This window comes from Zosterops lateralis, assembly GCF_965231275.1.
Source record: "Zosterops lateralis genome assembly, chromosome: 13".
Lineage (NCBI taxonomy): Eukaryota > Metazoa > Chordata > Aves > Passeriformes > Zosteropidae > Zosterops > Zosterops lateralis.
The window spans coordinates 10,061,823-10,131,933 of record NC_139773.1 but is presented as its reverse complement, the minus strand read 5'-3'; the positions used below and the strand labels follow the sequence as shown (position 1 = coordinate 10,131,933).

General features: G+C 41.7%; 3 protein-coding genes across 6 annotated transcripts in view; all 3 read left to right on the top strand.

Moving 5' to 3' along the window:
• SECISBP2L (SECIS binding protein 2 like) overlaps positions 1-8,374 on the top strand; it is a gene marked incomplete at its 5' end in the record, with an annotated part of 28,532 nt that extends 20,158 nt beyond the window's left edge. The window contains 5 exons of the mRNA XM_083870654.1: positions 288-450; positions 1,151-1,371; positions 2,030-2,184; positions 2,648-2,867; positions 3,847-8,374. Of these exons, the coding sequence (XP_083726780.1) occupies positions 288-450; positions 1,151-1,371; positions 2,030-2,184; positions 2,648-2,867; positions 3,847-4,520 (1,433 nt within the window). The 3' untranslated portion in view covers positions 4,521-8,374. The remainder of the gene's footprint in view (positions 1-287; positions 451-1,150; positions 1,372-2,029; positions 2,185-2,647; positions 2,868-3,846) is intronic.
• A 7,367-nt stretch (positions 8,375-15,741) lies between these two features.
• Positions 15,742-43,591, top strand: SHC4 (SHC adaptor protein 4). Of its 2 annotated transcripts, XM_083871301.1 has the most exons (13): positions 16,413-16,506; positions 16,605-16,949; positions 23,778-23,848; positions 29,735-29,798; positions 30,695-30,814; positions 31,895-31,948; positions 34,282-34,333; positions 34,685-34,811; positions 36,887-37,064; positions 38,362-38,422; positions 39,793-39,972; positions 41,435-41,688; positions 42,398-43,591. In XM_083871301.1, exons 1-13 carry the CDS (start codon positions 16,501-16,503, stop codon positions 42,551-42,553), a joined length of 1,668 nt encoding a protein of 555 aa, XP_083727427.1. In that variant the 5' UTR covers positions 16,413-16,500; the 3' UTR covers positions 42,554-43,591. The 2 variants fall into 2 exon arrangements, with proteins under 2 accessions (XP_083727426.1, XP_083727427.1); XM_083871300.1 differs by having other exon boundaries at positions 15,742-16,949.
• Positions 43,592-46,043: 2,452 nt separating this feature from the next.
• CEP152 (centrosomal protein 152) lies at positions 46,044-67,235 on the top strand. 3 transcript variants are annotated; one of them, XM_083870563.1, is made up of 25 exons: positions 46,044-46,114; positions 47,248-47,370; positions 47,879-47,979; positions 48,185-48,251; positions 49,288-49,456; positions 50,110-50,250; positions 51,175-51,314; positions 51,615-51,815; positions 53,212-53,359; positions 54,016-54,107; positions 54,907-55,070; positions 55,669-55,873; positions 56,662-56,754; positions 56,880-57,010; positions 57,185-57,313; positions 57,443-57,578; positions 58,291-58,470; positions 59,742-59,855; positions 60,139-60,789; positions 62,149-62,323; positions 64,468-64,549; positions 64,636-64,742; positions 65,485-65,641; positions 65,926-66,029; positions 66,155-67,235. In XM_083870563.1, the coding sequence occupies exons 2-25, from the start codon at positions 47,284-47,286 to the stop codon at positions 67,027-67,029; spliced, it is 4,449 nt and encodes a 1,482-aa protein (XP_083726689.1). In that variant the 5' UTR covers positions 46,044-46,114; positions 47,248-47,283; the 3' UTR covers positions 67,030-67,235. The 3 variants fall into 3 exon arrangements, with proteins under 3 accessions (XP_083726689.1, XP_083726688.1, XP_083726690.1); XM_083870562.1 differs by having other exon boundaries at positions 64,615-64,742; XM_083870564.1 differs by lacking the exon at positions 59,742-59,855 and having other exon boundaries at positions 64,615-64,742.
• The last annotated feature ends 2,876 nt before the right edge of the window (positions 67,236-70,111 follow it).

The window sequence follows — 70,111 nt, the reverse complement described above, 5'->3', positions numbered from 1 at the left end:
TAACATTTAAACAGGGTTTTTTCTTCTGTTTTATTAATTTCCCAAAGAAAGCTGAAGATATTTTAAAATGAATATTCAAATATTGTTTGTTTATCCAGTCCATGCTGAGTGGTGGATGTGTGTTCAGTTTTTCTCCCCTTTCTCCTATCCCTCCAGAACACTTAGTGTTTTCAAAATGGAATTTGGACAAAGTAAGGGAGTGATAACAGAAGTGTGGTTCTGTTTCTTTTACATTAAAAAAAAAAAAAAGTATTTGTATTCTATAATATTTGAAATTTGCCTTTCAGAAACTGGTCTGAGTATGCCTAGTGATACTTCACTTTCTCCAGCAAGTCAGAATTCTCCATATTGCATGACCCCAGTGTCCCAGGGTTCACCTGCTAGTTCTGGAATAGGAAGTCCAATGGCATCTTCTGCAATAACCAAAATTCACAGCAAGCGATTCAGAGAGTAAGAGTTTTGCTTTGTTAATATAAATTCAAGGCTTGCACTTCAGTCACTCTTGTGTTTTAGTGTGGGTAGATTTAGTAGACTTAAGAGCTTAATGAACATAAGCTTCTCTTTCAGAAATAGAAGGTTCTGCAAGTATTTTCTTTTTTTTTCCCCCAAATGGATTGTTTGTGTTTGTACATAAATGTGTGTATATATGTACGCATACTCACTTGAGCCTCTTTGGTTGCTACAGCAAATAAGCAAGGTGGGAGTATTTTCTGAAAAATATTTTTTGAAGGAAGGATGTGTATGCTTTGGATGGGAAAGGAAGAAATACTTAAGAATGCTTAAAATACTGTAATAGTACCTCTTAATGTGTTAGGGCTTTTTTATTAATGTAATGTACTTTGTAATGTACTAAATTAAGTAGAAGAAAATTGTTTGAAGCAGTTATTGCAGCCTTTGTTTGTATCTTTAATTTTTTTTTTGATTGGCTTCTTGAAGTAAGGGATATTACTACAAATACAAATATTTTAATGATGTATTTTTAACTTAGTTTGCAGTCTGATCTCTAAATCCTTTTAATGACTTTAGTAAAAGTTAAGTGTTCTGAGGAAGTAAAATATTTTCATTTGCAAAAAGGCCGGGTGAAACCTTGGTGATGCTAATATCTAAAGTGGCAATACTGACGCTTGTCAATGTTGTTTTGAATTGACAGATACTGTAACCAAGTTCTAAGTAAAGAAATAGATGAGTGCGTGACTCTCCTATTGCAAGAGCTCGTCAGCTTCCAGGAGCGGATTTACCAGAAGGATCCCACGAGAGCTAAAGCCAGGAGGAGACTCGTTATGGGGTTGCGTGAGGTTACCAAGCACATGAAACTCAACAAGATCAAGTGTGTCATCATATCCCCCAACTGCGAAAAAATTCAGTCAAAAGGTACAAATGATAAAAACACGTGGTGCACTCTGCTCTTTCCAGTTTTCTCGTGCTGATTAGATGTGTTAATTAGCAAGGTTGGAAGCATTTGTTACTATGTGTGATGTAACACTTCCAGACTCCAATTGGGTAATTGCCATTCCACATTTATTCTTTTCTACTCCAGTCTGGAAGAAACTCATTCATGAGGAGTGAAGAGGTTAAAGAAAAATAGATATTGTAGAATTGAAATTTACTCAGTGTGTTACTTCATTCTGTGTTCAATATACCTTGCAGAGTCCTGAATTCTGGATGCTTTTTAGGAGAATGCCATAAGAGGAATGTGAATTGTTAGTTAGCCAACCAACACATTTTCTCACAGCCAGAAGTATAAACAGAGGCTTCCTGGGATAGGAGAATCGCAAAGCTCTGCTTAAGAAAAGACCTGTGAAACTCTGGTTTGTGTGTAAGACTAGTAGAGAATACAGAATATCACCTTCATCTGTACTCATTCACTACACTTAAAATATATTGTGTGTTATCCTCTGGGTCATAGGAGCTGCTGATGCGTGTACTGAAGTTTTACTGACTAACTGCATTAAAGTGGGTTAGAGAGTTGTATCATGCCATATAATTACTTCAAGTGACTAGATACCTGTTTAAAATTGCTTTCTTCAAGGTGGACTGGATGAGGCTCTGTATAATGTAATAGCCATGGCACGGGAACAAGAAATTCCGTTTGTCTTTGCTCTTGGCCGCAAGGCTCTTGGCCGCTGTGTGAACAAGCTGGTTCCTGTTAGTGTTGTGGGTATCTTCAACTACTCAGGTGCTGAGGTGAGTAATTCCACTCAAAGTGGCTGGAGTAAACAGTTATGTAAAGGATTGACTTGGCTTTGAGAGCACACCTAATACACCTTTGATAATAGCCCTGATCTCATCTATATTACGGTGTCTTTTCTTTGAAATTCAGTTTTTATGGTACTGAGAGACTGTGTGGAGACACTTTGGTCACAACATCTTGTGGGTTTTAAACAGACTTAAACTGTAGTCTGAAATTCTCTGGAAGGCTTAAGAATGTAAGAAAAACAGTATCCTAAAGTATGTCCACCTCCTCAAAGTTGCATAAACCTGGAGTGGTGTTTTTCTTATTTAATACAGAGAAGAACCAATTCTTTAAGTTGAGGTATTTGGTGTTAATCTTAAGGCTCATATGTGGTATACCTTGGACTGAAAGGAGTAATGTAAAGTGAAAACTATTAGTAAGAATTACTGCTGATAAAACTGCCTTTGTACTTAGGATCTGTTTAATAAGCTGGTATCCCTGACTGAGGAGGCCAGGAAAGCCTACAGGGACATGGTGGCTGCAATGGAACAGGAACAGGCAGAGGAAGCCTTGAAGAATGTCAAGAAGGCCCCACATCACATGGGTCATTCTCGTAACCCTTCTGCAGCAAGTGCTATCTCGTTCTGTAGTGTTATTTCTGAACCCATCTCTGAGGTCAATGAGAAAGAATATGGTAAGTAGGTTAAAGCTTACCTTTGTAAATAGAAGCTGTGGTTTTCCAAATGCTGTTTGTTGTGAAATGTAGCTAAAGATGCAGTGCTTCTTCCTAATTTACAGTATTCTACAGTATCCGGGGGTAAGAAAAGATTAGTTAGTCTTCAGTTAATTGCATAAGTATTTTATTTTCTCAGAACTATATAGAAAATAATTTCTAATCCTCAGAAGTGTTATAGGTATCTACCATCAGTAGAGGTGGCTTCTCCATTTTTATTGAACTGTTTTAAAACTGATAGCACAGAATTGATCATAAGACTGAGGAAGAACTGATGACAGCAGGAGCTAAAATATGAGGTCTCTGAAGATGGGACATGTAGCTTAAGTTTTTAAACTTGAGAACGGCAATGAATGATTCTACTGTGAGCAAAAGGCAAATTTGTTTATCCAGTTGCTTAAGCCCAGATAAAAAGGAATATAAAAGGGAGGCTACTTGTTAGAAGTCAAAAGCTGCCTTTTTTTTTGTCTGAGAGTGATTTAAAGAGAATGCTGCCTTTTTAGTGAATTCTTTTGTGGTATCTTGAATTCATTTCAGGAGTTAAATATTTTATAAGAAATCCTTAAATGAGTTACTGAAGATGGTGGCAATTTTCTTCTTTTAATTTATACTTGAGAGTAACCTTTTGACTACTCTTACTCTACTCTGTGCTACATTTGGTGTTTACACAGGAAACTAAGTGGCACAAACTTTGAACTTTGTAATGTCTGCTTTAGGGTACTGTAAAAACCCAAAGTAATTCACAGCTTTTTCTGTTGTCTCTCCTTTTACCTTCTTCCTCTTTTTTCTAGTAGAATTTTTCCTAGAAAGCACAGAATAATTGTTGTATTCATATTTTTAGCTTATTTTGCTATTTAGGCTGTTTATGCATGCTCAGGAGAAATATTTTTATATACAAGGAATTAATGCTTCCTACTTAAACTTCTTTCAAAATTTGTAGAAACAAACTGGAGAAATATGGTGGAAACATCAGATGGGTTAGAGACCTCTGAAAATGAGAGAGAATTCATGTGCAAGGCTGCAGTACCAGAAAAAGCTGGTAATGGCCAAATGGAAAAAACCACTCTTAATAAACAACCACCTCTGGCTACAACTGGCGCTACCTCAGCAACAAATCATGGAAAATCCACCCCAGGTGACAAAGACGAGGTGAAACCAGATGACAATCTGGAATGGGCCTCACAGCAGAGTACAGAAACAGGATCCTTGGATGGCAGCTGCCGAGATCTTCTCAATTCCTCCATGACCAGTACCACCAGTACTCTTGTGCCAGGAATGCTGGAAGAGGAGGAGGAAGAGGAGGATGACGACGATGAGGATTATACCCATGAACCAATTTCTGTAGAAGTTCAGCTTAATAGCAGAATTGAATCTTGGGTTTCAGAGACCCAGAGAACTATGGAGACACTGCAGCTCGGGAAGACCCTTAGTGGTGCTGAAGAAGACAATGCAGAACAAAGTGAGGAGGAAGAAATAGAGACTTCAGAGCAGGCTGATCCCATCACTGATGGGGAGGAATGGACAAATGATAAGCACGCAAGTAACACTCAACATAAACCCACCATCTGCAGTTCTTTGAATAAAGAACACACAGATTCCATCTATATGCCGTAAAAATAAGCAGGAACTCAGGAACTTTTTAGAAATTATATTAAAACTAACTGTTGTAAAGGTTGCAGCCATTATTCCATATGCTTCATCTCAACATTTTGCACTGTTAAACATTTAATACGTGTATTTAATTCACAACAATATTTTTGTAGCTGTCTGTTACTTTTTTGATTTAAAAACTAGCATAGCTCTTAATCAGTATTGATTTCCCAGATTAGAAACTGTGTGGAAAAGTTGTCAGTAAGCATTTATTTGATCTTTTGTAAAAGGAAACATCTTGTAACTGACCAGTTTTAAGCAAAATTCTTTCAAGTTGTGACTCTCAAACTTATTTTCAAACAGATAACCTACAAATTACCAACAATTCATTTTGGTGGTATGGTGTTATACTAGGCCTGTCAGTGTACTTGGCCATGACTTTCTAGTACTATCTAGAAATAAAAGGAAATTTTTGGTTCTCTTTCATGAAAAGCTAGAAAAAGCCATTTGCAATCTTAATGGGAATTAAATAGTGGAGAAATTGTGTGTGATTCTTATGCTAAGATAGATGCAGCTTTTTAGTTGATCTTGGTGAATGCATCATTAAAAAGCTGCTGATAGCTGAGATGGACACAATAAGCTATAATAACTTTGATTCCAGAAAAACTTTAAACCAGAGGGATGTAATTAATGTTTTGCAGGTTTTCTTTACAAGGTAGAAACATTGCATTAAAAAAAAGCCAGGAAAGAAAACAAAAATTCCCCATTCTCTCTGCAGTTGCTGTCTGCCAAACCACATTAAGTGACTCATTAACCATAATCCCTATTCAGGGCTTTTAGTAAACTGATGACTTCCTCTCTCTCCTGTCACTTACCTCAGGAATGCTGTTTTGCATATTGTATTCTGCATAACACTGCAAAAAGCAAGAATAATCCTTTAACAGCAAGTGTGAAGGATGTGGTGGCTATCTCTGCATTCACCTGCATGCTGTGATCTTGGCCAGGATGGACCTTGAGAACTGCTGAAAACATGACTTGTCTCTTCTTGCAGTTGTAACAGCTTTAGGAGTTGACCTCTAGATAGGGAAGAAAGTAGTTATTCCAGGAAATGAGGAAGTGCCCTGTAGTTTGGGGAAGTATTTCAGTGATGGAGAGGTAAAAGAAACACAAATATGCCCTCCCTGAAACATACCTGTTGCTAGAGGATTGTTCCATGTTCTGTTCCGAATACTGAAGTGAAATGCATTAACTGATGATGGATTTGTTTCAGATGAGGATGGAGTGTGTGTCTAAACCTTGCACGTCAGGAGTCTGTTTTCCATCTTTGTCTGGTATTGGCAAGGGATACACTGAAACTGCCCAGCAGCAGGAGCTTCACTGCAGGAGTAGCCAAAGAGTAACTCACGTGAATAACACTTTCATAGCAAAAATGTTTCTTTTTATTTCACTTGGGTTTTCTTGATCACTTGTATCAAAATGCATGAAAAGCCTCTGGGAGGGCTGAAAACGACAGGAAACTGAAGTTAGCTGAGTTGGGTGTTCAGTCACACTTAGGAACACGGGACCAATGTTTATAGCAGTAGTGATGCTGGTGTTTTAAGTTGCACTGGGAAAATAAGACTCCAGGTTTAGAAGTCATCTAGCCCTGGGTTTTTAAATGCTAATGAGAATAATAGAAACTGTGTATTATGTAAATAATGCTTTGATAGCTATAGGCATAGCACATGCTATGTAGATAAGCAGTGTAGAGAGCTGCTATGACAACTGGCTGTTCTGTCACATTCTTAGCTCCTTAGTGTAACCTTCCTAGGTGTTAGAACAGGCGTTTCATAGGAAAACAAAGACTAAGGAATGATGCCTCCTGAATGTTAAACCTTTTACTGTCCCTATGGCAGATTTCTACTGTCTGTATTTAAGAGTTTTTGCTTTAGGACATGACAGGTGTTTGAACTGCTGACAAGCAAAACTCGCCCTTGGATGTGTAAGCACATCTCTGCACAGGTGAGATCAGTGCGAACACTGAGGGCAAAACTTTGCCAGAACATCAAAAAACAAAGGTGTTTGTAGTTTCTCCTTTTGCTTTTTCAGTGCCAGTGATTCAAATAACTTTTGATCTTGAAGTATTAACATCAAAGGCGCATCTTTTTATATGTCTTTTCTGAACTTGGACTGTCATTTTAAAATTTTCTGACATTTATATCAAAGAAGTCTTGTAATATTCAGCCCGCTATTTAACTGCAATTTTGCTACAAGTTTAATAGAGTTCTTGAAAGTGATACAGCACTTACAATTATCTCTCAATTTGCCAGCAAATAAGGAACGAGTCTCTTTTTAAAATGTGGCAGATCACCCTTAGGGGAGCAAACTGAAACTGAGTAAAGAAAACTGGGTTTAGTGCTTCCTTTTTTGATAAGCTGGGAATAAGCAATAACTGTAAGAATGAAATTGCAATTCCTTTGGGAGTGATCCATTTGCATCTGAAATTAGGGAAGTTCCTTGCCACTTGAAGCACTTAAGGAGAGTATCTCACTGTGGTAATTTTGGTTCTATTATCAACAGAATTTAAGAAGAAAGCGTACAAATGTTCTACAATACCATGATTTTTTAAAAAAGTAGTTAAATTTCTATTTCAGTGTAAAAGTGTGCAGTTTATACAGGTTGTTACTGTCCCCATGAAAAGATGTTTCTGTAGTTATAGGTGTATAGATATTTTTGTTGTGAAAATAATTATTCGGGAAACAAATCTACTTTTCTTAAGGCATTGTTTATAGAAATGATTTCACCACATACTTTATCTGGTAAAGTCAAAAATAATGTATCTGTGGTAGGGGTAGGGATCTTTAAAACTGATAGAGGTGGCTATGTATACAACCTATTTATATAAATACTCTTAAGTATCTCTGTCAATAATAAAACATGGATTAAAAATCTGTAAAAGGGAAAAATTCTGAAGAACTTCTGTCCTTAGTTGGACAAAGTAGCAATGTCTGATTAAGGCTAAGGCCCTGATCCTGCTCACACATACTTCAGAGTGTTAGTGCCACTGGCTTAAATTGGTGGCCTGTTTATCTGCTTAAGTTATGTGCAGGCTGTTGTAGGATTGGAGCTAAACAGTGACAGAGTATTGACCTGTGTTTTAAAAATTCATTATAGAAAATGTTCAGTAATGCACTTGTTGGTGTTCTTCTGGTAAAGCTAAGAGGTGTCTTTATGGGTGGGTGGGAGCTTACACAATGTGGTTCTGTCCAGTTCTTTAACACAAGCTTAAATTTTAATAATGTTACTTTAAATATGTATGTAAAAAAGTATTATTGTTTGAAAAGCTGCTGTTGCTGAAACTGTCATTAAGTATTTCTTGTGAAGTTGTGCCAACTAGTGAAACTGTTGAGCTGATTTGAGTGTCAGCCATTTAAAAATTAGACATGGCAATTTGTTAACAGAACAAAACCCAGCAGAAACAAGCCATAGAAACCAGGAAGGGGGGGTTTCTACTCACCCTGCCACACAAGGAAACACAAGAATGTCTAGCCCAAAACTTCCTCACCAATGAATGGTAATGCTGAAAGTAGAAACCCAGTTGGCACAGCCCGCGTTCTAAATGTTCATAAATAGTTCATATAATTTACTTTTTCAATAGATTCTAATATGGAAAGCTGTTTAATCTTTAATGTCTTAAAATTTATAGTAATACTTAGGTTAAAGCAGTAGAAAAACCATTATAAAATACAATATGAAGGGGTTTGTTCCATTTCTTTTTTGCTGTATGAAGGATAACTGTTCTGTCTACCGTACTTTTTGGAGTAATAACAGCTTTTTTGCACTATGTAAATACTAGTGGGGGTTCTTCCATAACTAATAAAAATGATTGTAGAAATTTATGGCTTTATTACTGTGCTGTGTTTGTTCACGACTGTTTGATGCCGAGTTGATGGGCAAGGGCTGCCCTGGTGCCGCAGGTGCTGGGACAGGTCTGTGTCACCCTGCGGCCACAGGGTGGAGGAGCTGAGTGGTGGCACTTGGGTGACAGCCCGTGCAGGGAGCTGGGCCCCTCAGCCACAGCGGGGGAGTGGCTGGAGCAAAAAGCAGGATTAGCAGAGGGCTTCTCACGTGGATCCCAGTCCTCTGGTGTCACACACTATGTCACTGACCAGAAAAATAGTAGATAGAAAACCCCATCCTCCTTCAGAGACCCTGGGACTGAAGCAGGTCCAGAATATTGAGTTGGAAATAATGTTTTACTTAAGAAGAAATGAGCAAGATAAACACAGGTACCTCCAAAAGCTGGGATTTCTCTCCTACTCTTCCGGATGAGAATTTCAGTTGACTTGCCCTTATGGTTGGAGTGATGCATGAAGTCACCTTTGGAAAGTAACATGAAGTTCTCTGCATGTTGTCCCCTCTTTAGCTGCTCCCACCTCTGTGGCAGTAAGTGACCTGTAACAGTATCATTAACTGGTTTTGCAACTCCCAGGTGTGAAAATATTTGTAACAATTCAAAAAGGATGAAGCTTTGTCCTGTAATTCTGGTTCTTTTATGTACTTTTACTTCATGTTTCAGTTTTGCTATTGCAGTTGTCTTCTGATGGAAGTGCTTCTGTTACAAACCTCACTTTGGGGGTTCTATGACTTGCAGAGTTACTCCTCATATCTGGCTTCAGCCTCTGTCTTCTCAACGTGATACAAGTTTTGGAAAGTACAAAAAAAAGTGGGTGGCACAGTGTGACATGTGCTGTGGAAATGACAAGAATTAGTTACCCTCAGGCCTTTACAAGCTGAGGTTTTTTTCCCCTTCTTCATTTCTTCACCATTTAAGAAACACTACCGTTGAGCAAATTTCCTTGCCTCTGGTGAGTTTTTAAATGGTGCTTTGCACTTCTGCACATACCAAAAAAAGCTCCACAAGAAAAGAATTACTTCTGCTAAATTCCTTCAGGCAGCCCTGGCCCTGCCTGTGCTCCCACAGCAGCCTGGTTTATAGGGCTGGGGCTGGAATTTTCTGAATCTGTGTGTCCACAATGTGTGGAAAGACCCCAGTAAGTCAAACTGCACTAAGCAAAAATGACACCTTCTTGGACTTGCTCCTTAGATTTTTAGGATCATCGTGAATAAACACAGGGCTTTAGTAAGTTTTTTTGATTATTGTTGTGGGTTTTTTTAAAGCACAACTAGGCAAAACCAACCCACTCCACAGGAGCTGATGTCAGCTGCAGGCTGTTCACCTTGGGGGGCTGTTTTATGAGTTAGCAGATGCAGGGAAGCTAAGCTGGAATGCATTTCCTGGCCCCAGCTGCAGCCCTGGTGTGCTCTGAGCTGTTAGAGGAGTTTTCCATGGAGCCTGGGGAGCTCCCACATGAGGCAGATGTGTGGGGAGTCTCTGGGCACCATGAGAACTCCCAGCTCTCTCCTGTGGTGTTTTCCAGGGATACAGCCTTGGTGAGTAGTGAGGAATTTAATCATCATGTAATGCTGGTAACAGACTTGTTCTTCTCCAGAGGGAAATGGGCATGAAATAAACTGCATGTCCCACAGTTACCTGTGTGGAGCTGTTTATCCTTGGCTTCCCCTGGAGACTCTGGAGGGTGCAGCAGCACTGCTCACACCCACAGCAATTCAGCCTGTGTTTACAGTGAAAGTTAATGTCTGTCCACACCAAATTTGAAACAACTTCATGTTTCTATAAGGCTTTGTACTGCTGTAGTAAGTTACTTATTTCTTGCAGGTTCTTTGGGGGTTCTGTACAGTTTTCAAAAAAATTGTAGTGAAAGTCTTCCTGTTAAGTGGCATCTCTCAGGGAAAAGAACCCTAAATCTATATTTAGAGCATTAAACTCCTTGTAATGCATTTCCTGCAAGGAAAGGCTGCATTTTCAGATGGATTCTGCCCAAGAGTGCTGTTTCAAGCTCTTGGGGACTTCCTGTCTGCAGCTGACATGGTAAGTGTCCCTTCTGCCATTGATTGTCTTGATGAATAGGTAAGCACTGGAGAGGTGAGGATGTTCAGCAAAAAAAACCCCACAAACCAACCAAAAACAACAACAACAAACCCCAAAAAAACCCACCAAGAAGTAGCTCTTGGCAAGCTTTGCTTATGGAGAAATGTTGACCGTAGAGGAAGAGAGCAAATTAACAAAAAGAAGTGATTGGAAATGCCCCCATGTCAAGGTCTACTTTCTGGTTTTTCCAAGTCAAAGGCAATCATCCAATTATAGAAGCGGCAGATGCTGAACAAGGGTACTTCCTTCAGTGTTTCCTTGGGTCTCTTCTGCACACCTAAGGAGACACTGGGAGAAGACCAACCCTGTTTTGGGACTTATTTTCTAGTGTATTTTGTAGGGCTAGTGGATTGCCCAACAAAAAAACATCTTTAAAGATAATTGCAGGAAAGGATGATTCCCTGCCTGCTACCACAAGGATACCAAGCCCTGTGATGCATGAAGCATGACTGCTCCCAACTTCCTTTGGAGCTGACAGCAGTTTGGTGATGCTCTTGCTGAAACTTGTTTCATGTGGTGGGTAATTCTCCTGAGAGAAAGCTTTAGGCTACTTTAGGCTGAAATTTGTCTTTTTATTCCTCCTGCTGTGGTCTGTGCTCAGAGCTGGATACAGTCACTAGACTCTTAATCTGTTCTTACTTTGAAGACTTTGTGGTACACCAGATACCAGGTGATGCTGCATTTTGCTCATGAGCACTTGGCCTCCTTGCAAGCTGTGCTGAGGGAGCCCAGCAAGTGCTGCTGAATGTGTGTTTGGGCTCTCAGTCTGCAGATCCTTCAGAAAGCAGTGGTCAGGGCAGTGTGGTGTTTTCTGAGGGCTTGCAGCAGCTCCCATCAGCTCTTCTGTTTTGGGTACATCCTTGTTGAATGTGCAGAGGTTGGCACCAGCCACCTTGGAGATGGGGCAGGTGTAGCAGAGATTCCCCATGCTGCGCTCTCCTCCCACGTTCAGCTCTCGCCTCGTTATCTTGGATGGCTGTTTTCCCTCAGAGCTGCAAGGACTGGCTCTCTGCTGGCTCTTGAACAACGTTTAGACTGAGTTTTGGACTTTTGCACAGGACTCTCCATCTTGTTTCTCTTCCCCTGAGCTCTGGGACTGTCCTGGGGGAAAAGACAAGAAAGCCCAGCAGTGTTGGAAGGAGGAGTGGTAGTCCTGCCAGGCAAAGAGGATATAAAAACAGAGGGCATGGAGCACATCCAGCTCAGCCCTGTTGCACAGCAGGCTGGGTGCTTCCATCCATCCTGCTCAGTTGCAAGGGTGGGAGCTTTGCCCAGGTGGAGCAGCCCTGCCTTCTGCTGCCTTGTCCCACTGCACTTGTGCTGTCTTAGAGCTGCAGTTTTGGAGAGAGCAATGTTGCTGTGAGTGGTGAAATTGGGTTGAGCTAAACACAGCTTGGTGCCCAAGAAAGGAAATTGCAACTTGACTTTTTCCCCCTAGAACATGATTTCTGGCATTAGCTAGGAGAAAAGCACTAATAGTCTAATCTCTGATTTTTGTAGCCAGGACCCTGCCTCTGTCCCCCTCAAACTGTAGCACAGTTCTCTCTGTTTTTAGCCCAAGCAAACCCCCTCTGACTCTCCTGAAAAGTAGGAGGGGCTACAGTTGTCAAATATATCTGGTTTTATCTCATTCAGAACAATAGATAGGAGATGAAACAGTGAGAATGATTCAACATGTGGGAAAATAAATTTCTCTCAATTGAAATAAAACAGTTGCTGTGTGTGACTTTCTCTAGTGGGAAAAAGCTGCTTCAGGATTTCCAGAGGTAGCTGCCACCATGTTGATACCTGCCAAGGGATTTTCCTGTCATTCTGTAACAATTTGCTGATTTCTGCCAGGATCAGCCAGGCGTGTCAATGAGGAAGGAAGGCAGATCAGCTTGTGCACCTCGGCATGAGTTAACTCTGCTGTTGCTATTTATAAAGGGGAAAAAGTCCCTTGTTTGCTCCATGTTCTAACAGAAAGGCCAAGCTCTGTTGTACTGGTTACAGACAGCACATAATGGTTTCCTTGGGCCTCCTGCAAGATGCAGCTGCTTTTCAGGTGTGCTCTGCAGGTGGGTGAAGCTTTTCTCCTGTTCTGCCCCCACACTCCCGGTGTGACAATGCAGAGCTGCCTCCTCTCTTCTCAATTGGTCCCCAACTCGCCGTGACCTCTCCTGTCCCCAGCTGTGTGCCCTGTCCTGGCCCTGCAGGCAAGGAGAGGGTGGGTGCTGGCACTGAATGTCTGCTCCAGCCGTGATCCCACAGACCCAGATGTGAAATGGGGCTGCTCCTGGGGGTGCCTGAGGCTCCAGACTGACTCTGCTGCTTCCTGCCGGATCGGCTGCCTGTGGTGATGCTGGAGACGTGGCTGTGCTATCCTGCCCCCTGCTCTGCAGCTCTTTCCGAGGGGTGCTGGAAGTGGCTGTAGCTGGTTAACTGCTCCTAAGTGATGGTGCTGCCCCATCGTTGTGGTTACACCTGCCAAAGCTCCTGTCACCTCTGACTGGACCTGACTGGGGGCTGCTCACAGCAGCTCCTCATGCAGCTCATTTGAGGCTGAGAGACTGTTTGGGGTGTGATGGAGGGTTGGGGTGTGAAGGGTGATAGTGATTGAGGGAGGCCTCAGCTCATAACTGTGCACTATTAGGGCATTCCCATGTATGAGATTCACGTGTGGCACAGCCCTTTGTCAGCAGCCACGGGAGGGGCAAAATGATTTTTCCCTGTGTCCTGCTGGGGCAGCAGCAGCGAGGGACAGGGAACTGGAGGATGGGGAGCCCTGAGCACAGTGAGCAACAGGGAACTCGAGCTGTGAGCAAGAAACACAGGCTCCTTTTAGACAAGGCTGTAGGCTCAGTTTCGCCAGTGCTTAAAGGAGCTTTGTTCTCTGTGCTGGTTAGAGGCTGATTTCCCAGTATCTTAAACAGAAATCTTGTTTTTACCCTTGAGAAAAAAAGCTTTTTAATTTACAAAGGCATGGCATTTTTCTTTTCCCTCCTCTCCCTCCCCACAATGGCTGGTATTGCTTGGACAATGCTGCTCTTTGCAGCGCTGTCCAAGGGAGTTCTGCTCTCGGGCTCGTATTTCTTGATCACTGCTGAAAACAGAGCTTGTCACAATTGCATTTTTCTCAGGAACCTGCAGTTAAACAACAGCTATTCTTCACCTCCCACACTGTGATCACACTTGCTGGTGCCTGTGAGCAGAGAAATGCTGATTAAATACCAGGCTCCCTTGCCTCTCTGGAGAATCCACCCTGAGCCCCCCTGGCACCTTGAGAGGGCAACAAGGTTTGGCCATGGGGCAGCAGATGCTGTTGCCATGCAGGGCTTGAGACACAGCTCATGGGTGGTGATTAGTGAAGGACAGGCTGTTGTATTATTATTTCTTTTTCTTGAAAATGTCCCCTTTCACCACACAGGTTTAAAGCCCTCCCCATCAACCCTTTTCACCTGCCAGCTCTTGTCAGCTGCAGTGGGATGTGGAGGGGATTGCATCTCCTGCAGGCCCAGCAGGGACTCCACCTGCCCATTTTCTGGCTCACACAGGTAAGGAAGGCTCAGATTGCCTCCTGAGGAAGAACCAGCAGGCAGGCAGGCTCAGGAGATGAGCCACCATGGGCCAGAGGCAGCCCTCAGCCATGAACTAATCTAACCTAAGGCATGGGGGAGTGTCCTGGTCACCAAGTCATATTTTCCTGGTGCTGTCATCTATGCCAAGGGGCTGCTGTAAAGCAAGAAGACCCTTGCTGTGTGCTCAGAGAAAAGGTGGGAAGGATGGTAAAGCTGATCTTGCATAAAGAGGAAATTTGGCTTGTCTGTTTGCATGTTTTTCATGGCAGTAAAAAGAAAAGACAGATCTGGGGTGTTCCTCAATATGGAAACCTGTGGCATCAGCATCCCCAAGTGCTGGTCCTCATGGTCCCCTTCATGGGAGGCACAGTTTGCACTCCCCTCCAGGCCCTCCTCACCAGGGTGGGTCCCGTGGCCTCTGCAGCCCAGTTTTCCTTCCAGCCATGTTGATCTCATGTTCCAGTGTGGTGTTGAAATGAAAGAAAAACGTTCAATGCTCAGAGACTTTCTGTGCTTTATGTACAATCAGTAGCACTGCTAATCACTTCTGAAATCTTCTGTGCTTTTGTGCTCAAAGCCATCATTAAAGCTTCATGAGAAATTAGTCATTCTTTGCAACTTGCGGCTGGTCCAGGTTTTGCCTTTGGGTTTGATTTTGTGAGCAGTCTGAGCCATCCTCACCAAAATGGGTTGTTTCAAAGCAACCACTTCCTCTTTGAGCCATATTTCACTAAAGGAGTCTAGACTGCTTTTTCCCCCCCTACCTTACTGTGGCATCCATTGCATCTTTAGGATTAATACCAGTTTTGATAGAGGAGGTAAACCCACGGTGTGGCTGTGAAGAGCTCTGTCTGTGACAGAGGAGCTGTGGTTTTCTCTGCCTGTCACAGGAATGGGCAGCGCGGCCTCTCCTCATCCACCAGCGGCTCATTCACAGCCCTGAGCGCGGGCAGAGAATGGGGCCGGCACCGCTGCGAGCATGGGAAAGGTGAACCCAGCATGAAAATCCAGCGAGGGGAAACGCCCCAGCCAAGGGAGGGAGGGGAACGAGGCCCCGAGGTTTCCCTCCCCCGGCCCGAGCCCCTGGGGCTGGATTTCTCCTCCCGCCACCTGCCCCAGGTGTGGAAGCCCCGCACGGAGCCGAGGTAACTCGTGCTGGGGGCCCTGGCATTTTCAGGGGGTAAAATAAACCCGTCCTGTTTCTTTGGCCGCCCGAGGGGGGGGTTTCCCCGGGGCTGGGCTGAGCTGCGGGCAGGGGGCGCCGGGACGAGCCTGTCCTTCCTTGGGGCCGGCCGGGCAGCCTGGGGGGCACCGCTCCGGCTGGGCCCGGCCCCTCGGCTCTGCCCGTGCCGCCGCGCGGGAGGAGCGGGCTCAGAGCGGGGATTTCAGGGGGATTTGGGGGGATTTTGGGGATTTCGGGCCCCACCCCGAGGGTCCCTCGCGCCCCCCCCGCTCCCCGCGCGCCCAGGGCGCGTGAGCCGGCGGCGGGCGCTGATTGGCTGCGGGGCGCCCCCCGGGGGCCGCCGGGCCGCGGCCGCGCGCCGAGCGCCATTCACGGCGCTGCCCGCCCGCACGCGCCGAGCCCATTCACAAAAAAAAACTTCATTCATAAAACCGGCGGCGGCGGCGGCGGGGGCGGCCCGGGCGCTGCGGAGCTGCTGCTGCCCCGCGGGGCTGCGGGAACCGGCCCCCGAGCCGCGGGAATATTCGGCTGTGTCGGGATTTATTATGGTGCTGAAGGACTTTCCGGCAGGAATTAGCGAGACCGGCGCTGCTGGGTGTTTTTGGAAGAATCCCGGGTTTGTGGCTGGCGGCGGGGCAGGAGCTGCGGAGCGGGGATGCTCTTCGCCTCCGGGGCAGCGGCGGGGGAAGTGCGGAGAGCCGGGCGCCTTACGGGGCTCGTGCCGGTCTGAAAATACCTTTGGGCTTGTAGCTGTCTTTGCTCTGCTTTGTGTGGAATATGCTTGAGCTTTCGCTGCAGCCAGGACTCCGCAATTATTGATGCCACAGCCGTGAGTCTTCAGAGCTGGGTGGGATTTAGCCCCTGGCTCGAGGCAGGAAGGCAGGTTTGGATAGTGGTTCTTCAGCTTATGCTGCTTCACCACCGATGTGCTTTCCTGTATGCTGCTTTTATTTCTGCTTACAAAATGCCAGATGTCCGTGCAGTTTAAAGCCTTGTTCATTGAGGAAAATAAACCATTCAAGAGGGAGTCAGCAAAAATATCCAATAGGTTTCTGTTTTGAAAATTGTTTGACTTGCTTGATTTCCGTATAATTTCTCTACAAGAGCCAATTTATGCAAGAATATCCAGTTAGAGACCTGCCAAGGCTATGAGAGAACGCAGCCAGCAGAGCCTCGGTGGACACGTCCTGTATGTAGGGTTATTCAGACATCCAGGAATGCTGCACAGGGCTAAGTACAGCCGGTTCAGGAATGATTCCATAACCTCCCTAGATGAAGGTACACAAAACACGTCTTTAAATATCAAAGGTTCTTCCTCCTCTTCCCATTCTTCGACCCCCAATTTACTGACAGAAGATGTCTCCTTGGGGCCACAGGACACCTGCACCACGCTGTGCACGCTGATCCCCCGGATGGCCAACATTAAACTCGCCAACCCATCAAACCTGCCGGGGCTCAAGAGCTTCTGCCTGGGGACCAAAGAGGTGCCGCGAATCAAACTCACCGAGTGTGTCACCATCCCCAGCAGCCCCACCTCGCCCGACATCAGCTGCCTGTCGGCCTCCTACCCCCAGCCCGACCTGGACAAGCTGGTGCTGAGCCCAAAGGCAGCGGGTGACTGTGCTGTGCGGGGAGCTGAGGAGGGCAGGCAGGACAGGGGCCTGGCACAGGGCACTGAGAGCACCTACAGCCAGGAGCCAGGAGCCACCTACGGTGTGCGGGTGAGTACTGCTCCCTGGGCTTCCATTCCCTGACACAGCAAACAGCTCAGCTGGCTGCTGGGTGACCTCCATTTTCCCATCTCTAGAGTCCGTGCCCCAAACCACTGAATTCTCCCCTGTAGTTCCTGTCCTCTGGTGTATGTAGGGCTGTGGCATTGAACTGAGGGAGCAAAAAGAACCCCAGCTGCTTCCAGAGGTAACATGACATCCAATTCCAAAGGATTATCTGTAGACTCTCTGAGAAGTGCTGCTGAACTGCAACTAAAACAGGTTACTCTGCATGTTGGAGGGAAAAGGAGGCCCATGAAAAGGCCTCCCATCCCTCACAGAGCAACTCCAGGCATTAGGTGCATTCTGGCCCATGCTGTTGACATATTTGTCAGGGAGGCTGTGGGGCAGGCACTGCCCAGGTTGTATTTCCAGCATGGTTTTCTGCTGGTCTTTCTTTCGTGGGCAGTATCTCAGACAGGGGGTTCACTGGCAGGAGCCTCACAACACAACAGGGAGATGTTTTTTCCCTTCATTTTCCTGGTTATATTGCTCCCATGGCTGTGGGCCTGCAGGAACCAGCCCAAGGAGAGCTGCAAGAACATTGCTGACATGTCCTGGCCAAACTCTTGGTGTTTTTTTCAACTAGCCCTTTCAATAATAACAAGGAGATTAGTGAATAAGTAGCCTGGCGGTTTGGGCGTTTCAGCATCAGAGGATGTGCAAGGTGAGAGGATGAATGAGGTACTCATTTCCCCAGAGACCACCAGACTTCTTCAGGAGCTGGTGATGAGGCCTCAGATGGGCTGGGAAGTGGCCAGGGCTGCAGCATGGCAGCACTATGGTGCAGAGGGATGGTCTCACCTGAAGGCAAAGTGGGGCCAAGAGACCAAGAGCTGGACATTTGGAGCTGCTTCCAACCCTTACCCTCCCACCCTGGCCCATGCAGCTCCTCCTCCTGTGTGTTTGAAGGCCCTCACTCTCCCCATGCAGCTTCTTGTGCCCTGTTGGGGTATGGGATTGTTGGGATCTCCACAGAGACCCTTTTAGGAGGCAGGTCAGGTCTGGGTTATTGGGACTGCTGCTGCCAGAGATCTTTGGCCTAACAGCTTAATCAGAGTCTGAGGAGGATTCAGCAATTACATGGAGAGGATCTAGAGCTATTTTAGAAAGGCAATAATGTGGTGAAGAAATGCCATAGGGTTGGAGCTGTCCCCTGCAGACTGGAGTGAGGCAGAAATTTTCTTAATTTTTTTTACCTGTGTTTTAAAAAGAGGCAATGCTGGGCTCATTGCATCCCCTGGGGAGGCAGCTGTGACTGGTGGTGACAGGGCACCTGCCACATGTCAGTGGGGCCTGGTGAGGAAGCTGAGACCTGTAACAGCACCTAATCCCCCAAAACACTTGTGCAAATTAAAAAGAGCCTAAATATTAATATTTTAAGAGGAGCCTGGACTGCTCTGACTCTCACACTGTTGTGTTTCAAAACATACTTTGTACACAGATTGCTGCAGGCTTTACAAGGGGGATATTTACCATATCCTTGCTCACATTCTACCCGCTCCATACCTTCCCACAATGCTGCCCATCTGGAGCTGAGGTTGTCTCTAAATGGTACCCACAGTGGCCATGGCACTTGTATTTCCTGCTGGTGTTTGTTATGGCAGTGATGAGCCTGAGGAATATTCCAAGAGGCACTTGCCATCCTCAGTCTTGCTTGTTGGGGAGTGCCAGGGATGTGGCTGCTGCTGAGAAGGAGGAGGATAAGATCTGTCTCTCAGCACTGTCCTGCATCAGTGGTTTCTCTGAGAATAGCGCAAGGATGCTGTTTACTGGACCTAACATGGAGGTACTGGCTCTGTACCTGAGCTTAAATCAAAGCATGAGTCTTTGAAAGATGATTAGTTTAAAAAATGTGCTATTTAACTAAAATATGAAAAGGAAGTATATTTCATTACAATACCATTATACTTTAATACAGCAAAGGTTATTTGCAGCATCCTTTGTCTTAAAGGGCTTTTACCAATGCACAGGTTGATCCTCTGCTGGTGGTTTGATGGTGAATGCATATAGATATATGCCATCATGTATGTCTAAAATCAGTTACATGTCTCTAGATTAAAAGGAGCCTGACTATTTCTGACATGGCAGTTCAGAATGACATGAATGCACCTTGAAACAGGTGAGCACCAGTGCCCGGCACAGCCCTGCTGCTGTCCAGGGGGGATGTGACAGGTCAGCCTGGAGCAGTTGCCTCCCTGTGGGGAAGGGGGTCCACAGCAACCCTTAGGTTGCCACCAGTGCCTGTCCCGCGTTCCGGACAGGGAAATAGTGTAACATTTCAGCCTCAGCCGCTTCCCTGACACCGCACCCGGAGAGCCGCTCTGCACCGCCCGTCGTAAATAAATAACGACACGCGTGAGCACAGCCGGGCTCTCGCAGGAAGGAGATGGGCTCCGGTGATTCACGGCCTCAGAGCCGCAGCTGTGAATCATGAGCCGGGGCTGCCGGGGCGGTGCTGCCGGTGCCGGGCTCGGGCTTTGGGCTTTGGGCTTTGGGCTGGCACACGGGAATTGCCCCGGCACCCGGCAGCGCCTGCGGGGCACTCGCGCCTGGCTGGGCATCGATTCGCACAGGAAGCTGCGTGTTTCCGGCCCATTTGCTTCATCACAGCCCGAGAACGGGGACAGGGTGGCTTGGGAGCAGTTCTGTTAGAGCCCTGGCCTGAGTGCAGCGCTGCAGAAAGTGGTTTTTCAGCAGACAAAACTAAAAAGAAAAGGAAAATATTTCTACGTGTCTGTATATATGATTTTTTTTTTTCTTCTTCTCCTTAGGATACATTTAAAAATTGAATATCAGTGAATGAAAGGGTCAGATTTTCCTAGAAAAAAAAAATCATTTATCAAAAGCTATCCTTCACAAAGAGCCCTGTCTTGCTGCCCTTAGGGAAGAGGCTGTGCTGCGTGGGCATGAGGCGTGGGACAGACCCAGGGCCTGTCTGTCTATCTGTCTGTCTGTCTGTCTGCACCACTGCTGCTGCAGGGGGGAAGATGAGAGCAGGGCAAGCACATGAGGAGAGTTAGGCCAGCACTGGGAGGGGGCGGCTTTGTGCTTAATGATCTTTAATGGGCTCTTTTCATCCTTGAAGGTATCTAGTCTGTTTTCTAGCTGGTTCTGCCTGGATTTTTTGCTGTCTCACAGGTGCCCTGGGGGTACCACCCACGTCTGCAGTGGTGTGATCTGCTGCTGTGGGCTGCCTTGGCCTCTCTGCTTCCTGTGAGGGGTGGGAGAGGTTCTGCTGGCTTTGCTTTGGGATCTGGATGGGGTTGGTGTTTGCTGGAGGAGACCAGCGTGGTTCAGGCTGAGGAATGAGCCCATTGAATGTCCTGCAGGGCACAAACCTGGGCCAAAGTTCTTCATTAGCTGCCTGACTGGTGGCTGCTAACAGTGTTATGGAGCACTTACCCCAGCCCAGTAAATCCTGCTGTGTGAGGCAGGATGAGCAGCTGAGCTTAGTGGCACAGTGGAGTCTGTGTGCTGGCAGGAGCAGTGCCACTGCCAGGGGAGCTCTGCTGGTCTCTGCTTTCCAGTGGACACAGTGGCTCTCTAACCCCAAGGCTACCACAGGCAGCATCTAAAGAAGGGCTGAGAAAACTTCCCTACCAGAACTCCAGTAATCAAGCTTTGCTCCTTCCCCACATCCCTGGCTGGCTCCTGCTGTTGTCCATGGAGGGGAGACAGCACTTTACCTTCCTGCTAGGGTGAAGGCAGAGAAATCTCACAACAGGTTCCTGAGCCTGGCACTGTGCATTGTCCTGCCACGTGCTGCTTATTCACATGGGCCCTGCCTGGTGCCTTCACATCTCCTCCCACACAGTCCCTCATCCCATTTGCAGTCACTTTCTGTCATCTCATGTAAATACATGTGAAAAGGTATGTGCATCTTCAATAACTGCTGCTTTCTCCCAGCACCTCCCTGCCATCCTGGTGGTGTGGGGAAATGCAAGCCAGCCCCAGGTCACCCTCTGTACTCAGACACCAAGGGCCAAAGCAGTTCCTGGTGCCAGTGCTCTCCCCAGCCCTTTGCAGGCAGATGGGATATCTCTGCACATGTTGCCATTAGTGGAGCCGTTCCCTTTCCAGCAGGGGCCAGTGAGTCTTTCCTTCCTAAGAGCTGCTGCTTGTCTTGGCAAGAGCTCTCCATCCTGCTGCTGACAGAACAGTGGGTTCAGCATCTGCTTTCATTAGCAACGTCAGGTCTTTTGTTTCACTGTTGCTGTTTTATATTTCTATAGGTAGCTGAATTCTGCAGTTACGTCTGTGCTTGTTGCCCCAGGCTGGTTAGTGGACACTTGGACCTGTGTCCAGCTTCCCCCAGCTTGCCTGGCAGCTCAGTGAACTGGGCCTTGCCTCTCTCTGTGGGCTTCAGAAGATGCCCCTGCTTGGACACCACCTTTGGACCTCATTTTCACAAAAGCACCTGGCAAAAAGCTTGTGCTGGAGCAAGAGCTGTGGGCTGCTGTGGCTTCCTCTGCAGGCACCTGTGGTTGCTGCCCTGCTCATGCTTCAGTTTAACCTTCCCTGCAGCAGGAAAGATGTAGTTGGCCTTGACCCTGCATCACCAGAGAAGCCCATTAGGTTTTCCTGGGAAATGCTGTTTGGGATGTACAGGATGGGGAGTAGGGGCACCATCTGAACTGGAGTTTGGGTGCAGACATCTCTGAGACAAACATTGTTCTTCTCCCCTGCCTTCCCCTTCCTCTCATGTATTGGTTGTGCTGCTTCTCATATTTTGCTATGGGGGGGGTTAATGCTTTTTTTATTGTTATTTTTTTTTTCTTCCTTGGAGAGTGTCTTTTGTTTTCTTGAATAGGCTTCTGGCATTCCATTGTCCTTTTGTGTGCTCCATAGGCTTCTCCCAGGCTCTGTGACTGACTTGCTCTGCCCCAGCCCCACACTGTCCCCCTGCCCAAGGCTCTGCTGGTTCTCTGTACCCTTGTATTGTGAAGTGAAGGTTCAGCCATTACTAACTGTGCCAGTTCAGATAACCAATGACAGCTAAAATAAATGAGAGATGCAGTGAGGTGCCATGTTAATGCACTTCCCTACTCAGGCTTTTAAAGGAAAAAAAAAAAAAAAAAAGGTCTTTTGTGAATCATTGATAAGTTCAGCTTTACTCAGGGTCACTTATGCAAAAACCTAATATTGATTTTTCATCTTTGCTTAGAGTAGCTTCCCACGCATCTGTTCAGGATGCAATGGGGACTCACTTGTCAGCATATGACTTCCCTACTCTTCTAAACTTTTCTTTTTTCAAGGAGAGAGGAGCAGCCAACCAGCTCACAGGATGCTTGACCTTATACTGTAGGATCAGAGGTTGTTGCTGTGCTACAAGCTGAGGCTCTAGACATATTTTCCACATTTGCTTTGTTCCTGTTAAGCAGGAATATCTTTAACAAGGCAGATAGCTCTCAAAGTCATTAAATGTTCATTAGGGAAGCAGTTCTGCCAACCTTTCAGATTCTTATTGATGTCTTTCCAGGTCTCTGACCTAATTCTGGAGTTCTCCCAAGGGTTACATTGCTATCTGGAAAGAAAGCAAAATAGGGATAATACAATTGTTGTGGAATCCCTGACTGCACATATAACATTCTCTTTTTCACACACTCATTTCTAAAAGTCTCCAAAGCTGAAACAGATACCTAACCCCAACCCTCTCTGAATGGCCCAGCAGAAAAATTGATTTACAGGCAAAGTGAGGCAAAGGAACTAAATATGGTACCTTTTTCTGACACAGAATTCTTCCTCCATCTGCTCAGACAAGGGAGCAGAGTATACATGTCCCTTCCTGGGTTTTCTGAGTTGCCTCTGTGTCCCAGAGGCTTTGACTTCCTGCAGGAGAGGTCTGCACAGGCAGGCTGTGACTGCAGCCCTCGGGCACTGCAGTGTGAGCACTGCAGGATGGTCCCAAGAGGAAAAATGAGAGACCCAGACCTGTGCCAGCCTGATGAAATGAAGAGATCTGACTGCTTCAACAACAGACAGATGGACATCCATAGAAATGCTGAAGCATTAGTAAGATATGGTTGGGGATATACCATCACATCCTTGATATTTCTGAGAATTAGTCTTATACAAATCCCAAATGAGTATAGAAAAAACCCCAGCTCTGTCCCATACAACAGAAGTGTGGCAGTCAGCCTTTAATTTAAAGCAGGTCAGTTTAGAGTGTAGGCTCTTAAGAGCTGTTGCTATGAGCTGGAATTGCAACTTCACATCCTTCATCTTCTGCAGAGGTTATTTGTCATCAGACATGTAGTACTGTGGAGCCAGTGGTTTTCATAGTGGCCTGTAATGCCTCCTGCTCTCTGAAGGGACACTCAGCCCTTCTGCATGGGGGCTCTGAGTGCATTGGTCTCGAGGGGCTTCCAGAGCATCTCTGTTCCTGAAGGCTCTGTTCTCTCCAGTATTTCCTCATGTATTCCTCCCAGCTCAGTGTCACAGGCAAATAAGTGAGAGTAAGCAGAAATGGAGAAAAAGGAATAATTGGATTTTGTGTCCCCAGAGTGCTTTTTCTTTTTTTTTTTTTTTTTTTTTTTTTTTTTTTTTTGTGCTATGGTGTTTAAGCCATTGGTATCTTTATTGCTCTTCTCTACACTTTTAGTAAAACAAGATCTATTTAGGAAGCAGCTTTAGGATGGCTGATTTGATTTTCCATTTAGACTGTGGTTCTGCATAAACTTAGTGGACAATAATCACATTTGCTTCCTCCTGTGATCCTCCTCTTACTTGTGTACCAGATATTAACAGTCCTCCCTTTTCTCTGTCTGTTTTCCACAGTACATGGGCTGTATCGAAGTGCTGCAGTCAATGAGATCCCTGGACTTTGGCACGCGAACACAGGTCACCAGGTAGGTGGTATAAAACTGAGATTCAGATCAAGAATGAAAACCCTGAGTGCTAATTTTTATATAAAGCTGAGGGTGCGTGCCAAGCTCTGAGACAATTCTGAATAGGAGTTTGCATGTTTCGCTTTGTTTTTTCCTAAGTGATGATTTTAATTATTTGATCATTACAATAGGCTATTTGCATTGGAAAATGAATTGTTTCAGGCACAGACGTAATTTCTCTCCCAGTTGTTGCTCAGAGAGCTGCCCCTGCAGTGGCAGCACAGAGCAGACAGCCCCAGGCAGCTGGGGACCGGCAGCAGCCGGGCTGTGCACGTGGCTCAGGGCTCCTGCACGGCTCTCCCGTGGGGAAATCCGCTGCTGCTGATGTGCCTGTGGGTGCTGTGGCCAGGATGGAGAGCCAGGATCCTCACAGGTCTCTCTGCCACGCTGCTTCCCATCTGATGCAGAAAGTGCCATCAGCACCTCAATCCAGCAAGGTCATCTAAGGAGTTTTTATCAGATGTATGACATCATTTGACCTCATCTGGAGCAAGACCAGGCTCAGCTGGAAGTGGAGTCACAAGGAAAACATGTTGAAATACAGCTGTTTCCATCTGTATTGCAAGCCTAAGGTTTTAGTCTCCAAATCAGAAAAAGATTAACATTTCATCCTTAGATACAACTGGGGATGTGGTTAAAATGTGAAATATTTTGTGGTCTTTTGAGAACTTTGCAACTTCTGTTGCAGATTGATGCCAGTTTCTGGGTGTAGATTGTTAGTACCCCCACGCCTGTGGGGTGGCTGAAATGTCCTGTCAGAAATAGAAAAGCACAATTTTATTTTTACATTTATTCTTGTAAATCTGGCAGTGCAGAGTTCGAGTTTTCAAAACAATCACCCTCTATCCAGCTCTGAGTGCTGTGATGTACTCATGGTCCTGCAGTCAGGACTAGTGCCCTGCCAGGCAGCCCCAGCTTTTTGGAAAGGTTTGTGAGTGCAGGTTATCTTGATCTGACCTTAGACATGATCCCTTGTCCTCTCAGCTGCTTTTCTGGCATAGCTCATGCTGAGGATGCCAGGAGTGTGGTTGAGGCTTCCTGTGCCTGCCCAGCTCTTCCTTCCTGCTGGAGGGAGATTTTCAGATGCTGCTTTGCTTCCTCAAGTTTGTATCCAACATGGAGAAAGGAAAACAATGTAAAGGGATTAATGTTACATTTATACCTGTTGTCTCCCAGACTTACCAGCTGAAAAGAACTGAAAAGCATGAGTCTTTAAATGCCTATAGACTTCACTTGAAAGCTGTCCCGTTTGTTTTATATTCAAAATCAGCAGTTGTTGACATTTACAACTGATATAAGCACACATTCACCCAGTTCCTGCATGTGTGTATGAAGAAGTGCCTGAGATAGCAGTATACTTCCCTCAGGCAAGTCCTTTACAGACCAAGAAAAGCCATGTAATACACCCAGCCTGGGCCACTGTGTTTTTCACAGCTCAGCCAGAGGGCGAGGTTATCTCCTGTTTGCAAGAGGTGTGTGTGCTGCTGTGCTGACAGAACAGACCTTTGGATGGTTTGTCTGGAAAATAATGAATATGAATCACTGCGTGACAAGAGCTTGCCAACTTAAATTTGGGCCAGATAGTAAGGTTTTCTCAAGCAGAACTGTGTCAAAACCTAACAATGGAAATATTTCCGTCACCTAAAAAAAATACCACTGCTGACCTTAACAGGCTCTTTTGTGCATGAGAAATTCAAAACTTAAACTGTTTGCAAACCAAATGCTGAAGTGCTGAGCTCACACATGCAGACTTTAAAGTTCGATCGATGACAAGCTGACTGGAGCAAAGATAACATTGATTATTCCCCCATTGTTCTCTCAGGGGAGTAAGTTTATAGACACATGCACAATGCACCAACCAAGGAGCTGCTGGAAATTATCCCATTTTAATTATGTCTGTTATCTGAATTGGGGTAAAAAAATATTTTTACTTTGATGGCATTTAACTAAACAAAGATATGTCTTCTCTTTTAAAGTGATGTGAAAAGGGTCTCTAGCTATGTCTGTGCCCAGCCTTGCTTTATGTGTATGTGCATGCTTAGTTACCTCATGGTATCCAAAACTGAAGATATTATTTATCTACCTCATGAATGTTGGAAAGATCAACAAACTCACATTTGCCAAAGTGCAATGAGCAGTCTAAAGAGATGAACATGGAGGATTTACTTCCTGTTTTCTTGCTGGGCTTGCATTTTCAGTGGCTTGGCAGGTACATGGTTTGGGAAGGCAGAAAGTGGCCTCTCTGGTGCTATGAATGACCACGGGATGCAGAGATGCCAAATGACCACAGTGCAGCAGGAGAAGAACCAGGCACTGAGGTGCTCTTTACCCTTAGTGGCTGTGGAGTGAGGATGTTGGCAGAGGAGATTCTACTGCAAGTTTTCCAGCTCTCTGCTGTTGCCTGCACATGACCCAACTTGTTCTTAGGGACATCCCTCCCACTTTGCAGAAATCTGTGATTTCGATCTCCATGTAGATGACAAAAGTAGCACCAAAAAATAACAATAAGCATAACAGATTCTTCTGATTGAGTGTCTTCATATTTTTTTTTGCACAGGTTAGCCCGTGCTTGCTGCTCTGGATGCAAGATGTATTTGTGTTGTTACCCTTCTTCTGTGGCAGGTCCTGCCTTTGCTGGACCCTGATGTGTGCTTCTCTTGTACAGCCTTTCAGCTCTTTTCCTCTTACACATTTCCCACTTCTGTTAAATCAATCTGGTTATTAGTCATCAAACTTGGGCATTTCTGGAAAAAGGGATTTTGTATCTTGGATTGGGGCCTTAACTTGCAAACTCAAAAGTGGTCAGGCAGTGAGGGGTGAAGGGTGTCTGAAATGTGCAGCTAGGGAGGGCTGCTGGAAGAAGGCTGACTTTGTTTGGAAGATTAATTTCAACTTTGTTGAGCCACATAATCCCTTTCTGTTACATGGTGTAGGCAGGGCCCTAGATGCTTAAAAGCAAATCCTCAACAGCATGCTTGCTTGCTTACATCAGCCCATCTTTCATCTTTTATTCTCATTTTAAGGGAACAATAAACAAAGTGGCTCAGTGTTACTGCCCACAGGGGCTCTCCAGCAAGGGCACGCTCTGGGAGCAGCAGGAGCTGTGCCTGCCACAGGTTTCACCCCAGGGCTGCAGACCCAGAGAAAACCTGTGGACTGTACTTCTGAGTAGGCCTGGAAAAAAAACCCCACAAAATTGGTTTAAAGGCTTATGAATGCCAAAAATGGGTCACTCATTTCAGTTTATCATGGATGCATCCAGTTTCTTTTCTTCCTAGTGTATGGTGCGGTTTCTAGTTTATGGAAATGACTGCATGTAGGAAGTGTTCAGTTGTAGCAGCAGGTGTTACCAAACTCCTGCTTTTCACTCCTTTAAAATAATATTTGTAAAGTTTTGTTAGATCACCTGGAAAATCACCCAGAGGTATGCAGCAAGAAATGTCTGTACGACCATTTCCCCACCAAAGAGAGATAACAGAAACTATTAAGTAGAAATGGTTTACTACTTTTTGGTTCCTTTTTACTGGACAGTTGCTTCAGAGCATGGTGAAGTGAGCAGCCACTGGCTTGTACAAGAACAGGCTCTGTGGCTGGCAACTCTGCCTACAGCTTTTGATTTCACATGAGCTGCCTTACATGTGCAAGAACTCATTTGTCACCAAAAGAGACAACTTCCCTGTTTTTCCAATTTGTTCTGTATCTGGTTTTCTTTCTAGGTAAGGCTAGACTTGAAGGCTCCAAGTAGCCTTAATGTCTTGGCTCTGATTTTAATTTCCTTTAATATTGAATGAGAAGATGAGTTCTCATTTTCCGAGTTGATTATTGGAATCTGCAAGATCATCCTGCAGGATGCCTTCCTCTTTTTTTCTTTTTTCCCCACGTTTGGACTTCCTCTTGGTAACAGCTAAATAAAACAGGAGCTAACCAAGAAGGGAATCAGGAATTTGCTTAAAAACATATTTTCAGTTGTGTAGGGAGAAGTACTTTGCTTTTAAATGCTAAGAAGGGTCAGTGTTTAAAAGGCTGGGTTTCTGACCCGTCTTGTGCAGCCCCTTTTCTTCCCTGCTGTTTTCACTCAGAAAATAGTAATTATACTTGCTGTGGGTGAGGTCTCCATTCACTTGGCAGCATCCAGGTTGAATTTCTCAGGGTGTTTCCTGGCAAGGAGCCTCAATGTGTATATATCACTGATCCTCAGTGCTTCAAGCACACAGCCCACTGGTGTGGCAGTGTGGGGGACACTGAGCAGGTGCTGGGGTTCACCAGAGCTGGGATGGCTTTGCTTCCTTTCATACCTGCAGGGTCCTGGGGGACCACACTCCTCACTGGGCGTTTCTGCTTCATGGGACATACCTGGCTGGAGCCTCTTGTCATTGTGTGGTTTCCTGATACTTTTCAGCCCTTCTGAACCAAAAATTTCTCAGGAGGTGAAAGCCAGTGGTGTTTTCCTTCCATGCATACGCTGGGATATGGAAACAGACAAACTTTCCCAACCAGCTCGTTTCCTAATTAGCTCTTTGGATAATAATTCAATAATAAAAACAAATAATTAAACAAACTCCCTTCCTCTTTAGAACCAACAAAATCCCAGCCTTGGAAGATAAGTCTGAATTCAGCCACAAGAGAAAGGCTGAGGTTTGAAGTGCCCTATGGGACCCTAAGCCTGAGAAGATGACAGGCCCTGGGGGCACAGGGCCAGGGCAGCTGGACACACTGGGGCTGTGGCTCCAACTGGGATGTCCAGGCAAGGTTATGGAAACTTGCTCTGCACATCCCAGCCCAGTAAGGCACCATTTTCCTGTTGACTCCAAAGCAGTATCAGTGAGGAAAAGCCTGTAACTGCCAGCAGAATGTTTTTTTTCCAGCTGCTGTGCTAACCCTGACCAGGGCCATCAGTGCTGTGCTGTATGTCCAAACCAGTCACTTGCCTGAGCAAAGTCCAGAATTTGCCTTGGTCAAGTGTGGAAAATAGGCACAGCACAGCACTCTGTTATCCTGTGTGTGATTTATCTTTGAGCTAGACATGAGCACTGTGTGTGCTTTATGCCTTACTCTTCTGCTGCCTGAACTGAGAGGAACCTGCAGAGGGGAATGGGTGGCTAGAGAGAAGGTCTAGTTCGGGAAATTCCTACCAGAGATGGAAAGAAATGGACTGATAGCTCTGAAAAGAACTGAAGAAGCTGATTATACACCTCTACCCCTCCACACTGTTGTTTGGGTTATTGTGTTTTTTGGTTTTGGTTCTGGGTTTTTTGGGTTTTTTTTTTTTTTTTTTTTTTTTTTTTTTTTTTTTTTTTTTTTTTGTTTTTTTTTTTTTTTTTTTGGTGGGGGGGGAAGGTGATGTTTTGGTTTGAGTTTTGGTTTCTTTGGAAAAGAAATCCCAAACACCAGAAAGTCAATCAGAGCACCCAGCTGGGCTCGCTCAGCATATACCTGCTGTGTTAAATAGGAAGGATTAAACAGGGAGGAGCCCCTCCGGTCAAGCAAGAGACCTATCAACCAGAAAAAGGCTTTGAAGGTATTAGGTTGTTTGTCTTGTGGTTAGTTACATTTGTGTTTTTTTTAATTAAAGGAATTTTCATAAGGTGAAACTGATGTGTTTGATGAAGAAAAAGAATCAATCCAAACCAGGCTGCTGAATCATTGTGTTTTGTGAAATAGTTCTATTGGTTTGGTTTTTTTTAATGGTAGGAGGAAAGAAGAAAGAAAAACAACTGTGAAAGACCTTCCAGAAGATTTAAGAGTTTATAAGTGGGCCGATAACAATAAATTGCAGGGTTGCTGGCTCTGTTACAGATGGTGCATGTGAAATGATCCAACAGTTGCTGCTGTATTTTTTATTTGCAGGGAAGCAATAAGCCGACTGTGTGAAGCTGTGTCGGGTACAAATGGAGCTATAAAAAAGCGGAAGGTAAATCCTGTTTTAGCTCAGCAATTATTTTTCTATATCTGCTTTTGATAAGCTGGATACATGATTCCCTAACAGGCTTCAGTCCATGCTGGAATTAGGGCATATTAATCCATCTGAACTCAGCCTGGATAACATGGAAGTGCTTGTAGCAGGGTGTTTAGCCAGTTTGGTTTGGGGCTGAGGCTGTGCCCTACTTAATTTGTCTCAGGATTAATGCTTTGCCCAGAGTTCCTGCTTCTACCAGCCCTTGCAGTGCATGGTGCTTTACAAGTTTTAGGCTTTGGCTACTAAATTATTGGAATTGGAGTTTCTTTTTTTTTTGTTTGCAAGAGGGGGCTGATTCACTGGAAGTTTATCTGCTGCTTATTTAAATATACAAAAAAATTAAACACAACTAAAATGACAGTGTTAGTATTTTATTAAGTAACTGGAATGCAACGAGGGACAACATCACTGGTTACTGTTGGGTTGTGTCCAGTGGAACTTACTGATTTCCTTCTGTAACTGTGGAGCTCAAGAGGAATGAACTTGCTCCTGAAAAAGGAATACATGAGAGAATGTCTTGCTTTACCCAGAAACACTTCATCCTCCGGAAACAAAAGCGTTCAGAAAGAAAATTGCACATTCTGAATTACTGAGCCAGCTATAACATTTAGCTCACTGGGATTTTTATTTAAAACTTTTTTTTTTTTCCATTATTGACATAAAGCCCATTCCTACCAGTACTGTATTCAGAGCTGATGTTTGTTAGAAGATCTATTTGTGTTTGATCAAGCCATTATTCCTGCTCCATTGAAAGTCTCAATAAGATACCATAAAAGATCCTTGACTTTGATACGCTTCTGCCCCTCACAGACTGGGCTGACAGCCTCTTTCTTTTGTTTCTTTGTTCAAAGCCTCCAGTGAAGTTTCTGTCTTCTGTACTTGGCAAAAGCAACCTTCAGTTTTCTGGCATGAATATAAAGCTGACCATTTCAACAAGCAGCCTCACTTTGATTAATGCTGACACACAGCAGGTAGGATACATGTAACAATGTTCATTTCTCCATGCTACAGTTTTCTCCTCCTTTGTGGCTTCTGAGGGAAGGCTGTGCCCTCCAAAGGGAAAGCAGCACCCTTTAGCACACCTGTGCATGCCTGGTGAAGCTGAATTACGTGACACATCTGAATTTAAAAATGAAAGCACTTTGGAGGAATTGACATACAGCATAGGTCCTTTTTGTTCATGATGGTGTGTTCCATGGGGAGGGATCCTTGAGCATTTGGTAAACTGTTTCTCTGGGTGTGTTTGCCTGTAAAGTGCCTAATAAACAAGGGACTAGTCCCAACTGTAGTTTCTGACAGGTCCTAGGAGGAAAAAAAATATTGATATAGATATTAAGTCAGAGCTTGGCTTTGGTGTCATTCATATTTTACAGCTGGATAGTACATGTGTACAATCAGTTATACTGTGTGAAGTCTCTAGGCTGCATTGAGGTGTGCTCCTGAGAGCCTGGGTTTGCTTGGAAGTGGGCTATGCTCCCTTCCTTTTTGGCAGATATGATAAGGATATAATAATATCCTCATATAATAATAAGGTCTGCCCACCTAATTCCTCCCTCAGCTGGTATCGGTCCTGAGTGATCTCACCCTGGAGCAGCAGCAGGTTTTCCTCTAAGCTGGAGCATGGGAATATCAGGGAGTAATTTTGGCTCAGTGGCTCTGAGGAATGCTGCACTGAGCTGGTGCCATGCTGAACATCAAGGAGCCCTTAGGGGTTTGTAGTGCAGAGGTCTCCTGTCCATTGCACATCTGTTCCACAAGGGGATTAGGACACCAGGTTTCCCTTCCTTTTGGATACAACTAGAAGTTGGTGGTTAAATTAATTCTGAAGACCCTTTAAGGAAGATTACTCAGGGATCTAGACGTTGCTAAACATGAATGGGCAGTCTCAAAAATACTCCTACTTTTATCTCCTTCCTTCCTAAATGATACATGCATAAATTAATAAATGGGATTGTTATGAATTTACTTGCTTGTTCTATGAAGACTTATGTTCTGATGTCTTCTAATGTGTGGCCCAAGAGCATGTTTAATTAGTCTGCTACACTTTTCAGATTATTGCCAACCACCACATGCAGTCCATCTCATTTGCTTCTGGAGGTGACCCAGTAAGTATTGATTTATAAAATATACTTGGTATAATGAACTCACATAATAATTGTTACCTGCAAATACTTTGCCTCATCCCTTCTTTACACAAGCACTGGGTATACTCCACTTCTGGATCATGACCAGTAATACAAGAAAACTGGGGGACTGACATTGAAAAGGAAATGTGGAGTAGTGACTCAGTGCATTTTTAATAGCTACATACAGTTAACTTTTCTGTTGCCCGTCAGTGAACCTCAGTCCTTTCAAAAGCCCTCTGACTTGGGGATCTAAAAATAAGAATATGAACATAGGAACTAGTTCAGTGGTCCCTGTGATCCAACACCTGTCATAAAAGCCATCAGCCCTGGCACCTCTAAATTTTTAGATTCATTTTGACCCAAGCAAGCAGCTCCTATGAGACAGATGTGGCATAACCACCTTCTTCCTGCAGATATGGCTGTTTTTCCTAGTGCCACAGCCATGCAGCCATGGGTGTTTTCAAGTCAGAGGTTTTTAATTCTATTCCAAACTCTTTATTGCAATGATTGTACGCAGGAAATGTCATCTATCTGGGTTGGATAAGTAATTCCTCAAGGTTATTTACCTTTTCTTAGTGTTTTTTATATTATTATCCTGCACCAGTCTTGCAGAGTGACCTCAAATTTCAGAGGCTACACAGGGCTGGGTTTGGTTAATGGCAGGGCCAGCAAGAGATTTGGGTGCACACAGATATGCTGCTGGAAATGGGCTTGGTGGAGCAGCTGCTGACACTTCTTACTGGGAGGATATGTAAAATAGAGGTACTGCTCATCAGTGGTAACTATAAATTTAGTGGCCCTTCACTTAAGGGGTAATTTTGTTGTCTTGTTCAGGTAATTTTTACAAAATTCTGTTTATATTTAAAATGGGAGATAGTTTACACAGGACCTGTCTTTCCACCTGCCCCACATTCAGGGTCTAAGTGAAGTTCAATGTTGCTCTGGGCTGTGAAGGAGTAGCACTATTCTGCCTGATAATTAAGTATATTCTGACTTTATTTTAAAGCAAAATCATCCAGGCATCCACATAAATATTAAAAAGACATAAAAAACAGCAGGTACTGCTCCAGTTACTTTAGTTTCTAGTTGCTCCCTAGATCTGATTTATTTTAAAATACCTATCCTAAAATATTTATAAAGTAAAAAAAAAAACTTAAAAGGAAATTGAGTTCACTAGATGCATAAGAAATATTTAGCTTGCTTTGTTTTAATGATATTAACTTGAGAGATTAAAAAAAAAATCTAGGACAAGTTCTGCTGGCCCTAAGACCTGCCTCTTGTGTCATTCATTGTGAATTATTAAATGATTGTTCTTGTGCATATTGCAAATGGGGCCTTGTTTCCTGCCAGCTGATTGCATCTTCCCTCAAGAGAGCCATGCCTTTAAGCTGTGAATTGCATTTTCCCTGTCCCACCTTCAAGATCCAAAATAACGAAATGTATCTTTAATAATTAAAAGAATGTTATTCATTACTTCACCAATTTGACTGTAACACTGAATTATCAAGCCACTCTTTGCTTTTGCGGTATCATTAGAAATATTATTTTTTCTATTCCAGTTTCCTTTTCAGTTTGACTAGAAAAAGGATTATTTCAGTGCTGGCTAGAAAGTGAATCAGAAACAGAAAACTGATTATACTGAGGTTGTCTGATCTCACCAGTAGCTTTGAGATCCAGGGTAATTTAACCTGATTGCAGCCAGACTAAAATTGGGTAGGAGCAATTGAGATCAGATACCCATTTTATTCTGCGTAATTTTAAAGTTTAATTTTCTCTAAGATGAGAAACTTCAAAACTCAATCTTATTGCTATAAATTTGGAACATTGGAAACTTGTCCTTTGCAGCATATTAGCACTATTTTATTTTCCACTGATTCTGGTAAGGACTGTCCCAGCCAAAAGCTGTGACCAGCAGTCACACTGCCCTGATGTGCTACACAGGAAAGGCTGTGAGCTCCATGGGAGCAGTGGAAGGAGCAGCATTACCTGCTGATGAGGCACCAGTCATGTTTCTACTCCTGTTGCAGAGCTGGAATTGAACACATGGGTTATTGAAGACCCAAAGAATGCCAAATGGTCTAGTGCATTTTTTTAGAAGGAAAAGAATATGGGACAATTACTGTGTTGATAGCCACCGGTGTGTCACTGATATTTTCCTTGGCTCACTTTGCTAGTACCTCTGGTTGTTATTCCCTGAAAGAAGCATGCATTTTAAAGCTAAAAATATCTGTCTATATGCAATTGTTGTGCTGTGGGGGTAGGGTTGTTCATAATTACAATTTTCAAGACATTTGTTGTCTTCTTTCCTGTAGGATACAACAGACTACGTGGCATATGTAGCAAAAGACCCTGTAAATCAAAGAGGTATTGAAACAAGTGTCCAATTGTTATATGTGTTTATGTGATTGCTTTATTTGTATGTAACAAGGAATTGTTTGAGTTTTAAAATAAGGAAGCTACTGAGCAGCTCAATGCTCTGTACAATTTCTGGATTTGTTGTATGTATAGGGGTTATTACCTATGCAGGCTGTGGCTTTAAATGCCATGTTCTTTGTGCAATGAAGTGGGAATCTGCAGGCCAGACTAAAGCTTTACAAGCTGCTGGCTCCGTGAGGGGTAGGAGCCCTGTTTTTCTGCTATAAGCAATATAGCTTGAGTCTCTACTTTCTGAAATAAACTGCATTTACTTAATTAAAGTAAGGTGTCTCTTTTCAGCATGCCACATCCTGGAATGTCCCAATGGGATGGCACAGGAGGTGATCAACACCATAGGACAGGCTTTTGAGCTCCGATTCAGACAGTACCTGAAGAACCCATCTAGCCTGGTTACATCTAATGAAAGGTCAGCACATTCTCAGCCACTTAACTGGCTGTTTCCTTCCCTTTAGTACTTTTCAGGAAAACAATACACTACAAAGAATGACCCATAAATAACATGCTTTGAATATGCTTTCTGGACATAGAGATAATTCTAATATATGCCTGTATGTGCAGCATATAAGATACCAAAGTTAGCTTATTCCAGTGAACTCCACTGATTTTTGTGACATTTGTACAGGTGCTGAACACAGAATTAAGATGTATTGTTCTGTAGATAAAGCAGCCTTATTTTAAGTCACGCAAGTTGAACAAATGTTCAAATTACTCTGCCCAAGTAAGTTCAGGTCTATAAATAGCAGACACACACACACAGACTGAGCTCAGTCCTGACCTGTGCCAAGTTTAAGCTTGTTGCAGCTGTGGAAAGTGTGTGGTGGGGAAAAAAGCCATTTTAATTCACCTTTCTGCTATTCTGCTCATGTCCTGGCAGCAGCCTCAGTTTTCACCTGGCATGACTTACATCAGCCTCATGAACTGAAATAAACACAGCCACCACCCGGCATTTCAAAGTGTGAAGCCCTGTCCTCTGCACATTCCCCGAAATACAGGACCTAGATTAGTTTCTGGACCACAATTCCCCGTTTCAATTACCCTTCTTCCATTGCACTGGGGACACAATTCTTGCTCTAATTTATGGCTCTCCTCACAGATTAGCCATGCCTATTTTTCTCAGGCTTCTTTTTACTGTAACATCAAATTTGATTCCCTGCTACTTCTCATGAGTAGCTAAAGCTGTGACACTGCTTGCCTGCACCCTAAGCACAGGAGTCCTGAACAGGCAGTGCCACTGGAACAGGGCGTAATGCATCACAGCAGAGCTGGTTTTATTACATAAATGAAACTCCAGTTTATATTTATTTCAATGTATATGGTTGTTCTTGCCATTCCTGCTAAAACTGCTCTGTTTTTCCTGGAGAAGATAACCAGAGAAAAAGCCTTTCTTTCCTAAGAAGCCCTGCTAGGTTATGTCACAAGCAGCATAGGAGCAGGGAGAAATGGAAGAGGGTAATTAGATTTCCTCCTTGAGCATAACCCACAGCCAGCCTCGGAGAACGGTCCTCGGGCAGAGGAGTCGGATATTGCTGTGTGAATGAGTCACTCCCTTCCAAACTACTATGAATCACATAATCAAATACTTGCACTGCATATCACATAATCAACTACTTGAACTTTATCTCTTTCCTGCTCATGGCCTTTTATCCAATTATACTCTTGTTAATCAGAGAAGTAAGATTGAGATGAGTTTTTTTTTATTTTGGGACCGGAGACAGTACAGGAAGCACCTAGTTGTTTTGCAGTGTATCAGCTGTACATTTAAACTATCATCATCCTGGTATAGCTCAAAAAAGAAAACCCATTCTGTGCTCTTCTTCATGTCATTCAGTGTTTCCTTCAAGCTGAACCAGAATATTGACTGTGGTTACTAAAATCAGGGTAAATGCCACTGAGGAGAGTTCTTTCTCTCTCTCTCTCTCTCTCTCTCTCTCTCTCTCTCTCTATCTCTCTTTTTTTTTTTTTTTTTTTTTTCTTTTTAGCAATATTTGATTTTTTATAAAAGTGTTGCAGGCTTGTCTGACTAAATCCTATGAGGTTTTAATTTTTCTCCTGAAGTCTGGCCGTCTCTCAGCAATCTCTAAATTTATAGAGTTCAGTCAAGAAGCCACAAGAATTATTTTTATGGTCAACATTTTGGATACCTTAATCAACAATATTTGGAATTCTTAAAGTTTCAGTACTTGCTTCTTACCTTTTCTTTGACTTGAAAATACATCTGGGCTGCCTGGTGCTAATGAAATGACTGTACCTCCCTTTACCCCAAACTGTTATGACTATTTTTAATTCAGGAAGAAGTAACTGGAAAAATAAACAGCTCTGAAAGTTCCAGCCCAAAGCCCTTTAGAGCCTCCATATGGTGGATCTGTGTATTGTGCGTTGTGCAGACTCTGGGGATGTTTGCCTACACTAGAAAGCAATTGATTACATCAGAAGCTTCATTTTTATTCCCCCCCCACCCCCCCACCCCACTATTTTTTTCAGCGAGGCAGCAAATGCTAATGGATCAGCTGGGAATTCACAGGAGAGGGAGGATCATGAATATTACAACGAAATTCCAGGGAAGGAGCCTCCCACCGGTGGAGTGTTAGACATGCGAATGAAAGTGCAGACAGACCAAAGGGCTAAGTGTCCTGTCCAGTGCAAAAAGCAGTATTGCTCAGTAAGTACAGCTTCTGCCGGGATAAATATTCGCTGCCTATTACGGGAATGAATAATAAAATGTTTCTGTGGTGTTAAAGCATGGCATTAACATCAGAACCAGGTCCTGATTATCCTGGGAAAAGGTTTTTTTAGGCTAGATTTAATGATGCTTAGTACATAATTGAATCCCAAAGCACTTTCAGAATATTAACTGGTTTGTCCTTAGAGTACTTTCAGGAGACCAAGTAATATTCCCTTGTTCACTCATTAGCTCTGAGAAGAAAATAGATACCAATTTAAATGTCTTGTTGGAGAGAACATCTGCAAAATCTGGGACCTCCTGGCTCCTGATTCTGTGATCTAATAAATATTTCATCTTGTCCATTATGCTCTACAACTTATACATACAACATTGACTGATTGCAATATATATACAATATTCATTACTCTTGGATTGTTTCAAGACGGCCTGTTAAATCAGCAAAGATATCTGTGGCTCTCATCTGAAATAGTGAGAAATAAAAACCAGTCAGGGAGTAAAACAAGCCAAGTTCAGACCATCTGCATAGATTTCAGAGCCTGCTGAGCGAGGCCTTGGGAGCACCATCCTTTCCCCACACAGGAAAGAAGGCACCACCACTTCTCAGAGGGAGCACACTCAGATGTGCCTGCTGGAATCCAGTTGGTTCTGTCTAAAAAGTTGCTGCTCCCAAGTGTTATTTTTGTTTGGTGGCAACTGCTCCTGGGCTGCTTCATGATCCTGTGCTCCATCCATTTTTTTGCTAACGTGAACAATACTCTGCATATCAGGTCCCCACCTCTCCAAAAGTTCTCTAATTCTAAAAATGTTTTACTATATCCAGAGTTTGATGCTGATCAGTGATGTTGCAAGGAGTTACCCTGCATGTAAATACAAATACCTTTTTCCCATGAGGTATTACTTTTTAGTTTTCCTTTCTCTTTCAGTGCTGCTCAGAAAATTTAGTAACCATTTCACTTTCAAACCATGATACCTGTAGCTGATTTTATGAGGGACATTTATAAGAAAATCTGAGGTTTCTTACCTAGGAGTTATACTGTATATATACTAAATATTAGATGCATAATTCAGCAGTTGTATGAGGTTGGAGTCCAGACATGACATCTGAAGAAAGAAGAGTATCAGTGTGAAAAGTTATTTGAGGAGATGGGAATGTTTTAGTGAAGAACATGTTTAATTACCTGTGTGTTTATTAACTAATGCATGGATGTTTTGAAGTTACCTGAGTTTTTCTAGGGGACTACTTTATGTGACCAATTTCAAAATTTTTCTACAGACAGACAGCCCAAGCTTCATCAATATATATGAAAATTGTCCAGAAGAAAACAAAACTGTGGGTATGTACTCTCTTTTCCTTCTCATGCATATGCAGAATTAGCCAGGGCAGGCTGCCTGGAAGAGCTGCTCCTTGGCTTTCAATACAATGGTGAAAAGTGTTCTGCTTAGTGGGTCATTTTTAGTTCCCTAGATGAAGGGCAGACAAAAAAGCCTTACAGCTTTTCTAAAGGCCACTAATCTATCTTCATGTCTGCTGGCAGACTTACTCATTTTACTTCTCATGATACTGTACAGTAGCTCTTTGTTTTTTTTTATTCTCTTTCATACTCTTTGTTGTTTTATTCCCTTTCTTCATACCATTTGAAAAAGGAAGATACTTCATTACTTATCAGTCTCTGAATATATCCCTTCTCCTACAAATGCTCAATGAGATCCAAAGTATCAGCATGGAGTTGTTCCAACAGAGCCTGGCCCCTTGGTTGCAGCATCCCTGATTTCTCAGTGTGACTGTGCCCTTCCCCTGCCTCTAGGCAGCTTTGTGTCCAGGATCAATTTGCCTTTAGCAAAACCTGCTCTCAGAGACCCCAGGAGATCATCAGCCTCCATCCCTTTCTGGACTTTGCCACAGCTGATGCCCTGAGCACATTTCCTCAGCTCCTCTCCTTCACTGCACAATGAGGTCCTTTCTGAATTCCCACCTGCACAGCTCTGAAGCTGATCCATTACATTGTCTGCAGGGGATACTTGAGTTTCTTGTGTTATTTCCAATTCAAGGAAAGCAGAATCAAATGGTTTCTACAATGAGAGGGGGAACAAATGAAAGAATGAATGAATAGATCTATGAATAAAACGTTTGTTGAAGAGCAAAAATATGCCTGTTATTTGGCTAGCTGAAGTGCTATTATTTTCATACCCTGCAGGGGATATTCTGTTAGCCTGTTCCTAGGCTTGGATCCTAACCTGACAGATGTGGCTTTGGCTCTCCAGGCCGAGCCTCAAAGCACCAATCTCCTCCATCTCTCCCTTCTCCACTAGAATAGCAAGAGAAAGAATTGCTCAGCTTCCCACAAGCTCTTTTTGTGGTACAGAGAGGAAGGAAAGGGTTTTGCAACAAATAACATATATGGTTAGTGTTTCTGTAGAGGCATATGTATTAATTTCTTTCCAATCTGTGGGGGGTTCACTGCTGACATTGACTGGAGCAGAACTGAACCAGTGCAAAACATTTCTGAAAACTTAATTCTAATTAATTTTGGACCTCATGCCTTCTAGACATACAGAAAAATAAGTTCATATGCATTTTTCTTTTCCTTCTGAATTACTTTAGTGGGCTATAAAGAAGAATATAATTCCTATTTCAGCTTTTACAGTTACTTAAAGCTGAGTTAAAAAAAAAAGGAAATCTGTGCATACTATGTACTAATTGCAGGTAATTGTGATGAGAGATCACAGAAGACAATAAAAGAGGCAACCTCATTGAAACCTGCCTACAAAGCAGATCTCTTTGATGATCCATGCTACATCAACACGCAGTCCCTGCAGTCTGCAGCCTGTGCAGCCCAAGGTGCAGCAGCAGCACAGATTCCCGGGAGCCCTCTGCGCCAGGCCAGTAGGTTCCCATTGCAATCCCATACCTGTCTAAGCACTGGAAGGAGGGGGGGCTACTCATCTCTCTGCATGGAGAAAGATTTGGGTTTCCCATAAGAAATATAGAAGAAGTGAGGGGAAGAAATCTAGCCTGGTTGTTCTTTTGCCTTGTTAGATTCAAGAGAAAGAGGATTAAAGAGCAAAAGTACTGATGGTAAACAAGCAGAGTAACCTTTCATCTTCTGTAGTTGATTGATGGCAATGAATAGAGTGCCACAGGTATTTAAAAGCAAGTCTTTAGGATGATGTGAGCTTGGGACATTGCCTCAAGGAAGAGGGTTCTTGGGACATTGCCTCAAGGTCTCAACCCCTCTAAGGTGGAACTGACCTCAGATGCCTTTGCTTCACAGGCAGTAGCATGGAAGATTAAAGTGAGATTATTATGACTGTGTTTTCTCAGTTCTTCCATAAGTGACCATTAAACCTCATCCAATAATTTCTAAATCAAACCATTTCTGTGGGATCAATTAAATTTATGTCAAAACCTGATTTATGGACTCAAAGTGGTGGATATCCATTAAATGATTATATAGTTGCTACTGATTCTCCTTATTATTGAATATACTTTATTAGCTTTGCCTTTTATGGTTTCCCACTGAGTGTTTTCTCTGTCAGAGATGATCCACACAAGAAAGTGGAAAAAGGACAGGACAATAAAGGAAACACAATAAAGAAATCTGCGACCATTGAGACATTTCCAACTTGGGACTGCCTCATGCTCTAAAAGGAACTGCCTATATCCTGAGGAGCCTTAGGTTGCACAATTCCATTGAAGAAGTGGTATCCTCTTATTTTCCTTAGAAGAATCCTGCCTGTGAATCATTTGCAGTCTGACTGGCTATATCCCAAACCACCCAGTTTTTTTTAGTACATTTGGTAATTGTTCGTTTTTTCAACAGCAAATGCATCATGCTGTAATCCTTCCCTTCTGGCTACATTGGCTATGTTGTCTTACATTCCTGCACATAGCTGGAGCCACTCAACATGACTCTCCCAATGATCTGTTCAGAGCTTCTTAAGGAAGAAGGAAAAACAAGATTATAAGGGGAAAAAAAAAAGAAAGCTAAAAAGCCAACAAAAATCTTGGTTTTACATGGAAAATTTGACTTTTTCATACAAAGAAATATAACCCCAAACCTGTACAGCATCAGAAAAATTCCTGTTTCTAATCCCTGTTGCCTAGCGACCAAAGGCTTTCCCATCTAAGGTAGGGGAAGAGGTGGTGTGATAATCTTGCCTAATGCACTGGAGGGTCGTGAGCATTCATGTGTGCATATTCTTACAGTCTGTAAGGTTGGTTTGATCACAGATTCAAGACTCAATCATTTGAATTTTTTAAAAGCTATTAAAAATATTGGCTTGCATTCTTTTAGGATGAAGTTTTAGGTGAAGTGTCCAATACATTCCCTTTCATTTAATTTTAGAGTTACCGGAACCTGTTCAGCAGAGTGCCACAAGCAACACAGCTGGTCTCTGTGTTCTGCCACAAATAAAGCAACAGCTAAAGAATGAAGATTGTTACCATGGCAAATTGAACAGGAAAGCAGCAGAGAGCCTCTTAGTCAACGATGGGGATTTTCTGGTACGAGAGAGCACAACATCACCTGGTCAGTATGTCCTCAGTGGACTTCAGGGAGGGCAGGCAAAGCACCTACTCTTGGTGGATCCTGAGGGCAAGGTATGAATATTTCATAAAATGAAATTCCAGTGCTGTTCAGATATTTCAATCAAAATGCATGGGTGTATTCCATGAAGTGGAACTGATTTGATTCCATCCCGGTTAATTTAAATACAGCCAGTGGCTGCAGTAGGTTTGAAAGTTCAAAAACTTATAAGCACTGAAGTACCATGGAAGTAGCAGTGAGGAACTTAAATACTGTTAGTCCAGGTGCTGATAATCACTGTATACACTTAACACATCCTTTGAAGTGTTAGTGCTAGAAAAACTAACCCTATCCTTAATTATGAATTTCTGGTTATAGAAAAGATTTGTTGTCACTTCAATTCTACTTTCTTCTGCTCAGGGTTAGAAGAGCAGTCTTGAGTGACATTTCTGAGGAGAGTAAATCAGAAAAGTAATCATCAATGGGATTTTGGGAAAAATATCTCTCTTCTGTGGAGGAAAAAAAAAAAAAAAAAAAAGGTTATTTCATTCCCCAGTGCAGAATCAGCTCAATTTGACATACAGTCTCTTTACTTTTCTGCTACTTTTCATGTGAGCTAATGGTGAGTCAAAGGATAGTCTGAATTGCTGTCTACAGCCTAAAGATCCTGTTCAAGGGAGTTCAGTGGCTTAAATGCCTTTTGACTTTAATGTGTTAGGCTCATGTCCAACCAGTTATAAGCACAATCTAACCTTAAATATATTCTTTTGCTTCTTCCACTAGGTGAGAACCAAAGACCATATATTTGATAGTGTGGGTCATCTTATTCAGTATCACATGGAAAATAATTTGCCAATCATCTCTTCTGGAAGTGAAGTGAGCTTGAAGCAGCCTGTAAGGAAAGAGAATAATATGGGACACATGCAATATCACAAATAATCCCTTGATCTCACAAATCCCAAGACAATTCATACCTGAACTTTCTATTATGAAGACAAGTCAAAAAAGTATAGACTGCACTTTCTGCTGCTGTTCCAGAAGAAGCCCTTTTGTGTGTGTATGTATGAATATATGTATATGTGTATATCTATGTAGATCTATAGAGATCAACAAGCATAGTTATATAGATACATATAATCTTAATCTTAACAAAATTACACCTTCAGAGTGTGAGATTCATTTGTGAGAAGGTATTTTAGACATGCACAAATGTCACTTTCAAGGTCATACTGAATCAGTAACTATTTAAAAGCACAATTAAAACTCTACATACAAAAGCTCACTTGAAAGAACTGCTGGAACATTAGTATGTGCCTTTTAGCATAGAATTATTGAAACCAATATTATTTATACTGAATTAGTTTTGGGTGGTTAAACAAACATGTCTAAGCTTTTAACTATTTGCCAAAAACAAGAACAATTTGAATATTACTAAAATGTCATCTTCTTTCGATAGACACTAACAATTTCATTTTGCTTGTAACAGCACTTTACTAGCAAGTAACATTTGAAATGAATGACATTCACAACACAGAAAGGTGGTCCAGTTTCTTAATAATTTTTTGTCACTGTCTGAATACTCAAAGATTTGAGATTATGAACATTTACAAAGTTGAAATTAATATATGTAATATAATTTTGGAATAGAACTTGTTAAGGGACAAGCATGCTAGATCTTAATATTTTTGCCTTGCATATGATTTTACTATTATTATCAATTAATACTGGAAACATCTTTTTAAAGGTAGGCTAAATATATTTTCATTGATTACATAGTTGTTTACAAACTAGAAAAGCTGAACAGAACTAACGATACATTTTGGGAGAAAACTATTTAAAAGATGTTGGAATTTTGCATGTGTCCTTATTCAGTGTTCTTTCCAAAACAAGATAGTTTTCCCCTCCTCACGTAGAGTCCATTTGTTCCTAAACATGGAAAAAATCTTTTAAAAGAAATCTATTAATTGTTTTGCCACAATAAATACTCTAAACATGAACAATCCTATATTCAGAGTGAACAGTGATTTATTTGGCTTCCTGTTGAAGAAACAGTGGTTTAATAAGTGACTGAAGAAAGGCAGGGGAGCTTTGGGGAATGAATTCGTAGTCCAGGTGATGGCCTGAGGGAAATTGTGCCTTTCAGACAAGCAATGTCCTCTGGCATGAACAGACATAATTCTCTCTGTCTCCCAGCCCACCGGCTCAGTTCCTAAGGCAGACAATTGTTGTGGAGTTCAGCAGTTGCTGGAAATCTTGACCATTAAAAAATACATTCTGTTTGCCAGTGTTCATGGTAAATGGGACACTGTAGTATGAGCTCTTTCTCTACTAAACAAGAGGAGAAGTCTTATAAAATTATAGAAGACAAGCTTCCTTGGAGAGGAAAATATAATGTAAAGAGCCATGCTTAGAGCCTACTAGAAAACAGCTGTATTTTTATTCTACGCTAATAGCTATAAAAATACAGTTCATTCTTTGATAATAATACGATTAAACTACTTAATTACATATCCTGAAGCAGTGAGAAGCTTTTAAACATTAGTAGTTGATTTCCTTGCTAATAGCCTGGCATTTTTGATACCCTGAGCCTTCAGGGCTGGCAGCCCACACTTATGCCCATTCCATCCTATGCAAGGTGCTCACCTGTGAAGGCCTCCAGCAAAAGTTCATGCTGGAGCTTTGTGCCACAGCAAGGACAGCTGGAAAGAAACTGTAACTGGGATATCAACCCCCTGCATAATATCCTTTCTATTCTCACACCTTGTCAGACTTTGGAATGTGCTTGATATGACTCTGGAGCAAATGAAGCAAACCCAGCTACTTCTGTGGCGTGTCAAGTGGAGAGACAGACCTGCTGTTTTGATTTTTGCATCAAAGCTGAGTTTTATGACATGGAAGGAAAATGTGCAGAACTCTGCCTCTATTTTTAGTACAAATGAAAGTTACTCGGGACTTAAATAACAGCATTTGGAGTTGTGATAGTATGAGATCAAAGTTTTTTGACTTTGCCAGTCAAGATGCTGACTCAGGGACGTTTTTCACTTCATCAGTTTTCACCTTCCCAGTGAATAAGAACAGCCAGAGCCAGTGTGTGATGTTTGCATCACAGTATAATGCAGTCTGTGTCTCTCTCTTTGAATATCACTAATGTAAAAAGTTTAAAAGACCTGAATCTTTGTTCGGATGCTCCTGCATATTTTTAAGTGTCTGAAGCAGAAATGTGAAGTAAAAAGGAAGGAAAGGGAGATAATTGGGTGCTAGTGCAATATAGAAGTATATCAAGATCTTTTGATGTGAAAGCAGATAATCCAACTAATTACAGATAAAAATCAAACACAACACATCCATGCATTTTCCTAGAATAAACTACATTAATTCTCAAGTTTTGGGTTTTAGCATTTACATGCCTTCCTTTAAGCTACTAATGCTGCTTTGTGGCCCAGCTGTCTCATGTAAAGTACAGTGTCTGCTCCTCTTTGGAAGTCTTAGAAATAATCATGCTAAAAAGAAAAACAGTTGTCTGAATTTTGGAAAGTTTCCAAAATATTGCTCTTGAGAAACTCAATATGAATTGTTAGACACATTTAAGGCCTTTTTTGTTCTTGTTTATGTCATTTAATACCTTTGAAGATGATGAGAATTGGTTAATCTCTGTTCGAATGATTACTAGAATCCTCTGGGAAAAATGGCTGATTTCGCCTATAATGTCACATTTACTAGACATAGCATGTTCGTTCCTTTTCAAACTTATATAAATTTCACTGAAACACATGAACCGTTTGCTCCCATCAATAAAAATGCTCTAACAAATGACCCAGGCGTCTCTGCCCCGGGCTCCTTTCCCGCTGCCCGGGCTGAGGGCGAGGCACCAGGTGGGGCTGTGACAAACGGAACCAGCTCTTTGTCAGAACTGCTTCCTGCCGTGACTCTGCACAATAAACCTGTTCCTTCTGAGGAGGTTTTAATTCTTTAAAGAGGGTAAGCTCCCGCAGCAGCAGAGCGGGTTCCCGAGCAGCCAAGCGGGGGCTGCCCGGGGCAGGGCTCGGCCGGGAGAGGTTCCCGCGTCCCCTCAGCGCGACCGTGACACCCGTGAGGGGCCGCTCGCGGGCACGTGACGTCACCGCGCGGCCGCGCGTTGCCAGGCGACCGCCACGTCCCGCTGCGAGATGGCGCCTCTGAGAGACCCCGCCCCTCCAGGAAACGCACACTGCCATTGGTCGCCTGCTTGGCCAATCAGCTCGCCAGGCGCGTTCCCGCGACCATGCGCGCCTGCTTTCAAACAATCAGCGGGGGTGGGCCGGCCCTGCCGCGCAGCTGGGAGGGCTCTGGCCGTCGGTTGGTGTTCGGCGCTGTCACTCAGCGCGGCTCAGGGGGACTCTGGCCGCCGGTTGGTGCCCGGCGCTGTCAATCAGCGCGGCGGGCGCGGGCCGGGTGTGATGCGGAAGAGCGCTGGGCCCGCGTCGGTGGTGGCTGGGGAGGCGGGTGGCCCCGGGGCCTCAGGTGGGTTCCGCTGTTCGGCTCCGCTTTGCCGCCGTTCCTGGCCCTGGAGGCCCCGCGGGAGGTGCGCTGAACAACGGCAGCATCGCCCCCGCCGGCCCCGCGCCGCCGTCTGAGCGGGCGGAGGTGGGGGCGGCCGAGCTCTCCCCGCGCCCCTGGAGCTGACCCGGCCCGTCCAGGTCCGGCTGTGCGGGGCAGGTCACGGCTCTGGCGGCTGTGCACCCTCGTCCGGCTGCCTGCGCTCCCGGGGCTGGGGAGGGCCCTAAGGAAAGGGGACAGGGCCGGTGGTCGTGTACAGCTGGTGCGGTGTGGGGGAAGGAGGTGCCTCAGAGCCTGCTGTGGGAGGGGGTGCACAGAGAGAAGAGTAGCGTTGTGAGGCCTCCTGCAGCTCCACTGGAGAGTTTCCTTGGACAGCAGTGGGCAAGAGCATCCTTTAAACGTGATGAAGTGACTTTTAACTTGGGAATAATGCTCTTGTAATGTTGCATAACACCAGGTGAAGACTAGTATGTACTGCACCTGTGTGCCCAAACAAGTGTTTCTTGAACAGGGAGTAGCTTATCTTGTAACCAAAGGTGGACCAGCACTTATACAGAGTAGCTTCGTGTGAACACACCGCTTCGTATATACAAGCCCTTGGGAGTCAAGACTCTCTTCGTTAAGCAGTGAAATCTGCAACTGATGTGATACTTTTCAGATTTCTGTGATAATTTTCCTATTTTTCCTTTTGGAGCTGTTATCCAAATGCACAAGGAACAGCATACTTTCAGTTTTTTACATGAAATGTAGTTAGTATCTAGAAGGCTACAAAGCAAGATGTAGAAATGGACATAGCTATCTTCATAGATCACATCATATGTATACTGTACAATACTAGAACCTGCAGAAAATAATGTTTGGTTGTAAGTGAACTTTAGAAATTATATAATGTCAGCCTATGAAAAGCCCAAATACTTGTTTTAAATGCTAAATTCTTGGAAGTGAGTAGGCTTGGACATGTGAGAAACAAGTAAGTAATGTGCAATGGCTGTTTAAAAAATTATATTTTTGTGCTAGGTAATTCAGATGATGAGGGTGGTGCTTTTTGATTCCTCTTGTATTTTACTCACATGTGATGTTTTCCTGTCCTGTGGTAGGTTTTGCTGGATACACAAAATCCATATTAGAAAACAATGTCCCTTGACTTTGATAGTGGAGCTCTACAAACTCAACATGATGATGAAGACTATGACCAAGAAGATTATGCAAGAGAACAAGAGGTGAAAAAGAACTAAGTCATTTAATCTGAAGGCTTGCGATTTTAGCTTCTTTTTACCTTTTCAGTGCTTAGAAAGAAAGAAAAAGGTTTATGTAGTCTGGTAAGAACAAAAGAGGGTGCAGACTGCCACTCTTGAAAAGCATAAGTAGTAAAGTTCAGGTGTGTTTTTCTCTGTTTGTGTCCAATTGCTTGGTCCAGAGCAGAGCACTAATCATTGCAGTGATGACTTCTTGAACATAGTGATACTGACTGGCAAGTTCTTATCTGGATTTCCATCCAGTCTTCTTAGAAAGAGTATATTTTGAATGTTCACTACTTCTCTTGCCTGGAATTTACAAAGGAAAAACCCTGACATGGTCAATTTGCAGTATAAGTCTTGTTGTGAATTCTTCCTTGAAGGAAGAAAACCAGGATTTCGTGCAAGTGACCTACTTTGCCACTGTTTTTGGACTGAACTGGTATTAATTTTCCTGAAGCGCATATAATAAATGTTGTTTGTTCTGTTTCAGTTGCAACAATTGTTGACAGACCTTCCCCATGATATGCTGGAGGACAGTGGAGACCAACTCTCCAGTTACTCAGACTGCAGCATTCAGGAAGCTGAGGAGCAGTAAGGCATTTGGCACCATCTTTTTGTTATTTATGTTGTGCTTTCAAGAATAGAGCAAATGAGGTGTGTAAAAGCAATCCAAGTAAAAGGGGAGCTATAGTGCAATTTGCAATAAACTAGATGTGCCTTAATTTCAGAAAAGATGGTTTGTTTTTTTTTCCCCTGAAGTTATTAGTACATAGTTAAGCTGCTTGTGTCTCCCTAGGTCACATGAGCCTGGGAAGATTGATGGAAGGTGGAACGATCATCCATTGTTAAATGATCCTCCAAATGTAAGCTTGTATGGGCAGGGATGTAATTAATGCTTCTTCCTAATAGCATGCTAAATATTGTTTAAATTCATTAGAGAAATACATATAGGTGATGTGTTTTGGAAGTCATTTGAAGTATTTCTAACTTTGGGGCTGGTAACCTCAGAAAAAGGAGGGTGAGGTGAAATCTGAGTTTTGATAGAGCAGTTCTAAGCCTGATATCCATTCATAGGGCTATGAACAAGGACAAAATCTGTACCCTGAACAATTCTTGTGTGATTAACAAACTAATCATGTTGAAAAACATGGGAAGAATTGGAATGGCCTACATAATGATGAAGAGAAGAAACATTTATATGATGTTAAAGAAGGTTACTGTGACCAGGATGGCTGAAATGGTCCTGATGATGTGTATCTTGGTAGAGATGGGTTTAACTCTCCAAGCTGCTACCAAGAGAACAATGTGTATCATCTTCCTGAAAACTTCAGGCCTTATACAAATGGCCATAAACCAGAATTTAGCAATCAGCAAAATAAAATAATAATTTTTTCAGATGATCCAAAGGAACATCTTAACGTATTTTAGAAGCTGGCACATTTTTCTGTCTCTTGGCAAATTTCCACAGGTCTTTAGCTATTGGTAGTAATATTTCTAAATGCCTTCAGTCTCTTACAGTCAGTTCAAACAGTGATGAGAGGCTTCTGTAGCCTATTTAAAAAACCCAAAATGTTAATAACTGAATTTTCATATGTTCATATTATGATTTTTTTTTTCTTTTTTCTGTTGCCTTGGTAGAATTCCATGAAGTAGAATGAATATGATTCACTTAGGTGTGTGCTTAGTCTATTTAAGTTAACACTTCACCACTTTTCGAAGGTGGAAGCTTTCATGAAAAATTCTACCATGCTTAAATGGTGTGCTGAATTGCAGCCTGAAAATGAAGAGCTACTAGAACTCTTCTTAATGCCAACCTGTAAAATGAAAAATATTTTCACTGAGCAAGACTACAGTCGTGGTTTTAATTTATTTCCTCTTTTGTATATATTGTCACAACAGCAATTTGTTGCATCTGATGTTGTCAATGGCCAATCACCAGAATCTTACAAAGTGACTTATAAACCATACCAAAATGGCATTCATCAAAATATTCCAGGAATCCAAGAAGGAAACAGAAGAAATGAAGTGTTTGAAGATTTGCAACATGAATTCTTGGGCAATGATGAAAGTAAGTGTTTGGTGCTTAGACTTGAAATAAACTTGGATAAAAAGTTCACTGGAAATCAGTGATAGAAAACATGTTGATTTCAGTAGTTTTTCGATAAGAGGACAACTAAAAGTATGTTGAAGTATATAATCCTTTATATCTAGAAATTATCTCTTTTTGCTCAGGGTATGTGAGTTTCAGGCATTGAAAATCTAGTTTTGACTTATGAAGCTAAAAAATTATTTCTGATGGCTTGATGTCAAACTGTTGATGCTTTGTCTCCTTCCATAATATTGGAAAATAACAACTCACTGTACCTTAGGAAGTGTCTCTGAGTGATGTCACATTGGGCTTTTCTGTTAGATACACTGCAAATGACAGAACTGGTTTGTTAGACAGGTTGTAAATTTGTAGTGACCACAGGTCTGTGAGTTCACAGCATGTAAACTTTTATCTGGGCTTGCTGTTAGGTTGGAATGGTAGTTTGCACAATCCTTCATCCATTGCTGCCAGAGCAATTTGTGTGATGGGAATCAAATGTGGATTTAAAAAAAGATTTTGTGCACCAGCAATGAACTTAGAACTATTAAAAATATATTTTGGAGCAGGAATTACAGCAATGACTTTCTTGGTATCTGTGCTGACTTGTCTGCATGCTGTTTGAAACTTGGCAGATTCTTCAGAAAATATGCAGATTCTTCAACTTCAAGTTCTAAATAAAGCAAGGGAAAGACAACTGGAAGAACTTAATGAAAAGCTAGAAAAGAGTGCACAGCAGATTAGGTTTTTGAATCATCAGCTTTCAATGGTCAAAGGTAAAATGTTTTATTCTAATTCTTTTATTCAGATTTTATTCATATCTAGCAACTTTTTAATGCTGAGATTGATTTAGAAAGTGTCTTTGAAGACACTTCTGTAAATATTTATCATACTTATAAACTTGGTTTGGGTCTACATGCACCTAACCCTCTTCCCCCAAACATTTTTCTAAGTAAAAATCTCTGGATTGGTGCCTGACAGCATAACTGTTGTAACTTTTCCTGTATTTTCAAGACCACTGTTGTTTTCCAGAGTCCCCATGTGTCAGGCATCACAAATGTATGGAAAAGTGAGAAGTTTGCCAAAGTAGTCTTTTAAAAGTCAGGGAGAAAAAAAAAGTCAACACCAAAACACCCAAACTCCAATAGGAGAAGTGGACATCTATGAAAAAAAAGTTTGGTTTTTTTGGTGCTCTCTGATTTAACAGGCTATTTCATAGACTGTATGTAGAGAAAATCTCTTTCAAAAATTATAAAATCTGTGCCAGACTGATGATTGTTTTAGTTTCCCATTTCTTTGGGAGCAAACAAAAAAAAGTAGTAAACTTAGAGAATTAAGACTATAGATTTTTCGAATGCAAAAGAAGCAAAGGAGAGAGAAAAGTTCAACTGTCAACCATTTGGCTGTTCTTCTAGAGGACTCCCTTTAAGTGGTGTAAGGGAGGATGTGAGGTCCTCCTGCTGCCAGGATGAGGCTTGTACCTTGTACCCTACTGGAGACAGTGTATTGGAGTGCTCCCTGCTGCCAGGAGGAGACAGTGGCTGCTGGATGAGACTGAATGTTTTTGTTCAGTCTTCTCTTGTTGTCCATAGTATGAGGCAGAGTGAATGGTTCTGTAGAGCATGTACTCAACAGTTGTGTTGCATGAAGTTCTTGGGTGGTTGGCCATGGTTCTCACACAGTTATGTCTCTTTCTTCAGATGAAAAGGATGGTTTGGCTCTTAGTCTTCATGAGTCTCAGAAACTCTATCAGAATGGAAAGGAACGGGAAATGCATCTTGAAGGTCAAATCAAGGCCCTTGAAGCTCAAATTCAGACTCTTACTACCAATGAGGAGCAGGTACTGTAAATATTTTTAGACTGTTTACTATGGAAGACCTCTACAGATAAATGTGTGGTGCATTTGCATTAAGCAGAAGTGCTTGTCTTTTGAAATGCTGGTCATGATCTTTGCAAAAGCTAAATACATGATAGATGGATAGGATTCATTGGTTGAAAATACTGTGTATGAAAACACAAGCATTATCTGAGACTTGTGGCAACTCTTGCACAAAAAAAAATTGAACTGATGTACTCAATATTGGAGCAACAGTGACATGCATGTAACTAGGAACTACTGTAATACCATTTGATCCTACAGCTGCTGAAGCAATCCAAAGTGGCAGAGGTGGCCATGGAGAGCATGCAAAAGCAGCTGTTGGAACTTCAGCGATCAGACGCCCTCCAGCGAGCCAGAGAACAACACGAGGCCATCATTTCTGCACTCAAGCAGAAGTATGAGCAGCAAGTATTGTCATTAGAGCAGAAACTTGATACTACACAATCTGCACTCCGAGAGCAGGTGAGAAGTTATTTTAGGATGCTGAGTACTGGTCTAGAGAGAGTGTAGAGCTCTCTATGTTTCCCAAACTGTATTTCTTGACCTACAATTCTAATAACTCCTTCTGGAAGCTGCTAAGAAAATGGAAAGTCTCAGCATTATGAAGCCCATGTGTTATGTTTTCATAAACATCTCCAGGCAGTTGCAAGTTCAAATTGTGAGTTTGCAGAGGAGGCAGGAATTCATTGTCTTAGTTGCTCTCCTGAGCTTTCCTTCTGTGCACCATCTTTTTTTGAAAGAGTTCTGCAAATAACTCTGGGAAAGAAAAGGACTAATTAAGAAGTAATGTGAGAAAAAAAAACAAGAAACTTTTTATTGAGCAGTCTGTTACCACGATTTGGTCTCAAAATGCTGAAGGATGACTAACCACTCAACAATGACTTTATTTTAGAAGTAAGGATTTAAAAGTAGAGGAGGAGTAAAAGGCTGCTTTTCAGATGGAGTTTGATATAGATTGTGTCATATGGTTGTACAGCTTACTGAAATTATTCTACTTGATATGTCATAAGAATCAATTCCACTATTAGTAACATTCAAGCAATATATTCCAGGCAGATCTTAATAAATTTTCCTCTTATTTCACATGAAGAAAATAAAATTAAATTTCTGTGATTCTTGTCTCAACATATGGAAATAGATGGGTTGTATACTTGGAAAGGCAGCTGGTACTTGCTTCTAAACAAAACGCGCTGCTACATTTTTGTCTGTTAGTGCAACAGAATGTTGCAACTACAACTTTGCCTCTATTGTAAAATACATGGTAGCATAAAGAGGACGTTTTGGGAGAAGATAGAAAAGTCAAAAGGTGTAAATACAAGGTACTGTGCCTCCCAGGTCTGTGTAGGTAACTAAGTAATGCCATATAAATGTCCGCTTTGTATATCCAGTGAAAAAGAAACTACAGTTCCTCTTTTACTGAGTATTGGCACTTGCTAGCTTGGCTTAAACTCAGTTAAAATAAACTGACTTAAGCTCTGGCTTGATATAATGTAAAGGCTTGATTTTTTTTTTTTTTTCCCCTGCAATAGACTAAGTGTACGTGATTAATTACAGGAGATAATCTGATGTGCTGAAAAGTAACTGCTCTAGGAAATATGAAATGATTCTCATCCATGTATGTTTATATATGAGTACAATTACTGCCTCCCAGTGAAAACAGAACTTTGGTGCTGTAAGAAGTCACTTGTCAGCCAAGGATAGTGTTTGATCTGTGATTGATTTAACTGCCCTCTACCCCTTTAGTTATCAGATTATTTTTTTTTTCTCCTTTATCCTGTATATATTGACTTTATCTGTATCTGAAACTGTTCTGGATGGTTAAACGTTTGTAAAACAAGTAAAAATACTCTCTTTCTAGAAAGAGCTTTGCAAAAATCTAGGAGAACATGTTAAGCAACTTGAAAAGTTGCTGGAAGAAACCAAATGTGAAAAAACTGAAATAATAAATCGACTGACAAGAAGCCTAGAAGAAAGCCAGAAGCAATGTGCAAATTTACTGCAAACAGGTCAGCTATTTACTCATACTATTACCTTTCCTTGCAGAAATGTCTTCAGTTTTTCTAAATATGGAATTGCATATTGAAGTTTCTATGGAAGTGGAATCAACATCAATCTAATTGTGTTCTAGACTGTTTCCTATGCAGTAGATTAGTCAGACTTAAAGTTAAGTCTAGACTAAGATGTAAAAACCAAATAGAAATAAAAGCAAACACCATCTCCAGACCCCAAACAACAGTGATTAAAGTGTTTTCATATGTATTTTGTGCTGCATATGTATAAACTTTGTTTCATACTAAACAGGGTTTGGATGCAAGTTAATTTTGTATTAAGGTGCTCGACTTGAATTGCCATTCTGGATTCAAGTCTTGGTGAGAAGAACTGTTTTGGGAGCTGGAGGCTGATTCTTGGAAACCTGTATCATAGGAATAGATTGTGAAATGTTTTGCAGTTTGTGTGTTTGACTTTTGCCTACCTTCACACATTGAAGTCTTTTGATAGTAATGTATTTAGTAGCTGCTAGTGAGCTCAAGGAAATAGAAACAGTAATGCCTATTGCCAGAATCAACATTGCTATTTTTGACAGAGATCTTTCTTCAGATTGTGTAGACTTTCTTGCATATTTATGATTTGCTCTTTTTCTCCCTTTTCTTTCCTACAATAGGCTCAATGCAAGAGACAAATCAGTTACGGTTTCAATTGCAACAAGCTCAGTCTGCACAGATGATAAGCAACAACCTGAACAAGGCTTTGCAGGTCAATTTTATTGAATATTTTATGTTTTCATTTGATGGGAGGCATTATAACTAAGAGGCTGGTGTTTGAAACACTTCAAATTTTTGGAGCAAACAAGTACATCATCTTTACTACTTCCTCTCCCAGTGTTGCATGTTGGACTTTCTCCCTCCCCACCAATTAAATCACAGTGGGCAATTGTACTGGCACAAGTCTGATCTCATACTTCTGTCCAACCTGCTTTTGGGGAAAAAAAAAAAAGTAAGTTCAGTGTGCTGGGGGCCTCATAGCTTAATGAGGAGATACCATGTTCTGAAATTTATCTTTTGTCAGCAAAAGGGAATGCTAGAAAGTCCTCTGTAAAGCATGAGTGAAAGTCTGTTTCCAGTTCAGTTCATGTACTTGATTTAAATCTGTTGTCTTGGAAACTCTGAATCCTACTAAGTACTAGACTAATAGCTGTTTCTCCAGGTATGTACTTTCTTGTTGTCATCCATTTTGCTATACATGGACTGCAGGAATGCAGAAGAGCAGAAGAAATAGTACTGCATAGATGGACTGTAACCAGAACAATAGGGAATATTTCTTGTATATTTTAACAAATTTGTAGTTTTAAAACATGCTTTGCTAGAGATATTGGAAATGAAAAATGAAAGTATAAGTAAGTTAATGCTAGACAATTCAACTAAATACAGCTAAATATAACTATATTTAGAAGCAAGAGCTCCATGTATTTGTTTTCTTTGGAAGAATGGGCCTGATATGTTGGCTTGGAGTTTCTCTGGTTAGTGTAACTTTTTTTTCTGTCTCTTCCTTTCAGGAAGAATTAATGGAACTGAAAGAAGAAATAGCTTTGTATGAATCTGCTGCCAAGCTTGGAGTATTTTTGAATGATGCAGGTGGAGAGCAACATACGAGCCTGGGTGATTCCTATGTAGAACTGGGAATTAAAAAAATCACAGGGAAGAAGCCAAAATTCTGCAGGTATTGAGTGATTCTTGTTGAAAGAAAAATTTTAAATCCTCAAGAAATTATGCAAGTTATGTGTAAAAAGAGGGTTCTACTGGATCAACACATAAGTTTTTGATAGATATTTGAAATACTGCTTGTATTGCCAGGTAATCTGGGAAACAGAAAAATTGTACTAATACCATAAATTGGTTGCCTAATTGCTGTTTAATAAGTCTTCAGATTTTCTAGGGACTATATTGCTGTTCCTTGTATGCATTATATGAAGTATGTTAATTATATTAATGGATACTCTCTTTGCTCAAAGATTCCACATAGTTGCTTTAAGTTAAAGCTGTCTTTTACATCGACCAGTTGAGTTGTTTCAAAACTCTTCACATGGTGTGAGAATGAATCTTTTGAGGAAACAGCTGAATTAACAAGTTCTCTGTAAATTAATTGCTACTTGATGAAAAGGCTTTGATATTCATGTCCTCTTACGCTTTTTACTATCACATCTTTGACATCCTGGTATTTCTGGTAGCATTAGTTGCTCTTCTCTTTCCTACCACTGCCTTTCAGATGAATGTCTTTTGTCTTTTAAATACTCAACTGGTTATGTCTTTCCTGATAGTGCAATACAGAACAGAGACATGGATAAAGAACTCTCTAAAGATGAAATTATTGTAGAATTAAAAGCTGAGCTGGAACGTTTATTAAGCAGTAATAAAATGAAGAGAAACCAGATAACTCAACTACAAAGTAGTCTTAAAGATTGCCAGAAGACGCTAGAGGAATACAAGCAGCTGAAAGCAGAAAAAGCATTAAGAGATTCAGAGGTTTGTTCTTTTATACTTCTTTAAAAGTCAAGTATTCCTGGTTTTTGGTGAACAAAACCAACATTTAAACTTCTTATGAGAATAGATCAAAAATTTATGCATAGCTGAGTATTCACAGCAACTCTAGATTTGTGTATTTGGTTGAAAAGAAAACAGCTAAATAGCAGAACCTGGGCAGCATATGAATTATTAAGTGAGTCCTAATATGATGATTTATATGCTTGATAGTGCTTAGTGTCTGTCCTACTTTTGTTAGAAGTAAATTTCATTGGAAAAAGATGCTTTTCTTTAGCCAAAGGGACATTGTAATTTCTGCAGGAGAGCTGATAGTACCATTAGATTATACAAACAGGACATTTAACAGATTGCCTTCAGAGGGCCTTCACAGTGTGATTCAATCAACAAGGAATCTCCTTGATATTGCATCTCTCTTCACCCCATTATTGCCTTCCCTCTGCAGATTGATCAGACTTGCAGTGTCTGTACATGGTGACCTGGATGTGGGATAGGAATGCACTGTATGGGAGAAGTGTGCTCTCTATTGGATGACTGTTGTCATTCAGCTTGCAAACACAGCACTGAGAGTGTGCTTCTCCAAAGCTTCATCATACTGAGTTTTAAGAATTCATCTGGAATAGCAGTGACAACTGTGATCTTGCAGTGCAATAATTTCCTGGCTTTTTAATTTTAAGTACAATTTTTATTCGACAACTCTTAACTTTTTTAAGCATTAACTACTAAATCATTTATATCTTGAAAGATATTACCTTAATTGTATTTATTTTTAGCCCATCACAAATTTGAGGGATGCTTCTGACAATCTAAAGGAAGAAGTTCTGAGACTCAAAAAGGCTAATGAAGCTTTGCTACAGGAAGTTGAGGTAAGACAGAGATGCTGCTTACCACTACAGGAAAAAAAAATTCACAAAACCCCCCACCCTGTGCTAAAACCTGTGATTAGAAAAGGTTCTTACACTTCTATATTACTTGACCCTTGTTTGTGCAGGCCCATGCTTCAACTATTGAGGAACTGAAGGAAAATGAGGAAAACCTGAAAAGCTTAAATCAAGACCTCTGTTGTCAGATGAGAAAGATGGTTGAGGATTTTGATCATGATAAGCAAGAAGCCATTGACAGGTAAGTCTGTTAACTTAATTTAGTTTAATTTGTGGGTTTTCACCCTGCACACATAATCTTGTTCCAGCTGACAGGTACAAGAGGAGATCGATGTTAGAAAAGTATTTTCTTACAGAGAAGTTGAACCTTGGTAGTTGAAATCAGGTAGTTATTTTTCCTTTCTTGAAATTGTAGGTGTGAAAGAACTTATCAGCAACATCATGAAGACACCAAAGCACATTTTGAGAAAGAGCTGATGGAGAGATTTGCTGTGGAAAAGCAGCAGCTTGTTCAAACTTCTGAAGAGACAATCTCGCAGTTAAAGTAAGACTTACCATTATTTCCTTTATTTCATGTTTTTTGTCTGACCTTCACTGCTAGTTACACTTATTTTAAAACTAGCTTGCTATCCTGTGAGGCCAATTGATAAATCAAGTAATCTGTCCTTTGAAGGGATAATATAGAGGAGCTGAACAAAGAGATTACTGCAGTGAAGGAATGTTACATTGGAGTTTGTCGGGAGAAGGACACCTTGGAAACTACTTTAAGACAGAAATTTCAGCAAGAGCAGCAGCTGAAGGAAGAGAAGGTACAAATGGAAATGCCTATAAACCATATAATTTCACACTGTTTTCAAGATGTAATGTTAATAAGTATGTTTAATTTTGTAAATGTTTGCGGAACATTTGGAAGAGGTGCCAGCTGTATCAGATAAGCTTATGCATATGACTTACTGGTTTTTAAATTAAGCTGGTGTTGTGTCCTGGGCTTTAAAATATTGTAGAAGTAACTTCCCAATAGCTTTTGTTTTCATGTAATGAGCTTCCATAATTTTGACTTCTGAGGATGCTTAGCAGTATGGAAGTTTACATTCAAAGACATTTTCAAAAAACACTGAATGATGATGCAAGTTTACTTCTTCCTATATAAGACTGATCTAAAAAATACTATAGTTTTTTAAAGTAGTAATGAATTCAGACTGATTTGATTAAAAACTTTGCTTTTCTGAAGATATCAGTGTGCAATGACTGAAGTAGATCAACTGTCTAGGTAAGCAAGTACAGCAAAAATGTGCAGCTCAAAGTATGAGGGGGGTAAAGATGCTTGATACAAAAACTTACTTTACAGCAATAGCCCATAATAACTTCTGATATAATATCTTGAAATACCTTTGTTGAGAGTTGAATCTCTTGTCTAGGTGTCATCAGTGCACAGCCTTTAGAGAGTTAATCATGTGTCTCATGCATTCTCATCACTTCGTACTGAAGCAACTGTTGTTTATTTATTTATTTTTGGTCTAGATCAAGAAGCAGCTACTAGAAGAAAAAGAAGTCTCCCTTAAACTTCTGAGGACTGAGCTTGAAGAGGAACACATCAGGTCTATGATAGCAGCAAAGAAGCAATGGCTGGAAGAAAAAAACCAGCAAGTTCAAGAGGAAGTTGCATTAGCCAAAGTTCACTGGGAAAAGGAAGAAAAAGAGGTGTGAAACTTAGATCAGGGAATTTCAATTTGTTTTGTTGTTTATTTTTAGAAACAGAACTTTAGATTTATGGGCTGTTATTCTGCCATTGGAAGTGGCTGTTAAGGATCTGTCATTTTAAAAGCCTGTGAAGAAGTCATTAGGTATTACGCATGTTTCATATTTTTAAAGAAACCCAAAATCTAGATCTTGCAGAGTAATGAAGAGAATACCCTGAATGTCACTGCTGGTAATATGCTGCAGTTTTCCACCCTGATGCTTGAGTGAAGGTTATGTTTTCTGTTGTTTCACTCGGGTATCATGTAGAAATCCTTTGTGTATCCTATCCCATAGAAAAAAGCTTTGATGAGCCACCGAAGTCTCTCCTCTCTGTGCATGGTTTTGTTCTTTCCCCATTAAGGAGGATCATTGGTGTAAACAGTGTTTGATTTGCTAAACACCAATGAAATCTATTTATTTAGATGCTGGGGAGATTTTCTTAAAAAATATTTTTTTCCTTAGAATAAAGAACAAGTCTTTGCCAAATTAGAAAGAGAATGGCAAAGTAGGCTGGAAGAAATGAGAAGAACTGTAGTTGAATGTAATGACTGCAGCTGCCAAACTGACCAAGTTACAGTTGTGGATGAAGTTCCAACTCAAGAGTTAGAAGGGACTGTTGAAGACCAGAGGCTGCAGATCCAGAAGGCTCTGAAAGAAAATACAGCCTCTGAAGAGGCCTTAAAAGAATTTGAATTAGAACTGGAAAATAAATACTGTAAAAATCTTGCCAGCCAGGTAACAACTAATTGTTCTCTCTGCCTGGAGTTTGTGAAACTGCTGTGTCCAATCAAGTCGCCTAAAAAAAAAAAAAAAAAAAAAAAAAAAAAAAAAAAAAAAAAAAAGTGGACTCCTCCACTGACTTTCTCTTAAATTTAGTATTGGTATTTGTGGTATTAGAAATAGCATTCTTTAAAAAGTTCTGAAAAAACTGTAGCATGTGGTTTGTTTTTCACACTGTTAAACAAGTTTTGCAGGAGTTTTGAACAGAACTGAGCAATACTGGCTCAGATTTTATACCATTTTGTTAAAAAATAAATTTAGTATTTTTAATTTTGGCACAATTTTTTGCATCAAGAAATGCATGAAATGCTGCTGGTCTGATTCTTTTGATTTCTGTAAACGTAGGCAATCCAAACTGAAGTCTGCTCTTGCACTGTTACATGAAAGTAACAATAACAATGTATTCAGTGTACCTACCTACCTACTGAAGCAGATTTTTTATCTGTTTAAAGGTAGATGCAGCTTTAACCCAAGCTCGTGCCAAGTGGCTGCAAGAGTACAAACTAAATTTAAAGACAGAACAAGAAAAATGGGAAAAGGAACACCAAAAGACTACAGCCAAGCAGGTAGCCCAAAATACTACTATATGTGTGTTGATAAACACTTAAGTCTTCCAAATTCCATATATTACTGAGGAATGAATGTAGACACAGGCACAGGGAGTTACTAAGGAGTCACACTTTCTCTTGTGTATTCTGCTCCACACCCATTTTTTTGCCTATATAGGTTTAATTTTTATTTTAAAAAAATGAAGAGATCTCCAATAGATTTATAATGACTGAGAGTTAAATTTTGTGTATCTATGAATGTGTGTATATATTTCTAATGACTGTGTTCTGTATTTGCCAGTTAGCGCTGGTTCTCTCAGCGGCCGAGGAGAAATGGAAGAAAGAGTATGAAAGTACCGAGAAATCTGGACTAAGAGTTAAAGAACTTGAAGAAAAGATAATTTCTCTGAGGAGGGAATTGGAGCTAAAGAAAGAGGAAATCCCTGCAGCTGTCAAAGCAGAAGTAGCAAAAGCCCGTGTGCAGTGGAACAAAGAAAAGCAAGAAGAAATTCTGCAGATACAAGAGCAAAATGAGAGAGACTACCAGTCGTTCTTAGATGATCATAGAAACAGAATTAAAGAGGTCCTTGCAACAGCCAAGGAGGACCTTGCAAAGCAGAAGAATGATCTCTCCATTCAGAAAGAAGCAGAAATAAAGATGTTACTAGATCAAAAGCAGCGAGAATGGGAGGCTCAGGAAGCCAAGAGACTGCAGGATGAAATTAATCAGTATGAGGAGAAGACTCTGGTTGAGCTGGAGTATTTGTTGAGTGAAATTCATGAAGAACTAGTCAAGTGCACACAGAGTAAACATTGTTGGAAGGACAAGTGTTTTGACTCTCATGTTCAATTAGCCAGTCAAGGCAAAGACAAACTGAAGGCTTGTTTACAAAAGGCCTATAGAACCACAGTCTGCACAATTCTGGAAAAGAAAGAGCGAGAATGGAAAGAGGTAATATTTCTGTAAATTATAACTGCCGATCAGACAAGGGATTTGAGAAGTCAGTCAAGCCTGTTTTCTCCCATGAAATATCCATGTAATTGTGAGAAACAGAAAATGCAACATTTGTGTTCATTGATAAGTGTACTCTAAACCTAAAAGGAGGCTACATCTACTATTAGCAAGTGAAAAGGGAAAGGATGTAGCTTTGACATCTTCAGTCTTTAAAGAAGAGAAAATTTAGGAATGTCATTTATGCAAACACTTGTAAATTAAGGAAATTTATCTATCTGCTTAAGATTGGGAGCCTGTTGAAGGCTCCTTGTAATCTCTTAGATGGGCTGTAATGACAGAACCCACCCCAGATTTTTGCATAGCTGCAAAATCCAGTTTGCAGTTGTGATTGGGTAGTGATTGTGGATTATGTTACACTTTTTTCCCTCTCTTTATACAAATAAAGATGAAAACAGTAAATCCTTTTTGCAAATTGCTTGCAGTAGGTCAGTTTGTCAGTTAGTCAGTTGTCTTGGGAATAAGAGTCTTGCCTATTTTATTGTGCCTCTAGGAAATCTTTTTCAGTGTGCCTGCCCAAATGAGGAAAGATGTCTTACCCTCTTCTAGAGGAGTTTGGGACTGAGTCAAATTGTGTCCCAAAGCCTTTGTTTCTGTTGATTTAGCAGATTCCTCTTATTACAAGCATAAGCACTGCAAGAAGTTTTTTGTTGTGGAGAACATCCCACCGGAAATGCCATTGCCACCCAGCATTTAATAGCTGGGGAATTATCTGAGAATAGGATAGACAAGACGGGATGTTACCATTTCTTTAGTGCCAATGTATTGCTGTTCAGCAAATGGGCCTTAAATGTTTCCATGTCACAAGTCTTGGCCACAATAGCAAAGAGAATCAGGAGCTTTATTCCTGTGTCTTATGCACCTTCTGCAGCAGAAATGAAATGTCCTTTGGTAAAGTGTTTAATATGCCTTTGAATCTCAAAACATTGGTTGGCTTGAACCACCCTATCTAGTGAATTCTTTTTAATTTCCTAGTAATGTTTTTTTCTGTTTAAAAAGTAAGTTATCTTCAGCTATTCAAAGACAGGGTATAGTTCGGCAATGTTAAGGTCTACTGACATTTCCAAACAATACTCAAGATAATCAGGCAATGCTGTTGCAATGATTTATGCGTAATAAAACTTCTACATCATAGAATAGATGTTTTCTTCATGATTTGACTTGTAATCTGTGGTTCTACTGCAGGTTTAAAGTTGCCTGTGTTAAAATTACTAAGGCTACTTGTTGGCCATGGTTGGTTGTGGTGTGGAACAGCTTTTTTGCTATGTTGGGTTTTAAGGAAGTGTTTTTCAATTGCAGAAATACGAAGAGCTGCTCAATAAGGCAAATAAAGCATCATACCCTTGCCCACAACATGGTGCAGGAGACGCTGGGGGTGTGGCAAGATCCCTTGTGTACAATGTTGGGCACCAAGCAGAAGCACAAAGGAGACTGAGAAGACAGACACCCTTGCAGGAAGCTGAAACAGACAAAGGTATTGGGTTTGATCTTAATCTGGCAGATTGCATATCATCAAATTAAGCTTGTTAGTAGCAGTCTTTAATAGTCAATGTCCTATTGATGACCCTGGTGAAAAGTTAGTTAATTAGTAAATATGTGGGTGATAGAGCAAGATACAGTTCTTCTGACTGTAAGGTCATTTAATATTAGCAATATTAAAGCTAAGTTAAAGTCACAAACTGCAACAAATGGTACTGGTCTCCAGTTTACTGATGTAATGCTAGACTTTGAGGTTTCATTTTATCAAATGCTAGTAGCTTTCTGCTTTTTGAAGCCACACTTCAGGAGGAAAGAAATAGCTGTCTCATCTGCTAGAGGTGTGTGTGTTCTTTGGGGGTTGTTAGCAGTAAAACTTCTGGAGTATGTAACAGTTCATATGCAAGGCAGTGTTGGCCATGAAAGGCAGGGCGGGTTAAACTAAGTTTTGTAAATGGATAAAAACTAGATTGGAGCTTCAAAGATTGAATTATACTGCTTGCTCTTGGCATTACACAAGACAAGGAATTCTGCATTCATGTAAAAGATACTATTGTGTTAAGAACTTGCTTGACCTGGCATGGTAGTCTTCTCTGGTTCTTTTTGTCAAGAATGTAGTTGAAAAAAGTGTGAATCCCTGGGTGGTGTTTCTCTCTTTTTTTTGTTTTTTCCCCTTCTTCCCTTTCCCCCCAGTTCCTGTGCCTAGTATGTACTTCAGCCCTGTAGCTCTTCCCAAGGCTGTCATGTGTGCTATGGCAAAACTGGAGCCACTGTAGATGGGAAAAACTTCATGGGAGGGACAGATGTCCCTGGGGCTTTCTGTTTAGTTTGAGTTCTTACGCAACTGAAAAACATAAAGCAACAAAACCCAAGAGAGTTTTTGGCTCTGTGCCTGTAGTGTAGCTTGAATTCCTTCAACACCAACATAACAAACAGTCTATTAACACAGAACAATACCAGCACTGCAGTGCTCCTGTCTCTAGAGCGCCCTGGCCTGGCTGTGGGGAGCAGCCATCGCTGTCCTGGAAGGAGCCCAGTCTTTGTGTATCCCTTAACCAGGCTCAGACGTGTGTGAGGCTTTCCAGCTGGGACAGTTTTCTTCAGCTGACTTCAAAAGACCCTTGCTTGGCTGTTGGTTAAAAAAAAACCAAACCTAAAAAAGTTTTAAAAGCATTTAACCTGCAAGTCTTTTTGCTGACTGGAGAACTCAGATCATCAGTGATGGAAGTGCATTGAAGCTGTGAGGGCTGTATGAGTTGATAGATGCTGCTGCACCTTCTGGAACAGCCTCTTGTGATGAGTTTAATTGGGCTAAAGTATTGCATACTTTCCAGTGAGAAGAGAACTGAGTGGAACATTGTAAATAGTTTGGGCTTGATTCTTTTTTTGGTCCCATTTTGATGTGTAACTTCTAGCAATTACTGTTGCAAGTCAGAAATGTACAAAAAGGAACCTTGGGTCTCAGGAAGATTTGTGCTGCAAGCGCTGCTGCCAGGAGCTTGAAAAAAAGAGAGACTGTGTGCCAGGACTTGAAAAGAGAGCTGGAGATGGCCCACAAACATCTTCAGCTTGCTGTGAAGGAATATGAGGCTAAGTCAGAGCAAATCCAAGGTTAAGATTGTTAGTCACCTAAAGACAACTTTGGTTCTCTCATCTGTTGGATCTGCTAATTTTCAGTGGATATTGGGGTTTTGGTTATTAACTTCAAAACAAACAAACAAAAAAAACCCCTCACCACAATAAAAGAACAAAACCAACCAAGTTTTATCTTATATCTTTATATATCGAAGCATGGTTGCTAACCCACAAATTAATAATTCTTTTTCAATGTTTATTGAAACCACCCTTGTTATTTTTTATCCTTGTTATTTTTATCCTTTCTCTCCAAGTATGCTTGATATCTCAGTTTAGTGTTAGTAATGGCATATGAAGGCTTTAAGCTTATTTTATTGCTGTATGAGGTGATTTTTATATTCAGATTTGGTTGAGTGTGTTGGGATCAATTCCTATCTGCTTGTTACTGCAACTAGTGATGCTTTGGGACATTGAGGTCTTGTACCAGAGCAGCAGTTATTACATAAACATATCTTGAACTTGAATTTAGAGAAATGGAGTGAATTATGGTTCATCTTTTTTCAATAGAAAATGAGATGGTTCCAGGAGCTCTAATTGAAGAAAACTCTGAGATGAAGACTAAACTGAAAGACCAGGGATCACCACCAAGGTATTTAGAAAACTAAATAAAATGATTTCTTATTCCGGGTAGACATAAGTTGATTTTTTTTGCAGTGTGATGTGTATGCATTTCAGGTCACTGTCAGGGGAAGGCATCTCAAAACCTTGTGCATCCTCTGACTCTGTGAAAGGTCTGGAAGAAATGCGTGCTCACTACATTAAAGCTTTGAACAAGATTAAGTGTAAGTACTAAAGTCTTAGCTAAAAATTTAGTGGAGGAAAACAAATTACTTTGTTGCTTCTTCCTTCAGCCAGCTTGGACAGGAATCTGACAACCAAATCACATGAGAAGTAAATTTTTCCATCTTACTAGAGTGACTGTGAGAAATGGAATTGTCACCCTAAATTTAACATGTATTGTGATGGGCAAAGCCTTGTTTTACCATCCTTGCTTTGTTGTACTGTAGTATGTCTTTTAAAGTGGTAAAGTGTATTTTGAGAACTGATCTTGTTTCTCCAGAAGAAAACCTACCTAGCCTGCAGCTTGTCCTGAGAGAAAATCTGCTTTTCTCTTGTGCTGTATCCTGCCTCCTGGCTTAGTCAGCAACCTTCTGGGTGAGGAGAAAGGATTAAGTGTAGCACCAGGTCTTACCTGAGTGCAGCAGGTAATTCTGGTTGCATGGCCATTGAAAAGTTTCTAGACCCATATTTTACCAACCAACATTCCTCCCAAATTCCTGTGCCTGCTTAAGATGCAGAATTAAACAACTGAATTCCTCTCTGATGCCTCATATTGACCTGCTGTGGTTTGCCCTGGCATTCATCCAGTGGGCAACAACTGGCACGAGGATTTGGTGGAATGTTGGCAGGTGAATCCACGTCCATGCTGACTTGTTCCAGGTCTGCTAGACAAATCCCAGTTTGTGGTGTTGGCTTTTTCCTCACTGTGGGGGAAAACTGGTACTAATGAAGCGTGTTTTTTAGGTGATATGCTTTGTTATATCCGTGAAAGCAAGGAACGAGCTGCTGAAATGATTAAAGTGGAGGTTTTAAGAGAGCGCCAAGAGACAGCACGGAAAATGCGCAAATACTACTTGACATGCCTTCAGCAACTGCTCACTGATAATGGGAAACATGAAGGGTAGGTTCAAGTATGTTTGGAAATGACTATTGGCTGTGCAAGAGGCGTGTGGATATTAGTCTGGTGTTTGTCCACCTTGGAGCAAACAGTGTCTGGCCTGAAGTCTTGCCAGGCTGCACGTTTTGGTGCCAGGTCACTGCTGAGCTGCCTGGCACACTGTCCTTTCAGTATTCTCTGACTCTCAGTAACATTGCCTTGAAGTAAAATGTAGAGTTGAATTACCTTTAAACTTGTTTTTGGTTTTGGTTTTTTTTTTCCCCATTGTGTTCTGCGATTCTTGACAGAGCTGAAAAGAAAATAATGGATGCTGCCAGTAAACTTGCTACAATGGCTAAAGGACTGGAAACACCTCTCCGGCACATTCCGCAACGCAAATCTGCCCGCCCAGGTGTGCTGGATTCTGTGCTCCTTCTCTTCTTGATCATGTTGATTTAATGCATGTAGTAATGAAAATGCTTTTCTTCCAGTATTAACATTCTCTTCAATTATCTATCTCTTTCCCTCCTCTCCTAGCTCTGCATTTAAATTCCGATCCTGGAGGTGAGTGCTCCAAAAGAGATTGTGTGCTTCGGACTAGGTCACACCAGATGGAAAGCAAATCATGTAGTGAAAGCAGTACTGAAAAAGCCACTGATAAAGTTGTCCAGAAGTGTGTTCCTCGTGACTTGAGGCAGCAGTTTGATGCAACATGGACCAGAACTCAACATGTGCTTTGTGAAACAGTGACTTCAGATATTCAGGACAGGAGTAATTCTCAAAATCTGGGTGGTGCTTCTAGAGGTGTTCTACCAGAATGTTATCCAAGTGAAGATGAAAGAAGAGAAAAATATGGCTCGGTTGCAAATACAAACAAAGGACCTTCGCGTGCTGCAGGTAATGGTGTTGGTCCTCCCTCTGCTGGTCAGGGAACACTACAGAATGTGCAAGTGCCCAGTGTTACAAATGGCCACAACAGCTCTGGGCCAACTCATCATAAGAGCAAGGATGGAAGAACAGGCTTGAAAGAAGATAGATGTATCCAATCATGTGGAAAATGGAAAACTAAGTCTAAGAGAACTCAGGAATTAGATTTTAAACATACTCCAGAAAGAGATGAAGGAAGCAGCAGTGAATGGAGTTCTGGGAATGGAAGCTCGCTTCTGGATTGTGGTGAAATGCCTCTCTTTTATCCTCAACAAAAAGCCAACACTATTGTTCCAGCAGAGACTGTGTACTGTGAAGAGTTTCCTCACATCAGGTCATTTTCCCTTGCAGATGAAAATGTTAGTTCTTGGAGAGACATTTCTAGTGGCAGTGGCAAGATTCTCAGTACAAAAAGCAGCACAAAAGTTTACAGCAGAGGCCAGCAGATAACAAACCCAGAGCATACTTCATTCCTTAACTCTTGACAAATCAAATTCAGCTGTCCTACAACTTGATGCAATATCAGATTCAAATGTAGGAAGATGCTGCAACAAATGCTTGGAGAAAAGTGGTGTGGGATCCCCATTCTCAGCAAGATAGTGGTTTTTAATTAGCCATTCTAACTTGAACCAATACCAGCATCCTTTTTTGAAGAAGAAAATTAACTTGATGTTTAAATAAAAGTGTGATGATTGAGGAAAACCTCTTCTACTGTGTCCATTTTGTGATCAATGTTACACTAACAAATTTTATCAAGTTACTTGAAATATTACTGCAGACTTTTATTTACCTTTGTAATAACACTTTCATAAATGTCTATAGTGCACTAGATACAAATTTATTAAATAGAATCTATTTTTATATTCAATTTAGCGTGCAGTGTTTATCTAAAACCAAGCTACTGTAACTTGTGGTCATTTTTTAAATGGTTATCAAAATTCCTTCAGAGTGTAATGAGAGATGAGTTTTGGGGTTTGTTTGAAGTTAGTATTTTAATTGACTTTTCCATTTTGAAGGACCTCCTGTAACCCTCTGTTTGTGTTCCCACAACAAAACCAAATATGCTTGCATTTTTCCATTAAATTATCATAACAAATTACATTTCAATTATTCTTTCCTTTGATACAGCAAAAAAATAGCTCATACTGGCCATAAGCAAGGTATCATTTAGAATGACCATATTCTGTAGGTGTTTCTTAATTAGTATAGGTTATCAGGGTAAACTGAAGATGTAGTAATTTGCCCTGCTGATGCTTAGAAATCTATTTTAAAGGCCAGCTCACATTTTAAAGAAAATTTCAAAATATATCTTTTTTTCCCTAGACTTTTTTCCTTTCTTTGGGATGGCATTTCATTTCCAGTGAGCCTGTGACAAGCAGAGGATTTTGCTGCTAGCTTAAGCAGGGGGTGATTAAATTATACTTGTTGCAGTTAATAGTTATGGGCCAGCAATTCACAGCCACAGTAATAGGGGAGTTGTAAGCAAAAAGGTTTTGTTTGCTATTGTTCAGTGATATTCGAAGAAGAGTCTGACTCTTCTCTCAAGGGTGTTTTGTATGCCTTTCATATGTAACATGTAATTGCTTATTTGTTAAGGTTGCTCATTTGGTCTTTTGGAGTTGAACGTCATAGTTCAGTTTGAGAAATTTTTGAATTTTTAGAGGAAAATAGTACAGAATCTGAAGACAAATGTGTTTAACTTCCTTTACAAAAATGTCCTGCATGTTTGTGTTCCAGGACAACTGGCCAGGTAGAATGCATTTCAGCTCTTGGTACGCAGGCCTGGGTTGTGACTTGAGACTTTCACAGGCGCTCTAATGAGAGACTTCTGAATTTCTTGGTGGCTTTCATGTTGCCCATAAATCCAACCCCACTTCCTCTTTAGTGAGGTGGGGTTTGTCATCATCAGTGGGAGCAAACTGAGGCCATGAGAGACCGCTGGTGCCTAAACAAACATGGGCCGTGGTTAAGTTCAAGGGCCAAATTCCAAGCTCTTAGCTGAGGAAATAGCTGTGGCCTTGTCTGCAAAGGAAAGTTTTTACTAGTTGTCCTCTAAGCCCCAAGTGGAGGTTTTTTTCCTTTTTTTTTTTTTTTTCCAATGATGAGTGGCTGTTTCTGGTTAGCTTAAACATTTTCCCGAATTCCACAAGGTAAAAAAGAAGCACATTTAGTCCTGTGTGAGAGGTACTTATATAAAGGTTTAAGCCAATACATCAGGTTGATTCAATCCTTGGGCAAGTTCAAAAGCCAACCCAGCTTTTACAGATTTGATCTGTAAAAGTTAACATCCAACTCTCCTGTAGGACATCCCTGACCATTCAGGCAGCAGCTGAGGGCCCATCATCTCATTGCCGTGGACCAAACAGAACTTTTACAAATATTCCATCTGAGGTGAGTTCAAGAGCTTCTCTATTGTTGCTCTCCCAAATGCCACACTCAGTGGCAATGCACAAACTGCTTTTAAAATTCAACAATGTAACTCTTTGCAACACATTTTATTTCTGTTGCCTTGTTCAGTGTAGTGTACATAACTCTGACTGTCAATTTTCACAGCTTTTAACAAATTCACAGTGTTTAAAAGCTCAGTGGTTTCAATGCAGAGTGAAGTATTTACTGATCGTACATATTTAATTTAGAAGCTGGGGCCACACCGATGAGGAGGGACCTTCCACTTGACTGACTGCTCTCGTCTTGCTGTTTCTGTTATGTCATACTGGGCAACTTCAGGGACCAAAATGGGAATGTATGTGAGAATGTGAAGGTAGGTAAAGATTCAGATAAATCCTTGCTCACCTAATGCTTACTGTGTGTCTTCTTGCAGTGACATCTCCAGAGCTGCCAAGGATTTTAAGTTTTGCCTAATGAAAATCAACAATATAGACCAAGAGCAAAGATCTACATCAAAACAGCAGCAATCATTCCCTGGTGAGTAAAGTTTAAGGTGCAAGATGATCCTTAGCCCAAGAATCAACAGCTCTTAGTCAAAAGTGTTCCTCAGCCCTCCTCCTTCCAATGTCAGTAGGAAAGAATGAAGCAATTTAACAGAGTAGCATAGAGGGTGGCAACTCCTGAAATTGGACAGCTGACACCAGTGGGAAAGGAGGATGCAATGTTGCAGTGTGTCCTTGGAGTTGGATAGTTGAGCCAAGGTTATAGTAGTCACTAAATTGAATCTCTTAAAATAAGCCTGTCATGTATTTTCACCCACTATGTTATATGGCTGAAAGAACTTACCTGCTTTATTCAAGAATTGATTATGTGCTGTTACATCTTTTTAATTCAGATGATTCCTTTTTCAACACTGTGTTTATGCTGTAGGAGCCAGATCAAATTTTATTCTAGTAATGTTGCAGCTTGACAGTATTTAACTAAATCTTTCTTTAGCAACACTCCCAAATTAGCAGAATGCTACTGGTATTCTTTTCTTTGCTGTATTTTTGTTCCCTAGATTTTCTTTGGCTGATTTACCTTTCAGGTATAATGTAGGACAGCAAATGATAAATAGAAAAAATTACACCCAACAGATTGGTCCTACAATACTTAATTATTTTCAGTCTGGTTCAGCCA

What these genes read in the sequence shown, in the direction of transcription:
- CEP152 (XM_083870562.1), top strand. Translation starts at nt 47,284, where the DNA reads ATGTCCCTTGACTTTGATAGTGGAGCTCTACAAACTCAACATGATGAT. An exon ending in AATCTGCACTCCGAGAGCAG is followed by an intron (nt 51,816 to 53,211) that starts GTGAGAAGTTAT and finishes CTCTCTTTCTAG; the next exon opens with AAAGAGCTTTGCAAAAATCT. An exon ending in ACGCAAATCTGCCCGCCCAG is followed by an intron (nt 66,030 to 66,154) that starts GTGTGCTGGATT and finishes CTCCTCTCCTAG; the next exon opens with CTCTGCATTTAAATTCCGAT.
- SHC4 (XM_083871300.1), top strand. Translation starts at nt 16,377, where the DNA reads ATGAGAGAACGCAGCCAGCAGAGCCTCGGTGGACACGTCCTGTATGTA. An exon ending in GAGCCACCTACGGTGTGCGG is followed by an intron (nt 16,950 to 23,777) that starts GTGAGTACTGCT and finishes TGTTTTCCACAG; the next exon opens with TACATGGGCTGTATCGAAGT. An exon ending in CTGGTTACATCTAATGAAAG is followed by an intron (nt 34,812 to 36,886) that starts GTCAGCACATTC and finishes TATTTTTTTCAG; the next exon opens with CGAGGCAGCAAATGCTAATG.